Source organism: Schistocerca americana, chromosome 4 (genome assembly GCF_021461395.2).
Source record: "Schistocerca americana isolate TAMUIC-IGC-003095 chromosome 4, iqSchAmer2.1, whole genome shotgun sequence".
NCBI classification, from domain to species: domain Eukaryota; kingdom Metazoa; phylum Arthropoda; class Insecta; order Orthoptera; family Acrididae; genus Schistocerca; species Schistocerca americana.
Genome location: NC_060122.1, coordinates 853,882,551 through 853,954,639, shown reverse-complemented (window position 1 = coordinate 853,954,639; position 72,089 = coordinate 853,882,551).

Below are 72,089 nucleotides of genomic sequence, written 5' to 3'. Positions count from 1 at the left end.
AAAAATTGCGTCGCTATGAAATACTATGTCATCTATGACTTCTCCTTCTACATCGAGTAACGTTTCTATGGAAACAACTGGATTTTCTTTTGGGATACGAGTATCTCCTTTCCGATGCACTATTCCTTCTGTAATGCATCCCCTGATCCCTCACACTGGCGATTTAACACAGAAATTGCGTCGCTATGAAATACTATGTCTTCTATGACATCTCCTTCTACATCGAGTAACGTTTCTATGGAAACGACAGGATTTTCTTTTGGGATACGAGTATCTCCTTTCCGATGCACTATTCCTTCTGTAATGCATCCCCTGGTCCCTCACACTGGCGTATTAACACAGAAATTGCGACGTTTTGAAATACTATGTCTTCTATGACATCTCCTTCTACATCGAGTAACGTTTCTATGGAAACAACTGGATTTTCTTTTGGGATACGAGTATCTCCTTTCCGATGCACTATTCCTTCTGTAATGCATCCCCTGATCCCTCACACTGGCGATTTAACACAGAAATTGCGTCGCTATGAAATACTATGTCTTCTATGACATCTCCTTCTACATCGAGTAACGTTTCTATGGAAACGACAGGATTTTCTTTTGGGATACGAGTATCTCCTTTCCGCTGCACTATTCCTTCTGTAATGCATCCCCTGGTCCCTCACACTGGCGTATTAACACAGAAATTGCGACGTTTTGAAATACTATGTCTTCTATGACATCTCCTTCTACATCGAGTAACGTTTCTATGGAAACAACTGGATTTTCTTTTGGGATACGAGTATCTCCTTTCCGATGCACTATTCCTTCTGTAATGCATCCCCTGATCCCTCACACTGGCGAATTAACACAGAAATTGCGTCGCTATGAAATACTATGTCTTCTATGACATTTCCTTTTAAGTCGAGTAACGTTTCTATGCAAACGACAGAATTTTCTTTTGGGATACGAGTATCTCCTTTCCGATGCACTATTCCCTCTGTAATGCATCCCCTGATCCCTCCCACTGGCGAATTAACACAAAAATTGCGTCGCTATGAAATACTATGTCATCTATGACATCTCCTTCTACATCGAGTAACGTTTCTATGGAAACAACTGGATTTTCTTTTGGGATACGAGTATCTCCTTTCCGATGCACTATTCCTTCTGTAATGCATCCCCTGATCCCTCACACTGGCGATTTAACACAGAAATTGCGTCGCTATGAAATACTATGTCTTCTATGACATCTCCTTCTACATCGAGTAACGTTTCTATGGATACAACTGGATTTTCGTTTGGGATACGAGTATCTCCTTTCCGATGCACTATTCCTTCTGTAATGCATCCCCTGAACGCTCACACTGGCGAATTGACACAGAAATTGCGTCGCTATCAAATACTATGTCTTCTATGACATCTCCATTTAAATCGAGTAACGTTTCTATGGAAACGACAGGATTTTCTTTTGGGATACGAGTATCTCCTTTCCGATGCACTATTCCTTCTTTAATGCATCCCCTGATCCCCCACACTGGCGAATTAACACAGAAATTGCGTCGCCATGAAATACTATGTCTTCTATGACATTTCCTTCTACATCGAGTAACGTTTCTATGGAAACAACTGGATTTTCTTTTGGGATACGAGTATCTCCTTTCCGATGCACTAGTCCTTCTGTAATGCATCCCCTGATCCCTCACACTGGCGAATTAACACAGAAATTGCGTCGCTATGAAATACTATGTCTTCTATGACATCTCCTTTTAAGTCGAGTAACGTTTCTATGGAAACGACAGAATTTTCTTTTGGGATACGAGTATCTCCTTTCCGATGCACTATTCCCTCTGTAATGCATCCCCTGATCCCTCACACTGGCGAATTAACACAGAAATTGCGTCGCTATGAAATACTATGTCTTCTATGACATCTCTTTCTACATCGAGTTACGTTTCTATGGAAACAACTGGATTTTCTTTTGGGATACGAGTATCTCCTTTCCGATGCACTATTCCTTCTGTAATGCATCCCCTGATCCCTCACACTGGCGAATTAACACAGAAATTGCGTCGCTATGAAATACTATGTCTTCTATGAGATCTCCTTCTACATCGAGTAACGTTTCTATGAAAACGACAGGATCTTCTTCTGGGATACGAGTATCTCCTTTCCGATGCACTATTCCATCTATTCTGCATCCCTCGCTCCCTGACACTGGCGAATTAACACAGAAATTGCGTCGCCATGAATTACTATGTCTTCTATGACATCTCCTTTTAAATCGAGTAACTTTTCTATGGAAACGACAGGATTTTCTTTTGGGATACGAGTATCTCCTTTCCGATGCACTATTCCTTCTGTAATGCATCCCCTGATCCCTCACACTGGCGAATTAACACAGAAATTGCGTCGCTATGAAATACTATGTCTTCTATGACATCTCCTTTTAAATCGAGTAACGTTTCTATGGAAACGACAGGATTTTCTTTGGGGATACGAGTATCTCCTTTCCGATGCACTATTCCTTCTTTAATGCATCCCCTGATCCCTCACACTGGCGAATTAACACAGAAATTGCGTCGCCATGAAATACTATGTCTTCTATGACATCTCCTTTTAAATCGAGTAACGTTACTATGGAAACGGCAGGATTTTCTTTTGGGATACGAGTATCTCCTTTCCGATGCTCTATTCCTTCTGTAATGCATCCCCTGATCCCTCACACTGGCGAATTAACACAGAAATTGCGTCGCTATGAAATACTATGTCTTCTATGACATCTCCTTTTAAATCGAGTAACGTTTCTATGGAAACGACAGGATTTTCTTTTGGGATACGAGTATCTCCTTTCCGATGCACTATTCCTTCTGTAATGCATCCCCTGATCCCTCACACTGGCGAATTAACACAGAAATTGCGACGTTTTGAAATACTATGTCTTCTACGACATCTCCTTCTACATCGAGTAACGTTTCTATGGAAACAACTGGATTTTCTTTTGGGATACGAGTATCTCCTTTCCGATGCACTATTCCTTCTGTAATGCATCCCCTGATCCCTCATACTGGCGAATTAACACAGAAATTGCGTCGCTATGAAATACTATGTCTTCTATGACATCTCCTTTTAAGTCGAGTAACGTTTCTATGGAAACGACAGAATTTTCTTTCGGGATACGAGTATCTCCTTTCCGATGCACTATTCCCTCTGTAATGCATCCCCTGATCCCTCACACTGGCGAATTAACACAGAAATTGCGTCGCTATGAAATACTATGTCTTCTATGACATCTCCTTTGAAGTCGAGTAACGTTTCTATGGAAACGACAGAATTTTCTTTTGGGATACGAGTATCTCCTTTCCGATGCACTATTTCCTCTGTAATGCATCCCCTGATCCCTCACACTGGCGAATTAACACAGAAATTGCGTCGCTATGAAATACTACGTCTTCTATGACATCTCTTTGTACGTCGAGTAACGTTTCTATGGAAACAACTGGATTTTCTTTTGGGATACGAGTATCTCCTTTCCGATGCACTATTCCTTCTGTAATGCATCCCCTGATCCCTCACACTGGCGAATTAACACAGAAATTGCGTCGCTATGAAATACTATGTCTTCTATGACATCTCCTTCTACATCGAGTAACGTTTCTATGGAAACAACTGGATTTTCTTTTGGGATACGAGTATCTCCTTTCCGATGCACTATTCCTTCTGTAATGCATCCCCTGATCCCTCGCACTGGCGAATTATAACTGAAATTGCGTCGCTGTGAATTACTATGTCTTCTATGACATCTCCTATTAAATCGAGTAACGTTTCTATGGAAACGACAGGATTTTCTTTTGGGATACGAGTATCTCTTTTCCGATGCACTATTCCTTCTTTAATGCATCCCCTGATCCCTCACACTGGCGAATTAACACAGAAATTGCGTCGCCATGAAATACTATGTCTTCTATGACATCTCCTTTTAAATCGAGTAACGTTTCTATGAAAACGACAGGATCTTCTTTTGGGATACGAGTATCTCCTTTCCGATGCACTATTCCTTATTTAATGCATCCCCTGATCCCTCACACTGCCGAATTAACACAGAAATTGCGTCGCCATGAAATACTATGTCTTATATGACATCTCCTTTTATATCGAGTAATGTTTCTATGGAAACGACAGGATTTTCTTCTGGGATACGAGTATCTCCTTTGCGTTGCACTATTCCTTCTGTAATGCATCCCCTGATCCCTCACACTGGCGAATTAACACAGAAATTGCGTCGCTATTAAATACTATGTGTTCTATGACATCTCCTTCTACATCGAGTAGCGTTTCTATGGAAACAACTGGATTTTCTTTTGGGATACGAGTATCTCCTTTCCGATGCACTATTCCTTCTGTAATGCATCCCCTGATCCCTCACACTGGCGAATTAACACAGAAATTGCGTCGCTATGAAATACTATGTCTTCTATGACATCTCCTTTTAAATCGAGTAACGTTTCTATGGAAACGACAGCATTTTCTTTGGGGATACGAGTATCTCCTTTCCGATGCACTATTCCTTCTTTAATGCATCCCCTGATCCCTCACACTGGCGAATTAACACAGAAATTGCGTCGCCATGAAATACTATGTCTTCTATGACATCTCCTTTTAAATCGAGTAACGTTACTATGGAAACGGCAGGATTTTCTTTTGGGATACGAGTATCTCCTTTCCGATGCACTATTCCTTCTGTAATGCATCCCCTGATCCCTCACACTGGCGAATTAACACAGAAATTGCGTCGCTATGAAATACTATATCTTCTATGACATCTCCTTTTAAATCGAGTAACGTTTCTATGGAAACGACAGGATTTTCTTTTGGGATACGAATAGCTCCTTTCCGATGCACTATTCCTTCTGTAATGCATCCCCTGATCCTTCACACTGGCGAATTAACACAGAAATTGCGATGTTTCGAAATACTATGTCTTCTATGGCATCTCCTTCTACATCGAGTAACGTTTCTATGGAAACAACTGGATTTTCTTTTGGGATACGAGTATCTCCTTTCCGATGCACTATTCCTTCTGTAATGCATCCCCTGATCCCTCACACTGGCGAATTAACACAGAAATTGCGTCGCTATGAAATACTATGTCTTCTATGACATCTCCTTTTAAGTCGAGTAACGTTTCTATGGAAACGACAGAATTTTCTTTCGGGATACGAGTATCTCCTTTCCGATGCACTATTCCCTCTGTAATGCATCCCCTGATCCCTCACACTGGCGAATTAACACAAAAATTGCGTCGCTATGAAATACTATGTCTTCTATGACATCTCCTTCTACATCGAGTAACGTTTCTATGGAAACAACTGGATTTTCTTTTGGGATACGAGTATCTCCTTTCCGATGCACTATTCCTTCTGTAATGCATCAACTGATCCCTCACACTGGCGAATTAACACAGAAATTGCGTCGCTATGAAATACTATGTCTTCTATGACATCTCCTTCCACATCGAGTAACGTTTCTATGGAAACAACTGGATTTTCGTTTGGGATACGAGTCTCTCCTTTCCGATGCACTATTCCTTCTGTAATGCATCCCCTGATCCCTCACACTGGCGAATTAACACAGAAATTGCGTCGCTATGAAATACTATGTCTTCTATGACATCTCCTTTTAAATCGAGTAACGTTCCTATGGAAACGACAGAATTTTCTTTTGGGATACGAGTATCTCCTTTCCGATGCACTATTCCTTCTTTAATGCTTCCCCTGATCCCTCACACTGGTGAATTAACACAGAAATTGCGTCGCCATGAAATACTATGTCTTCTATGACATCTCCTTCTACATCGAGTAACATTTCTATGGAAACAACTGGATTTTCTTTTGGGATACGAGTATCTCCTTTCCGATGCACTATTCCTTCTGTAATGCATCCCCTGATCCCTCACACTGGCGAATTAACACAGAAATTGCGTCGCTATGAAATACTATGTCTTCTATGACAACTCCTTTTAAGTCGAGTAACGTTTCTATACAAACGACAGAATTTTCTTTTGGGATACGAGTATCTCCTTTCCGATGCGCTATTCCCTCTGTAATGCATCCCCTGATCCCTCACACTGGCGAATTAACACAGAAATTGCGTCGCCATGAAATACTATGTCTTCTATGACATCTCTTTCTACATCGAGTAACGTTTCTATGGAAACAACTGGATTTTCTTTTGGGATACGAGTATCTCCTTTCCGATGCACTATTCCTTCTGTAATGCATCCCCTGATCCCTCACACTGGCGAATTAACACAGAAATTGCGTCGCTATGAAATACTATGTCTTCTATGACATCTCCTTCTACATCGAGTAACGTTTCTATGGAAACAACTGGATTTTCTTTTGGGATACGAGTATCTCCTTTCCGATGCACTATTCCTTCTGTAATGCATCCCCTGATCCCTCGCACTGGCGAATTAACACAGAAATTGCGTCGCTATGAATTACTATGTCTTCTATGACATCTCCTTTTAAATCGAGTAACGTTTCTATGAAAACGACAGGATCTTCTTTTGGGATACGAGTATCTCCTTTCCGATGCACTATTCCTTATTTAATGCATCCCCTGATCCCTCACACTGGCGAATTAACACAGAAATTGCGTCGCCATGAAATACTATGTCTTATATGACATATCCTTTTATATCGAGTAACGTTTCTATGAAAACGACAGGATTTTCTTCTGGGATACGAGTATCTCCTTTCCGGTGCACTATTCCTTCTGTAATGCATCCCCTGATCCCTCACACTGGCGAATTAACACAGAAATTGCGTCGCTATTAAATACTATGTGTTCTATGACATCTCCTTCTACATCGAGTAGCGTTTCTATGGAAACAACTGGATTTTCTTTTGGGATACGAGTATCTCCTTTCCGATGCACTATTCCTTCTGTAATGCATCCCCTGATCCCTTACACTGGCGAATTAACGCAGAAATTGCGTCGCTATGAAATACTATGTCTTTATGACATCTCCTTTTAAATCGAGTAACGTTTCTATGGAAACGACAGGATTTTCTTTTGGGATACGAGTATCTCCTTTCCGATGCACTATTCCTTCTTTAATGCATCCCCTGATCCCTCACACTGGCGAATTAACACAGAAATTGCGTCGCCATGAAATACTATGTCTTCTATGACATCTCCTTTTAAATCGAGTAACGTTACTATGGAAACGGCAGGATTTTCTTTTGGGATACGAGTATCTCCTTTCCGATGCTCTATTCCTTCTGTAATGCATCCCCTGATCCCTCACACTGGCGAATTAACACAGAAATTGCGTCGCTATGAAATACTATGTCTTCTATGACATCTCCTTTTAAATCGAGTAACGTTTCTATGGAAACGACAGGATTTTCTTTTGGGATACGAGTATCTCCTTTCCGGTGCACTATTCCTTCTGTAATGCATCCCCTGATCCCTCACACTGGCGAATTAACACAGAAATTGTGACGTTTAAAAATACTATGTCTTCTATGACAACTCCTTCTACATCGAGTAACGTTTCTATGGAAACAACTGGATTTTCTTTTGGGATACGAGTATCTCCTTTCCGATGCACTATTCCTTCTGTAATGCATCCCCTGATCCCTGACACTGGCGAATTAACACAGAAATTGCGTCGCTATGAAATACTATGTCTTCTATGACATCTCCTTTTAAGTCGAGTAACGTTTCTGTGGAAACGACAGAATTTTCTTTCGGGATACGAGTATCTCCTTTCCGATGCACTATTCCCTCTGTAATGCATCCCCTGATCCCTCACACTGGCGAATTAACACAGAAATTGCGTCGCTATGAAATACTATGTCTTCTATGACGTCTCCTTCTACATCGAGTAACGTTTCTATGGAAACAAATGGATTTTCGTTTGGGATACGAGTATCTCCTTTCCGATGCACTATTCCTTCTGTAATGCATCCCCTGATCCCTCACACTGGCGAATTAACACAGAAATTGCGTCGCTATGAAATACTATGTCTTCTATGACATCTCCTTTTAAATCAAGTAACGTTTCTATGGAAACGACAGGATTTTCTTTTGGGATATGAGTATCTCCTTTCCGATGCACTATTCCTTCTTTAATGCATCCCCTGATCCCTCACACTGGCGAATTAACACAGAAATTGCGTCGCCATGAAATACTATGTCTTCTATGACATCTCCTTCTACATCGAGTAACGTTTCTATGGAAACAACTGGATTTTCTTTTGGGATACGAGTATCTCCTTTCCGATGCACTATTCCTTCTGTAATGCATCCCCTGATCCCTCACACTGGCGAATTAACACAGAAATTGCGTCGCTATGAAATACTATGTCTTCTATGACATCTCCTTTTACGTCGAGTAACGTTTCTATGGAAACGACAGAATTTTCTTTTGGGATACGAGTGTCTCCTTTCCGATGCACTATTCCCTCTGTAATGCATCCCCTGATCCCTCACACTGGCGAATTAACACAGAAATTGCGTCGCTATGAAATACTATGTCTTCTATGACATCTCCTTCTACATCGAGTAATGTTTCTGCGGAAACAACTGGATTTTTTTTTGGGATACGAGTATCTCCTTTCCGATGCACTATTCCTTCTGTAATGCATCCCCTGATCCCTCACACTGGCGAATTAACACAGAAATTGCGTCGCTATGAAATACTATGTCTTCTATGACATCTCCATCTACATCGAGTAACGTTTCTATGGAACCAACTGGATTTCCTTTTGGGATACGAGTATCTCCTTTCCGATGCACTATTCCTTCTGTAATGCATCCCCTGATCCCTCACACTGGCGAATTAACACAGAAATTGCGTCCCCATGAAATACTATGTCTTCTATGACATCTCCTTTTAAATCGAGTAACGTTTCTATGGAAACGACAGGATTTTCTTTTGGGATACGAGTATCTCTTTTCCGATGCACTATTCCTTCTTTAATGCATCCCCTGATCCCTCACACTGGCGAATTAACACAGAAATTGCGTCGCCATGAAATACTATGTCTTATATGACATCTCCTTTTATATCGAGTAACGTTTCTATGGAAACGACAGGATTTTCTTCTGGGATACGAGTATCTCCTTTCCGGTGCACTATTCCTTCTGTAATGCATCCCCTGATCCCTCACACTGGCGAATTAACACAGAGATGGCGTCGCCATTAAATACTATGTGTTCTATGACATCTCCTTCTACATCGAGTTACGTTTCTATGGAAACAACTGGATTTTCTTTTGGGATACGAGTATCTCCTTTCCGATGCACTATTCCTTCTGTAATGCATCCCCTGATCCCTCACACTGGCGAATTGACACAGAAATTGCGTCGCTATGAAATACTATGTCTTCTATGACATCTCCTTTTAAATCGAGTAACGTTTCTATGGAAACGACAGGATTTTCTTTTGGGATACGAGTATCTCCTTTCCGATGCACTATTGCTTCTTTAATGCATCCCCTGATCCCTCACACTGGCGAATTAACACAGAAATTGCGTCGCTATGAAATACTATGTATTCTATGACATCTCCTTTTAAATCGAATAACGTTTCTATGGAAACGACAGGATTTTCTTTTGGGATACGAGTATCTCTTTTCCGATGCACTATTCCTTCTTTAATGGATCCCCTGATCCCTCACACTGGCGAATTAACACAGAAATTGCGTCGCCGTGAAATACTATGTCTTCTATGGCATCTCCTTTTAAATCGAGTAACGTTTCTATGGAAACGACAGGATTTTCTTTTGGGATACGAGTATCTCCTTTCCGATGCACTATTCCTTCTTTTCTGCGTCCCTTGTTCCCTCACACTGGCGAATTAACACAGAAATTGCGTCGCCATGAAATACTATGTCTTCTATGACATCTCCTTTTAAATCGAGTAACGTTTTTACGGAAACGACAGGATTTTCTTTTGAGATACGAGTATCTCCTTTCCGATGCACTATTCCTTCTTTTCTGCGTCCCTTGTTCCCTCACACTCGCGAATTAACACAGAAATTGCGTCGCCATGAAATACTATGTCTTCTATGACATCTCCTTTTAAATCGAGTAACGTTTCTATGGAAACGACAGGATTTTCTTTTGGGATACGAGTATCTCCTTTCCGATGCACTATTCCTTCTTTTCTGCGTCCCTTGTTCCCTCACACTCACGAATTAACACAGAAATTGCGTCGCCATGAAATACTATGTCTTCTATGACATCTCTTTTTAAATCGAGTATCGTTTCTATGGAAACGACAGGATCTTCTTTTGGGATACGAGTATCTCCTTTCCGATGCAGTATTCCTTCTTTAATGCATCCCCTGATCCCTCACACTGGCGAATTAACACAGAAATTGCGTCGTTATGAAATACTATGTCTTCTATGACATCTCTTTTTAAATCGAGTAACGTTTCTATGGAAACGACAGGATTTTCTTTTGGGATACGAGTATCTCCTTTCCGATGCACTATTCCTTCTTTAATGCATCCCCTGATCCGTCACACTGGCGAATTAACACAGAAATTGCGTCGCCATGAAATACTATGTTTTCTATGACATCTCCTTTTAAATCGAATAACGTTTCTATGGAAACGACAGGATTTTCTTTTGGGATACGAGTATCTCCTTTCCGATGCACTATTCCTTCTTTAATGCATCCCCTGATCCCTCACACTGGCGAATTAACACAGAAATTGCGGCGCCATGAATTACTATGTCTTCTATGACATCTCCTTTTAAATCGAGTAACGTTTCTATGGAAACGACAGGATTTTCTTTTGGGATACGAGTAACTCCTTTCCGATGCACTATTCCTTCCATTCTGCATCCCTCGCTCCCTGACACTGGCGAATTAACACAGAAATTGCGTCGCCATGAATTACTATGTCTTCTATGACATCTCCTTTTAAATCGAGTAACTTTTCTATGGAAACGACAGGATTTTCTTTTGGGATACGAGTATCTCCTTTCCGATGCACTATTCCTCCTTTTCTGTATCCCTTGTTCCCTCACACTCGCGAATTAACACAGAAATTGCGTCGCCATGAAATACTATGTCTTCTATGACATCTCCTTTTAAATTGAGTAACGTTTCTATGGAAACGACAGGATTTTCTTTTGGGATACGTGTATCTCCTTTCCAATGCACTATTCCTTCTTTAATGCATCCCCTGATCCCTCACACTGGCGAATTAACACAGAAATTGCGACGCCATGAAATACTATGTCTTCTATGACATCTCCTTTTAAATCGAGTAACGTTTCTATGGAAACGACAGGATTTTCTTTTGGGATACGAGTATCTCCTTTCCGATGCACTATTCCTTCTGTAATGCATCCCCTGATCCCTCACACTGGCGAATTAACACAGAAATTGCGTCGCCATGAAATACTATGTGTTCTATGACATCTAGTTTTACATCGAGTAACGTTTCTATGGAAACAACTGGATTTTCTTTTGGGATACGAGTATCTCCTTTCCGATGCACTATTCCTTCTTTTCTGCGTCCCTTGTTCCCTCACACTCGCGAATTAACACAGAAATTGCGTCGCTATGAAATACTATGTCTTCTATGACATCTCCTTTTAAATCGAGTAACGTTTCTATGGAAACGACAGGATTTTCTTTTGGGATACGAGTATCTCCTTTCCGATGCACTATTCCTTCTTTTCTCCGTCCCTTGTTCCCTCACACTCGCGAATTAACACAGTAATTGCGTCGCCATGAAATACTATGTCTTCTATGACATCCCCTTTTAAATCGAGAAACGTTTCTATGGAAACGACAGGATTTTCTTTTGGGATACGAGTATCTCCTTTCCGATGCACTATTCCTTCTGTAATGCATCCCCTGATCCCTCACACTGGCGAATTAACACAGAAATTGCGACGCCATGATATACTATGTCTTCTATGACATCTCCTTTTAAATCGAGTAACGTTTCTATGGAAACGACAGGATTTTCTTTTGGGATACGAGTATCTCCTTTCCGATGCACTATTCCTTCTGTAATGCATCCCCTGATCCCTCACACTGGCGAATTAACACAGAAATTGCGTCGCCATGAAATACTATGTCTTCTATGACATCTCCTTTTAAATCGAGTAACGTTTCTACGGAAACGACAGGATTTTCTTTTGAGATACGAGTATCTCCTTTCCGATGCACTATTCCTTCTTTTCTGCGCCCCTTGTTCCCTCACACTCGCGAATTAACACAGAAATTGCGTCGCCATGAAATACTATGTCTTCTATGACATCTCCTTTTAAATCGAGTAACGTTTCTATGGAAACGACAGGATTATCTTTTGGGATACGAGTATCTCCTTTCCGATGCACTATTCCTTCTTTTCTGCGTCAGTTGTTCCCTCACACTCACGAATTAACACAGAAATTGCGTCGCCATGAAATACTATGTCTTCTATGACATCTCCTTTTAAATCGAGTAACGTTTCTATGGAAACGACAGGATTTTCTTTTGGGATACGAGTATCTCCTTTCCGATGCACTATTCCTTCTGTAATGCATCCCCTGATCCCTCACACTGGCGAATTAACACAGAAATTGCGACGCCATGAAATACTATGTCTTCTATGACATCTCCTTCTACATCGAGTAACGTTTCTATGGAAACAACTGGATTTTCTTTTGGGATACGAGTATCTCCTTTCCGATGCACTATTCCTTTTGTATTGCATCCCCTGATCCCTCCCACTGGCGAATTAACACAGAAATTGCGTCGCTATGAAATACTATGTCTTCGACGACATCTCCTTTTAAGTCGAGTAACGTTTCTATGGAAACGACAGAATTTTCTTTTGGGATACGAGTATCTCCTTTCCGATGCACTATTCCTTCTGTAATGCATCCCCTGATCCCTCACACTGGCGAATCAACACAGAAATTGAGTCGCTATGAAATACTTTGTCTTCTATGACATCTCCTTCTACATCGAGTAACGTTTCTATGGAAACAACTGGATTTTCTTTTGGGATACGAGTATCTCCTTTCCGATGCACTATTCCTTCTGTAATGCATCCCCTGATCCCTCACACTGGCGAATTAACACAGAAATTGCGTCGCTATGAAATACTATGTCTTCTATGACATCTCCTTTTAAATCGAGTAACGTTTCTATGGAAACGACAGGATTTTCTTTTGGGATACGAGTATCTCCTTTCCGATGCACTATTCCTTCTTTTCTCCGTCCCTTGTTCCCTCACACTCGCGAATTAACACAGTAATTGCGTCGCCATGAAATACTATGTCTTCTATGACATCCCCTTTTAAATCGAGAAACGTTTCTATGGAAACGACAGGATTTTCTTTTGGGATACGAGTATCTCCTTTCCGATGCACTATTCCTTCTGTAATGCATCCCCTGATCCCTCACACTGGCGAATTAACACAGAAATTGCGACGCCATGATATACTATGTCTTCTATGACATCTCCTTTTAAATCGAGTAACGTTTCTATGGAAACGACAGGATTTTCTTTTGGGATACGAGTATCTCCTTTCCGATGCACTATTCCTTCTGTAATGCATCCCCTGATCCCTCACACTGGCGAATTAACACAGAAATTGCGTCGCCATGAAATACTATGTCTTCTATGACATCTCCTTTTAAATCGAGTAACGTTTCTACGGAAACGACAGGATTTTCTTTTGAGATACGAGTATCTCCTTTCCGATGCACTATTCCTTCTTTTCTGCGCCCCTTGTTCCCTCACACTCGCGAATTAACACAGAAATTGCGTCGCCATGAAATACTATGTCTTCTATGACATCTCCTTTTAAATCGAGTAACGTTTCTATGGAAACGACAGGATTATCTTTTGGGATACGAGTATCTCCTTTCCGATGCACTATTCCTTCTTTTCTGCGTCAGTTGTTCCCTCACACTCACGAATTAACACAGAAATTGCGTCGCCATGAAATACTATGTCTTCTATGACATCTCCTTTTAAATCGAGTAACGTTTCTATGGAAACGACAGGATTTTCTTTTGGGATACGAGTATCTCCTTTCCGATGCACTATTCCTTCTGTAATGCATCCCCTGATCCCTCACACTGGCGAATTAACACAGAAATTGCGACGCCATGAAATACTATGTCTTCTATGACATCTCCTTCTACATCGAGTAACGTTTCTATGGAAACAACTGGATTTTCTTTTGGGATACGAGTATCTCCTTTCCGATGCACTATTCCTTTTGTATTGCATCCCCTGATCCCTCCCACTGGCGAATTAACACAGAAATTGCGTCGCTATGAAATACTATGTCTTCGACGACATCTCCTTTTAAGTCGAGTAACGTTTCTATGGAAACGACAGAATTTTCTTTTGGGATACGAGTATCTCCTTTCCGATGCACTATTCCTTCTGTAATGCATCCCCTGATCCCTCACACTGGCGAATCAACACAGAAATTGAGTCGCTATGAAATACTATGTCTTCTATGACATCTCCTTCTACATCGAGTAACGTTTCTATGGAAACAACTGGATTTTCTTTTGGGATACGAGTATCTCCTTTCCGATGCACTATTCCTTCTGTAATGCATCCCCTGATCCCTCACACTGGCGAATTAACACAGAAATTGCGTCGCTATGAAATACTATGTCTTCTATGACATCTCCTTCTACATTGAGGAACGTTTCTATGGAAACAACTGGATTTTCTTTTGGGATACGAGTATCTCCTTTCCGATGCACTATTCCATCTGTAATGCATCCCCTGATCCCTCACACTGGCGAATTAACACAGAAATTGCGTCGCTATGAAATACTATGTCTTCTATGACATCTCCTTTTAAATCGAGTATCGTTTCTATGGTAACGACAGGATCTTCTTTTGGGATACGAGTATCTCCTTTCCGATGCACTATTCCTTCTTTAATGCATCCCCTCATCCCTCACACTGGCGAATTAACACAGAAATTGCGTCGCTATGAAATACTATGTCTTCTATGACATCTCTTTTAAATCGAGTAACGTTTCTATGGAAACGACAGGATTTTCTTTTGGGATACGAGTATCTCCTTTCCGATGCACTATTCCTTCTTTAATGCATCCCCTGATCCCTCACACTGGCGAATTAACACTGAAATTGCGTCGCCATGAAATACTATGTCTTCTATGAGATCTCCTTTTAAATCGAATAACGTTTCTATGGAAACGACAGGATTTTCTTTTGGGATACGAGTATCTCCTTTCCGATGCACTATTCCTTCTTTAATGCATCCCCTGATCCCTCACACTGGCGATTTAACACAGAAATTGCGGCGCCATGAATTACTATGTCTTCTATGACATCTCCTTTTAAATCGAGTAACGTTTCTATGGAAACGACAGGGTTTTCTTTTGGGATACGAGTATCTCCTTTCCGATGCACTATTCCTTCTATTCTGCATCCCTCGCTCCCTGACACTGGCGAATTAACACAGAAATTACGTCGCCATGAATTACTATGTCTTCTATGACATCTCCTTTTAAATCGAGTAACTTTTCTATGGAAACGACAGGATTTTCTTTTGGGATACGAGTATCTCCTTTCCAATGCACTATTCCTTCCTTTCTGCGTCCCTTGTTCCCTCACACTGGCTAATTAACACAGAAATTGCGTCGCCATGAAATACTATGTCTTCTATGACATCTCCTTTTAAATCGAGTAACGTTTCTATGGAAACGACAGGATTTTCTTTTGGGATACGACTATCCCCTTTCCGATGCACTATTCCTTCTTTTCTGCATCCCTTGTTCCCTCACACTCGCGAATTAACACAGAAATTGCGTCGAAATGAAATACTATGTCTTCTATGACATCTCCTTTTAAATTGAGTAACGTTTCTATGGAAACGACAGGATTTTCTTTTGGGATACGAGTATCTCCTTTCCGATGCACTATTCCTTCTTTAATGCATCCCCTGATCCCTCACACTTGCGAATTAACACAGAAATTGCGACGCCATGAAATACTATGTCTTTTATGACATCTCCTTTTAAATCGTGTAACGTTTCTATGGAAACGACAGGATTTTCTTTTGGGATACGAGTATCTCCTTTCCGATGCACTATTCCTTCTGTAATGCATCCCCTGATCCCTCACACTGGCGAATTAACACAGAAATTGCGTCGCCATGAAATACTATGTGTTCTATGACATCTAGTTTTACATCGAGTAACGTTTCTATGGAAACAACTGGATTTTCTTTTGGGATACGAGTATCTCCTTTCCGATGCACTATTCCTTCTTTTCTGCGTCCCTTGTTCCCTCACACTCGCGAATTAACACAGAAATTGCGTCGCTATGAAATACTATGTCTTCTATGACATCTCCTTTTAAATCGAGTAACGTTTCTATGGAAACGACAGGATTTTCTTTTGGGATACGAGTATCTCCTTTCCGATGCACTATTCCTTCTTTTCTGCGTCCCTTCTTCCCTCACACTCGCGAATTAACACAGAAATTGCGTCGCCATGAAATACTATGTCTTCTATGACATCTCCTTTTAAATCGAGTAACGTTTCTATGGAAACGACAGGATTTTCTTTTGGGATACGAGTATCTCCTTTCCGATGCACTATTCCTTCTTTAATGCATCCCCTGATCCCTCACACTGGCGAATTAACACAGAAATTGCGTCGCTATGAAATACCATGCCTTCTATGACATCTCTTTTTAAATCGAGTAACGTTTCTATGGAAACGACAGGATTTTCTTTTGGGATACGAGTATCTCCTTTCCGATGCACTATTCCTTCTTTAATGCATCCCCTGATCCCTCACACTGGCGAATTAACACAGAAATTGCGTCGCCATGAAATACTATGTCTTCTATGACATCTCCTTTTAAATCGAATAACGTTTGTATGGAAACGACAGGATTTTCTTTTGGGATACGAGTATCTCCTTTCCGATGCACTATTCCTTCTTTAATGCATCCCCTGATCCCTCACACTGGCGAATTAACACAGAAATTGCGTCGCCACGAATTACTATGTCTTCTATGACATCTCCTTTTAAATCGAGTAACGTTTCTATGGAAACGACAGGATTTTCCTTTGGGATACGAGTATCTCCTTTCCGATGCACTATTCCTTCTATTCTGCATCCCTCGCTCCCTGACACTGCCGAATTAACACAGCAATTGCGTCGCCATGAATTACTATGTCTTCTATGACATCTCCTTTTAAATCGAGTAACTTTTCTATGGAAACGACAGGATTTTCTTTTGGGATACGAGTATCTCCTTTCCGATGCACTATTCCTTCCTTTCTGCGTCCCTTGTTCCCTAACACTCGCTAATTAACACAGAAATTGCGTCGCCATGAAATACTATGTCTTCTATGACATCTCCTTTTAAATCGAGTAACGTTTCTATGGAAACGACAGGATTTTCTTTTGGGATACGAGTATCTCCTTTCCGATGCACTATTCCTTCTTTTCTGCATCCCTTGTTCCCTCACACTCGCGAATTAACACAGAAATTGCGTCGCCATGAAATACTATGTCCTCTATGACATCTCCTTTTAAATTGAGTAACGTTTCTATGGGAACGACAGGATTTTCTTTTGGGATACGAGTATCTCCTTTCCGATGCACTATTCCTTCTTTAATGCATCAACTGATCCCTCACACTGGCGAATTAACACAGAAGTTGCGACGCCATGAAATACTATGTCTTCTATGACATCTCCTTTTAAATCGAGTAACGTTTCTATGGAAACGACAGGATTTTCTTTTGGGATACGAGTATCTCCTTTCCGATGCACTATTTCTTCTGTAATGCATCCCCTGATCCCTCACACTGGCGAATTAACACAGAAATTGCGTCTCCATGAAATACTATGTGTTCTATGACATCTAGTTCTACATCGAGTAACGTTTCTATGGAAACAACTGGATTTTCTTTTGGGATACGAGTATCTCCTTTCCGATGCACTATTCCTTCTTTTCTGCGTCCCTTGTTCCCTCACACTCGCGAATTAACACAGAAATTGCGTCGCTATGAAATACTATGTCTTCTATGACATCTCCTTTTAAATCGAGTAACGTTTCTATGGAAACGACAGGATTTTCTTTTGGGATACGAGTATCTCCTTTCCGATGCACTATTCCTTCTTTTTTGCGTCCCTTGTTCCCTCACACTCGCGAATTAACACAGAAATTTCGTCGCCATGAAATACTATGTCTTCTATGACATCTCCTTTTAAATCGAGTAACATTTCTATGGAAACGACAGGATCTTCTTTTGGGATACGAGTATCTCCTTTCCGATGCATTATTCCTTCTTAAATGCATCCCCTGATCCCTCACACTGGCGAATTAACACAGAAATTGCGACGCCATGAAATACTATGTCTTGTATGAGATCTCCTTTTAAATCGAGTAACGTTTCTATGGAAATGACAGGATCTTGTTTTCGGATACGAGTATCTCCTTTCCGATGCACAATTCCTTCTTTAATACATCCCATAATCCCTCACACTAGCGAATTAACACAGAAATTGCGTCGCCATGAAATACTATGTCTTCCATGACATCTCCTTTTAAATCGAGTAACGTTTCTATGGAAACGACAAGATTTTCTTTTGGGATACAAGTATCTCCTTTCCGATACACTATTCCTTCTTTCTGCGTCCCTTGTTCCCTCACACTCGCGAATTAACACAGAAATTGCGTCGCCATGAAATACTGTGTCTTCTATGACATCTCCTTTTGAATCGGGTAACGTTTCTATGGAAACGACAGGATTTTCTTTTGGGATACGAGTATCTCCTTTCCGATGCACTATTCCTTCTATTCTGCATCCCTCGCTCCCTGACACTGGCGAATTAACACAGCAATTGCGTCGCCATGAATTACTATGTCTTCTATGACATTTCCTTTTAAATCGAGTAACTTTTCTATGGAAACGACAGGATTTTCTTTTGGGATACGAGTATCTCCTTTCCGATGCACTATTCCTTCCTTTCTGCGTCCCTTGTTCCCTCACACTCGCTAATTAACACAGAAAATGCGTCGCCATGAAATACTATGTCTTCTATGACATCTCCTTTTAAATCGAGTAACGTTTCTATGGAAACGACAGGATTTTCTTTTGGGATACGAGTATCTCCTTTCCGATGCACTATTCCTTCTTTTCTGCGTCCCTTGTTCCCTCACACTCGCGAATTAACACAGAAATTGCGTCGCCATGAAATACTATGTCTTCTATGACATCTCCTTTTAAATCGAGTAACGTTTCTATGGAAACGACAGGCTCTTCTTTTGGGATACAAGTATCTCCTTTCTGATGCACTATTCCTTCTTTAATGCATCCCCTGATCCCTCACACTGGCGAATTAACACAGAAATTGCGTCGCCATGAAATACTATGTCTTCTATGACATCTCCTTTTAAATCGAGTAACGTTTCTATGGAAACGACAGGATTTTCTTTTGGGATACGAGTATCTCCTTTCCGATGCACTATTCCTTCTTTTCTGCGTCCCTTGTTCCCTCACACTCGCGAATTAACACAGAAATTGCGTCGCCATGAAATACTATGTCTTCTATGACATCTCCTTTTAAATCGAGTAACGTTTCTATGGAAACGACAGGATTTTCTTTTGGGATACGAGTATCTCCTTTCCGATGCACTATTCCTTCTTTAATGCATCCCCTGATCCCTCACACTGGCGAATTAACACAGAAATTGCGTCGCTATGAAATACCATGCCTTCTATGACATCTCTTTTTAAATCGAGTAACGTTTCTATGGAAACGACAGGATTTTCTTTTGGGATACGAGTATCTCCTTTCCGATGCACTATTCCTTTTGTATTGCATCCCCTGATCCCTCCCACTGGCGAATTAACACAGAAATTGCGTCGCTATGAAATACTATGTCTTCGACGACATCTCCTTTTAAGTCGAGTAACGTTTCTATGGAAACGACAGAATTTTCTTTTGGGATACGAGTATCTCCTTTCCGATGCACTATTCCTTCTGTAATGCATCCCCTGATCCCTCACACTGGCGAATCAACACAGAAATTGAGTCGCTATGAAATACTATGTCTTCTATGACATCTCCTTCTACATCGAGTAACGTTTCTATGGAAACAACTGGATTTTCTTTTGGGATACGAGTATCTCCTTTCCGATGCACTATTCCTTCTGTAATGCATCCCCTGATCCCTCACACTGGCGAATTAACACAGAAATTGCGTCGCTATGAAATACTATGTCTTCTATGACATCTCCTTCTACATTGAGGAACGTTTCTATGGAAACAACTGGATTTTCTTTTGGGATACGAGTATCTCCTTTCCGATGCACTATTCCATCTGTAATGCATCCCCTGATCCCTCACACTGGCGAATTAACACAGAAATTGCGTCGCTATGAAATACTATGTCTTCTATGACATCTCCTTTTAAATCGAGTATCGTTTCTATGGTAACGACAGGATCTTCTTTTGGGATACGAGTATCTCCTTTCCGATGCACTATTCCTTCTTTAATGCATCCCCTCATCCCTCACACTGGCGAATTAACACAGAAATTGCGTCGCTATGAAATACTATGTCTTCTATGACATCTCTTTTAAATCGAGTAACGTTTCTATGGAAACGACAGGATTTTCTTTTGGGATACGAGTATCTCCTTTCCGATGCACTATTCCTTCTTTAATGCATCCCCTGATCCCTCACACTGGCGAATTAACACTGAAATTGCGTCGCCATGAAATACTATGTCTTCTATGACATCTCCTTTTAAATCGAATAACGTTTCTATGGAAACGAAAGGATTTTCTTTTGGGATACGAGTATCTCCTTTCCGATGCACTATTCCTTCTTTAATGCATCCCCTGATCCCTCACACTGGCGATTTAACACAGAAATTGCGGCGCCATGAATTACTATGTGTTCTATGACATCTCCTTTTAAATCGAGTAACGTTTCTATGGAAACGACAGGGTTTTCTTTTGGGATACGAGTATCTCCTTTCCGATGCACTATTCCTTCTATTCTGCATCCCTCGCTCCCTGACACTGGCGAATTAACACAGAAATTACGTCGCCATGAATTACTGTGTTTTCTATGACATCTCCTTTTAAATCGAGTAACTTTTCTATGGAAACGACAGGATTTTCTTTTGGGATACGAGTATCTCCTTTCCAATGCACTATTCCTTCCTTTCTGCGTCCCTTGTTCCCTCACACTGGCTAATTAACACAGAAATTGCGTCGCCATGAAATACTATGTCTTCTATGACATCTCCTTTTAAATCGAGTAACGTTTCTATGGAAACGACAGGATTTTCTTTTGGGATACGACTATCCCCTTTCCGATGCACTATTCCTTCTTTTCTGCATCCCTTGTTCCCTCACACTCGCGAATTAACACAGAAATTGCGTCGAAATGAAATACTATGTCTTCTATGACATCTCCTTTTAAATTGAGTAACGTTTCTATGGAAACGACAGGATTTTCTTTTGGGATACGAGTATCTCCTTTCCGATGCACTATTCCTTCTTTAATGCATCCCCTGATCCCTCACACTTGCGAATTAACACAGAAATTGCGACGCCATGAAATACTATGTCTTTTATGACATCTCCTTTTAAATCGTGTAACGTTTCTATGGAAACGACAGGATTTTCTTTTGGGATACGAGTATCTCCTTTCCGATGCACTATTCCTTCTGTAATGCATCCCCTGATCCCTCACACTGGCGAATTAACACAGAAATTGCGTCGCCATGAAATACTATGTGTTCTATGACATCTAGTTTTACATCGAGTAACGTTTCTATGGAAACAACTGGATTTTCTTTTGGGATACGAGTATCTCCTTTCCGATGCACTATTCCTTCTTTTCTGCGTCCCTTGTTCCCTCACACTCGCGAATTAACACAGAAATTGCGTCGCTATGAAATACTATGTCTTCTATGACATCTCCTTTTAAATCGAGTAACGTTTCTATGGAAACGACAGGATTTTCTTTTGGGATACGAGTATCTCCTTTCCGATGCACTATTCCTTCTTTTCTGCGTCCCTTCTTCCCTCACACTCGCGAATTAACACAGAAATTGCGTCGCCATGAAATACTATGTCTTCTATGACATCTCCTTTTAAATCGAGTAACGTTTCTATGGAAACGACAGGATTTTCTTTTGGGATACGAGTATCTCCTTTCCGATGCACTATTCCTTCTGTAATGCATCCCCTGATCCCTCACACTGGCGAATTAACACAGAAATTGCGACGCCATGAAATACTATGTCTTCTATGACATATCCTTTTAAATCGAGTATCGTTTCTATGGAAACGACAAGATCTTCTTTTGGGATACGAGTATCTCCTTTCCGATGCACTATTCCTTCTTTAATGCATCCCCTGATCCCTCACACTGGCGAATTAACACAGAAATTGCGTCGCTATGAAATACCATGCCTTCTATGACATCTCTTTTTAAATCGAGTAACGTTTCTATGGAAACGACAGGATTTTCTTTTGGGATACGAGTATCTCCTTTCCGATGCACTATTCCTTCTTTAATGCATCCCCTGATCCCTCACACTGGCGAATTAACACAGAAATTGCGTCGCCATGAAATACTATGTCTTCTATGACATCTCCTTTTAAATCGAATAACGTTTGTATGGAAACGACAGGATTTTCTTTTGGGATACGAGTATCTCCTTTCCGATGCACTATTCCTTCTTTAATGCATCCCCTGATCCCTCACACTGGCGAATTAACACAGAAATTGCGTCGCCATGAATTACTATGTCTTCTATGACATCTCCTTTTAAATCGAGTAACGTTTCTATGGAAACGACAGGATTTTCCTTTGGGATACGAGTATCTCCTTTCCGATGCACTATTCCTTCTATTCTGCATCCCTCGCTCCCTGACACTGGCGAATTAACACAGCAATTGCGTCGCCATGAATTACTATGTCTTCTATGACATCTCCTTTTAAATCGAGTAACTTTTCTATGGAAACGACAGGATTTTCTTTTGGGATACGAGTATCTCCTTTCCGATGCACTATTCCTTCCTTTCTGCGTCCCTTGTTCCCTCACACTCGCTAATTAACACAGAAATTGCGTCGCCATGAAATACTATGTCTTCTATGACATCTCCTTTTAAATCGAGTAACGTTTCTATGGAAACGACAGGATTTTCTTTTGGGATACGAGTATCTCCTTTCCGATGCACTATTCCTTCTTTTCTGCATCCCTTGTTCCCTCACACTCGCGAATTAACACAGAAATTGCGTCGCCATGAAATACTATGTCCTCTATGACATCTCCTTTTAAATTGAGTAACGTTTCTATGGGAACGACAGGATTTTCTTTTGGGATGCGAGTATCTCCTTTCCGATGCACTATTCCTTCTTTAATGCATCAACTGATCCCTCACACTGGCGAATTAACACAGAAATTGCGACGCCATGAAATACTATGTCTTCTATGACATCTCCTTTTAAATCGAGTAACGTTTCTATGGAAACGACAGGATTTTCTTTTGGGATACGAGTATCTCCTTTCCGATGCATTATTTCTTCTGTAATGCATCCCCTGATCCCTCACACTGGCGAATTAACACAGAAATTGCGTCGCCATGAAATACTATGTGTTCTATGACATCTAGTTCTACATCGAGTAACGTTTCTATGGAAACAACTGGATTTTCTTTTGGGATACGAGTATCTCCTTTCCGATGCACTATTCCTTCTTTTCTGCGTCCCTTGTTCCCTCACACTCGCGAATTAACACAGAAATTGCGTCGCTATGAAATACTATGTCTTCTATGACATCTCCTTTTAAATCGAGTAACGTTTCTATGGAAACGACAGGATTTTCTTTTGGGATACGAGTATCTCCTTTCCGATGCACTATTCCTTCTTTTTTGCGTCCCTTGTTCCCCCACACTCGCGAATTAACACAGAAATTGCGTCGCCATGAAATACTATGTCTTCTATGACATCTCCTTTTAAATCGAGTAACATTTCTATGGAAACGACAGGATCTTCTTTTGGGATACGAGTATCTCCTTTCCGATGCATTATTCCTTCTTAAATGCATCCCCTGATCCCTCACACTGGCGAATTAACACAGAAATTGCGACGCCATGAAATACTATGTCTTGTATGAGATCTCCTTTTAAATCGAGTAACGTTTCTATGGAAATGACAGGATCTTGTTTTCGGATACGAGTATCTCCTTTCCGATGCACAATTCCTTCTTTAATACATCCCATAATCCCTCACACTAGCGAATTAACACAGAAATTGCGTCGCCATGAAATACTATGTCTTCCATGACATCTCCTTTTAAATCGAGTAACGTTTCTATGGAAACGACAAGATTTTCTTTTGGGATACAAGTATCTCCTTTCCGATACACTATTCCTTCTTTCTGCGTCCCTTGTTCCCTCACACTCGCGAATTAACACAGAAATTGCGTCGCCATGAAATACTGTGTCTTCTATGACATCTCCTTTTGAATCGAGTAACGTTTCTATGGAAACGACAGGATTTTCTTTTGGGATACGAGTATCTCCTTTCCGATGCACTATTCCTTCTATTCTGCATCCCTCGCTCCCTGACACTGGCGAATTAACACAGCAATTGCGTCGCCATGAATTACTATGTCTTCTATGACATCTCCTTTTAAATCGAGTAACTTTTCTATGGAAACGACAGGATTTTCTTTTGGGATACGAGTATCTCCTTTCCGATGCACTATTCCTTCCTTTCTGCGTCCCTTGTTCCCTCACACTCGCTAATTAACACAGAAATTGCGTCGCCATGAAATACTATGTCTTCTATGACATCTCCTTTTAAATCGAGTAACGTTTCTATGGAAACGACAGGATTTTCTTTTGGGATACGAGTATCTCCTTTCCGATGCACTATTCCTTCTTTTCTGCGTCCCTTGTTCCCTCACACTCGCGAATTAACACAGAAATTGCGTCGCCATGAAATACTATGTCTTCTATGACATCTCCTTTTAAATCGAGTAACGTTTCTATGGAAACGACAGGCTCTTCTTTTGGGATACAAGTATCTCCTTTCCGATGCACTATTCCTTCTTTAATGCATCCCCTGATCCCTCACACTGGCGAATTAACACAGAAATTGCGTCGCCATGAAATACTATGTCTTCTATGACATCTCCTTTTAAATCGAGTAACGTTTCTATGGAAACGACAGGATTTTCTTTTGGGATACGAGTATCTCCTTTCCGATGCACTATTCCTTCTTTTCTGCGTCCCTTGTTCCCTCACACTCGCGAATTAACACAGAAATTGCGTCGCCATGAAATACTATGTCTTCTATGACATCTCCTTTTAAATCGAGTAACGTTTCTATGGAAACGACAGGATTTTCTTTTGGGATACGAGTATCTCCTTTCCGATGCACTATTCCTTCTTTTCTGCGTCAGTTGTTCCCTCACACTCACGAATTAACACAGAAATTGCGTCGCCATGAAATACTATGTCTTCTATGACATCTCCTTTTAAATCGAGTAACGTTTCTATGGAAACGACAGGATTTTCTTTTGGGATACGAGTATCTCCTTTCCGATGCACTATTCCTTCTGTAATGCATCCCCTGATCCCTCACACTGGCGAATTAACACAGAAATTGCGACGCCATGAAATACTATGTCTTCTATGACATCTCCTTCTACATCGAGTAACGTTTCTATGGAAACAACTGGATTTTCTTTTGGGATACGAGTATCTCCTTTCCGATGCACTATTCCTTCTGTATTGCATCCCCTGATCCCTCCCACTGGCGAATTAACACAGAAATTGCGTCGCTATGAAATACTATGTCTTCGACGACATCTCCTTTTCAGTCGAGTAACGTTTCTATGGAAACGACAGAATTTTCTTTTGGGATACGAGTATCTCCATTCCGATGCACTATTCCTTCTGTAATGCATCCCCTGATCCCTCACACTGGCGAATCAACACAGAAATTGAGTCGCTATGAAATACTATGTCTTCTATGACATCTCCTTCTACATCGAGTAACGTTTCTATGGAAACAACTGGATTTTCTTTTGGGATATGAGTATCTGGTTTCCGATGCACTATTCCTTCTGTAATGCATCCCCTGATCCCTCACACTGGCGAATTAACACAGAAATTGCGTCGCTATGAAATACTATGTCTTCTATGACATCTCCTTCTACATTGAGGAACGTTTCTATGGAAACAACTGGATTTTCTTTTGGGATACGAGTATCTCCTTTCCGATGCACTATTCCATCTGTAATGCATCCCCTGATCCCTCACACTGGCGAATTAACACAGAAATTGCGTCGCTATGAAATACTATGTCTTCTATGACATCTCCTTTTAAATCGAGTATCGTTTCTATGGTAACGACAGGATCTTCTTTTGGGATACGAGTATCTCCTTTCCGATGCACTATTCCTTCTTTAATGCATCCCCTCATCCCTCACACTGGCGAATTAACACAGAAATTGCGTCGCTATGAAATACTATGTCTTCTATGACATCTCTTTTAAATCGAGTATCGTTTCTATGGAAACGACAGGATTTTCTTTTGGGATACGAGTATCTCCTTTCCGATGCACTATTCCTTCTTTAATGCATCCCCTGATCCCTCACACTGGCGAATTAACACTGAAATTGCGTCGCCATGAAATACTATGTCTTCTATGACATCTCCTTTTAAATCGAATAACGTTTCTATGGAAACGAATGGATTTTCTTTTGGGATACGAGTATCTTCTTTCCGATGCACTATTCCTTCTTTAATGCATCCCCTGATCCCTCACACTGGCGAATTAACACAGAAATTGCGGCGCCATGAATTACTATGTCTTCTATGACATTTCCTTTTAAATCGAGTAACGTTTCTATGGAAACGACCGGGTTTTCTTTTGGGATACGAGTATTGCCTTTCCGATGCACTATTCCTTCTATTCTGCATCCCTCGCTCCCTGACACTGGCGAATTAACACAGAAATTACGTCGCCATGAATTACTATGTCTTCTATGACATCTCCTTTTAAATCGAGTAACTTTTCTATGGAAACGACAGGATTTTCTTTTGAGATACGAGTATCTCCTTTCCAATGCACTATTCCTTCCTTTCTGCGTCCCTTGTTCCCTCACACTCGCTAATTAACACAGAAATTGCGTCGCCATGAAATACTATGTCTTCTATGACATCTCCTTTTAAATCGAGTAACGTTTCTATGGAAACGACAGGATTTTCTTTTGGGATACGAGTATCTCCTTTCCGATGCACTATTCCTTCTTTTCTGCATCCCTTGTTCCCTCACACTCGCGAATTAACACAGAAATTGCGTCGCCATGAAATACTATGTCTTCTATGACATCTCCTTTTAAATTGAGTAACGTTTCTATGGAAACGACAGGATTTTCTTTTGGGATACGAGTATCTCCTTTCCGATGCACTATTCCTTCTTTAATGCATCCCCTGATCCCTCACACTGGCGAATTAACACAGAAATTGCGACGCCATGAAATCCTATGTCTTCTATGACATCTCCTTTTAAATCGAGTAACGTTTCTATGGAAACGACAGGATTTTCTTTTGGGATACGAGTATCTCCTTTCCGATGCACTATTCCTTCTGTAATGCATCCCCTGATCCCTCACACTGGCGAATTAACACAGAAATTGCGTCGCCATGAAATACTATGTGTTCTATGACATCTAGTTTTACATCGAGTAACGTTTCTATGGAAACAACTGGATTTTCTTTTGGGATACGAGTATCTCCTTTCCGATGCACTATTCCTTCTTTTCTGCGTCCCTTGTTCCCTCACACTCGCGAATTAACACAGAAATTGCGTCGCTATGAAATACTATGTCTTCTATGACATCTCCTTTTAAATCGAGTAACGTTTCTATGGAAACGACAGGATTTTCTTTTGGGATACGAGTATCTCCTTTCCGATGCACTATTCCTTCTTTTCTGCGTCCCTTCTTCCCTCACACTCGCGAATTAACACAGAAATTGCGTCGCCATGAAATACTATGTCTTCTATGACATCTCCTTTTAAATCGAGTAACGTTTCTATGGAAACGACAGGATTTTCTTTTGGGATACGAGTATCTCCTTTCCGATGCACTATTCCTTCTGTAATGCATCCCCTGATCCCTCACACTGGCGAATTAACACAGAAATTGCGACGCCATGAAATACTATGTCTTCTATGACATCTCCTTTTAAATCGAGTAAGGTTTCTATGGAAACGACAGGGTTTTCCTTTGGGATACGAGTATCTCCTTTCCGATGCACTATTCCTTCTATTCTGCATCCCTCGCTCCCTGACACTGGCGAATTAACACAGCAATTGCGTCGCCATGATTTACTATGTCTTCTATGACATCTTCTTTTAAATCGAGTAACTTTTCTATGGAAACGACAGGATTTTCTTTTGGGATACGAGTATCTCCTTTCCGATGCACTATTCCTTCCTTTCTGCGTCCCTTGTTCCCTCACACTCGCTAATTAACACAGAAATTGCGTCGCCATGAAATACTATGTCTTCTATGACATCTCCTTTTAAATCGAGTAACGTTTCTATGGAAACGACAGGATTTTCTTTTGGGATACGAGTATCTCCTTTCCGATGCACTATTCCTTCTTTTCTGCATCCCTTGTTCCCTCACACTCGCGAATTAACACAGAAATTGCGTCGCCATGAAATACTATGTCCTCTATGACATCTCCTTTTAAATTGAGTAACGTTTCTATGGAAACGACAGGATTTTCTTTTGGGATACGAGTATCTCCTTTCCGTTGCACTATTCCTTCTTTAATGCATCAACTGATCCCTCACATTGGCGAATTAACACAGAAATTGCGACGCCATGAAATACTATGTCTTCTATGACATCTCCTTTTAAATCGAGTAACGTTTCTATGGAAACGACAGGATTTTCTTTTGGGATACGAGTATCTCCTTTCCGATGCACTATTCCTTCTTTAATGCATCCCCTGATCCCTCACACTGGCGAATTAACACAGAAATTGCGTCGCCATGAAATACTATGTCTTCTATGACATCTCCTTTTAAATCGAATAACGTTTGTATGGAAACGACAGGATTTTCTTTTGGGATACGAGTATCTCCTTTCCGATGCACTATTCCTTCTTTAATGCATCCCCTGATCCCTCACACTGGCGAATTAACACAGAAATTGCGTCGCCATGAACTACTATGTCTTCTATGACATCTCCTTTTAAATCGAGTAACGTTTCTATGGAAACGACAGGATTTTCCTTTGGGATACGAGTATCTCCTTTCCGATGCACTATTCCTTCTATTCTGCATCCCTCGCTCCCTGACACTGCCGAATTAACACAGCAATTGCGTCGCCATGAATTACTATGTCTTCTATGACATCTCCTTTTAAATCGAGTAACTTTTCTATGGAAACGACAGGATTTTCTTTTGGGATACGAGTATCTCCTTTCCGATGCACTATTCCTTCCTTTCTGCGTCCCTTGTTCCCTCACACTCGCTAATTAACACAGAAATTGCGTCGCCATGAAATACTATGTCTTCTATGACATCTCCTTTTAAATCGAGTAACGTTTCTATGGAAACGACAGGATTTTCTTTTGGGATACGAGTATCTCCTTTCCGATGCACTATTCCTTCTTTTCTGCATCCCTTGTTCCCTCACACTCGCGAATTAACACAGAAATTGCGTCGCCATGAAATACTATGTCCTCTATGACATCTCCTTTTAAATTGAGTAACGTTTCTATGGAAACGACAGGATTTTCTTTTGGGATACGAGTATCTCCTTTCCGATGCACTATTCCTTCTTTTTTGCGTCCCTTGATCCCTCACACTCGCGAATTAACACAGAAATTGCGTCGCCATGAAATACTATGTCTTCTATGACATCTCCTTTTAAATCGAGTAACATTTCTATGGAAACGACAGGATCTTCTTTTGGGATACGAGTATCTCCTTTCCGATGCACTATTTCTTCTGTAATGCATCCCCTGATCCCTCACACTGGCGAATTAACACAGAAATTGCGTCGCCATGAAATACTATGTGTTCTATGACATCTAGTTCTACATCGAGTAACGTTTCTATGGAAACAACTGGATTTTCTTTTGGGATACGAGTATCTCCTTTCCGATGCACTATTCCTTCTTTTCTGCGTCCCTTGTTCCCTCACACTCGCGAATTAACACAGAAATTGCGTCGCTATGAAATACTATGTCTTCTATGACATCTCCTTTTAAATCGAGTAACGTTTCTATGGAAACGACAGGATTTTCTTTTGGGATACGAGTATCTCCTTTCCGATGCACTATTCCTTCTTTTTTGCGTATCTTGTTCCCTCACACTCGCGAATTAACACAGAAATTGCGTCGCCATGAAATACTATGTCTTCTATGACATCTCCTTTTAAATCGAGTAACATTTCTATGGAAACGACAGGATCTTCTTTTGGGATACGAGTATCTCCTTTCCGATGCATTATTCCTTCTTAAATGCATCCCCTGATCCCTCACACTGGCGAATTAACACAGAAATTGCGACGCCATGAAATACTACGTCTTGTATGAGATCTCCATTTAAATCGAGTAACGTTTCTATGGAAACGACAGGATCTTGTTTTCGGATACGAGTATCTCCTTTCCGATGCACAATTCCTTCTTTAATACATCCCATGATCCCTCACACTAGCGAATTAACACAGAAATTGCGTCGCCATGAAATACTATGTCTTCCATGACATCTCCTTTTAAATCGAGTAACGTTTCTATGGAAACGACAGGATTTTCTTTTGGGATACAAGTATCTCCTTTCCGATACACTATTCCTTCTTTCTGCGTCCCTTGTTCCCTCACACTCGCGAATTAACACAGAAATTGCGTCGCCATGAAATACTGTGTCTTCTATGACATCTCCTTTTGAATCGAGTAACGTTTCTATGGAAACGACAGGATTTTCTTTTAGGATACGAGTATCTCCTTTCCGATGCACTATTCCTTCTATTCTGCATCCCTCGCTCCCTGACACTGGCGAATTAACACAGCAATTGCGTCGCCATGAATTACTATGTCTTCTATGACATCTCCTTTTAAATCGAGTAACTTTTCTATGGAAACGACAGGATTTTCTTTTGGGATACGAGTATCTCCTTTCCGATGCACTATTCCTTCCTTTCTGCGTCCCTTGTTCCCTCACACTCGCTAATTAACACAGAAATTGCGTCGCCATGAAATACTATGTCTTCTATGACATCTCCTTTTAAATCGAGTAACGTTTCTATGGAAACGACAGGATTTTCTTTTGGGATACGAGTATCTCCTTTCCGATGCACTATTCCTTCTTTTCTGCATCCCTTGTTCCCTCACACTCGCGAATTAACACAGAAATTGCGTCGCCATGAAATACTATGTCCTCTATGACATCTCCTTTTAAATTGAGTAACGTTTCTATGGAAACGACAGGATTTTCTTTTGGGATACGAGTATCTCCTTTCCGATGCACAATTCCTTCTTTAATGCATCCCCTGATACCTCACACTGGCGAATTAACACAGAAATTGCGACGCCATGAAATACTATGTCTTCTATGACATCTCCTTTTAAATCGAGTAACGTTTCTATGGAAACGACAGGATTTTCTTTTGGGATACGAGTATCTCCTTTCCGATGCACTATTCCTTCTGTAATGCATCCCCTGATCCCTCACACTGGCGAATTAACACAGAAATTGCGTCGCCATGAAATACTATGTGTTCTATGACATCTAGTTCTACATCGAGTAACGTTTCTATGGAAACAACTGGATTTTCTTTTGGGATACGAGTATCTCCTTTCCGGTGCACTATTCCTTCTTTTCTGCGTCCCTTGTTCCCTCACACTCGCGAATAACACAGAAATTGCGTCGCTATGAAATACTATGTCTTCTATGACATCTCCTTTTAAATCGAGTAACGTTTCTATGGAAACGACAGGATTTTCTTTTGGGATACGAGTATCTCCTTTCCGATGCACTATTCCTTCTTTTTTGCGTCCCTTGATCCCTCACACTCGCGAATTAACACAGAAATTGCGTCGCCATGAAATACTATGTCTTCTATGACATCTCCTTTTAAATCGAGTAACATTTCTATGGAAACGACAGGATCTTCTTTTGGGATACGAGTATCTCCTTTCCGATGCATTATTCCTTCTTAAATGCATCCCCTGATCCCTCACACTGGCGAATTAACACAGAAATTGCGACGCCATGAAATACTATGTCTTGTATGAGATCTCCTTTTAAATCGAGTAACGTTTCTATGGAAATGACAGGATCTTGTTTTCGGATACGAGTATCTCCTTTCCGATGCACAATTCCTTCTTTAATACATCCCATGATCCCTCACACTAGCGAATTAACACAGAAATTGCGTCGCCATGAAATACTATGTCTTCCATGACATCTCCTTTTAAATCGAGTAACGTTTCTATGGAAACGACAGGCTTTTCTTTTGGGATACAAGTATCTCCTTTCCGATACACTATTCCTTTTTTCTGCGTCCCTTGTTCCCTCACACTCGCGAATTAACACAGAAATTGCGTCGCCATGAAATACTGTGTCTTCTATGACATCTCCTTTTGAATCGAGTAACGTTTCTATGGAAACGACAGGATTTTCTGTTGGGATACGAGTATCTCCTTTCCTAAGCAATATTCCTTCTGTAATGCAACCCCTGATCCCTCACACTGGCGAATTAACACAGAAATTGCGTCACCATGAAATACTATGTGTTCTATGACATCTCCTTCTACATCGAGTAACGTTTCTATGGAAACAACTGGATTTTCTTTTGGGATACGAGTATCTCCTTTCCGATGCACAATTCCTTCTGTAATGCATCCCCTGATCCCTTACACTGGCGAATTAAAACTGAAATGGCGTCGCTATGAAATACTATGTCTTCTATGACATCTCCTTTAAAATCGAGTAACGTTTCTATGGAAACGACAGGATTTTCTTTTGGGATACGAGTATCTCCTTTCCGATGCACTATTCCTTCCTTTCTGCGTCCGTTGTTCCCTCACACTCGCGAATTAACACAGAAATTCCGTCGCCATGAAATACTATGTCTTCTATGACATCTCCTTTTAAATCGAGTAACGTTTCTATGGAAACGACAGGATTTTCTTTTGGGATACGAGTATCTCCTTTCCGATGCACTATTCCTTCTGTAATGCATCCCCTGATCCCTCACACTGGCGAATTGACACAGAAATTGCGACGCCATGAAATACTATGTCTTCTATGACATATCCTTTTAAATCGAGTATCGTTTCTATGGAAACGACAAGATCTTCTTTTGGGATACGAGTATCTCCTTTCCGATGCACTATTCCTTCTTTAATGCATCCCCTGATCCCTCACACTGGCGAATTAACACAGAAATTGCGTCGCTATGAAATACCATGCCTTCTATGACATCTCTTTTTAAATCGAGTAACGTTTCTATGGAAACGACAGGATTTTCTTTTGGGATACGAGTATCTCCTTTCCGATGCACTATTCCTTCTTTAATGCATCCCCTGATCCCTCACACTGGCGAATTAACACAGAAATTGCGTCGCCATGAAATACTATGTCTTCTATGACATCTCCTTTCAAATCGAATAACGTTTGTATGGAAACGACAGGATTTTCTTTTGGGATACGAGTATCTCCTTTCCGATGCACTATTCCTTCTTTAATGCATCCCCTGATCCCTCACACTGGCGAATTAACACAGAAATTGCGTCGCCATGAATTACTATGTCTTCTATGACATCTCCTTTTAAATCGAGTAACGTTTCTATGGAAACGACAGGATTTTCCTTTGGGATACGGGTATCTCCTTTCCGATGCACTATTCCTTCTATTCTGCATCCCTCGCTCCCTGACACTGGCGAATTAACACAGCAATTGCGTCGCCATGATTTACTATGTCTTCTATGACATCTCCTTTTAAATCGAGTAACTTTTCTATGGAAACGACAGGATTTTCTTTTGGGATACGAGTATCTCCTTTCCGATGCACTATTCCTTCCTTTCTGCGTCCCTTGTTCCCTCACACTCGCTAATTAACACAGAAATTGCGTCGCCATGAAATACTATGTCTTCTATGACATCTCCTTTTAAATCGAGTAACGTTTCTATGGAAACGACAGGATTTTCTTTTGGAATACGAGTATCTCCTTTCCGATGCACTATTCCTTCTTTTCTGCATCCCTTGTTCCCTCACACTCGCGAATTAACACAGAAATTGCGTCGCCATGAAATACTATGTCCTCTATGACATCTCCTTTTAAATTGAGTAACGTTTCTATGGAAACGACAGGATTTTCTTTTGGGATACGAGTATCTCCTTTCCGATGCACTATTCCTTCTTTAATGCATCAACTGATCCCTCACACTGGCGAATTAACACAGAAATTGCGACGCCATGAAATACTATGTCTTCTATGACATCTCCTTTTAAATCGAGTAACGTTTCTATGGAAACGACAGGATTTTCCTTTGGGATACGAGTATCTCCTTTCCGATGCACTATTCCTTCTATTCTGCATCCCTCGCTCCCTGACACTGGCGAATTAACACAGCAATTGCGTCGCCATGAATTACTATGTCTTCTATGACATCTCCTTTTAAATCGAGTAACTTTTCTATGGAAACGACAGGATTTTCTTTTGGGATACGAGTATCTCCTTTCCGATGCACTATTCCTTCCTTTCTGCGTCCCTTGTTCCCTCACACTCGCTAATTAACACAGAAATTGCGTCGCCATGAAATACTATGTCTTCTATGACATCTCCTTTTAAATCGAGTAACGTTTCTATGGAAACGACAAGATTTTCTTTTGGGATACGAGTATCTCCTTTCCGATGCACTATTCCTTCTTTTCTGCATCCCTTGTTCCCTCACACTCGCGAATTAACACAGAAATTGCGTCGCCATGAAATACTATGTCCTCTATGACATCTCCTTTTAAATTGAGTAACGTTTCTATGGAAACGACAGGATTTTCTTTTGGGATACGAGTATCTCCTTTCCGATGCACTATTCCTTCTTTAATGCATCAACTGATCCCTCACACTGGCGAATTAACACAGAAATTGTGACGCCATGAAATACTATGTCTTCTATGACATCTCCGTTTAAATCGAGTAACGTTTGTATGGAAACGACAGGATTTTCTTTTGGGATACGAGTATCTCCTTTCCGATGCACTATTTCTTCTGTAATGCATCCCCTGATCCCTCACACTGGCGAATTAACACAGAAATTGCGTCGCCATGAAATACTATGTGTTCTATGACATCTAGTTCTACATCGAGTAACGTTTCTATGGAAACAACTGGATTTTCTTTTGGGATACGAGTATCTCCTTTCCGATGCGCTATTCCTTCTTTTCTGCGTCCCTTGTTCCCTCACACTCGCGAATTAACACAGAAATTGCGTCGCTATGAAATACTATGTCTTCTATGACATCTCCTTTTAAATCGAGTAACGTTTCTATGGAAACGACAGGATTTTCTTTTGGGATACGAGTATCTCCTTTCCGATGCACTATTCCTTCTTTTTTGCGTCCCTTGTTCCCTCACACTCGCGAATTAACACAGAAATTGCGTCGCCATGAAATACTATGTCTTCTATGACATCTCCTTTTAAATCGAGTAACATTTCTATGGAAACGACAGGATCTTCTTTTGGGATACGAGTATCTCCTTTCCGATGCATTATTCCTTCTTAAATGCATCCCCTGATCCCTCACACTGGCGAATTAACACAGAAATTGCGACGCCATGAAATACTACGTCTTGTATGAGATCTCCTTTTAAATCGAGTAACGTTTCTATGGAAACGACAGGATCTTGTTTTCGGATACGAGTATCTCCTTTCCGATGCACAATTCCTTCTTTAATACATCCCATGATCCCTCACACTAGCGAATTAACACAGAAATTGCGTCGCCATGAAATACTATGTCTTCCATGACATCTCCTTTTAAATCGAGTAACGTTTCTATGGAAACGACAGGATTTTCTTTTGGGATACAAGTATCTCCTTTCCGATACACTATTCCTTCTTTCTGCGTCCCTTGTTCCCTCACACTCGCGAATTAACACAGAAATTGCGTCGCCATGAAATACTGTGTCTTCTATGACATCTCCTTTTGAATCGAGTAACGTTTCTATGGAAACGACAGGATTTTCTTTTGGGATACGAGTATCTCCTTTCCGATGCACTATTCCTTCTATTCTGCATCCCTTGTTCCCTCACACTCGCGAATTAACACAGCAATTGCGTCGCCATGAATTACTATGTCTTCTATGACATCTCCTTTTAAATCGAGTAACTTTTCTATGGAAACGACAGGATTTTCTTTTGGGATACGAGTATCTCCTTTCCGATGCACTATTCCTTCCTTTCTGCGTCCCTTGTTCCCTCACACTCGCTAATTAACACAGAAATTGCGTCGCCATGAAATACTATGTCTTCTATGACATCTCCTTTTAAATCGAGTAACGTTTCTATGGAAACGACAGGATTTTCTTTTGGGATACGAGTATCTCCTTTCCGATGCACTATTCCTTCTTGTCTGCATCCCTTGTTCCCTCACACTCGCGAATTAACACAGAAATTGCGTCGCCATGAAATACTATGTCCTCTATGACATCTCCTTTTAAATTGAGTAACGTTTCTATGGAAACGACAGGATTTTCTTTTGGGATACGAGTATCTCCTTTCCGATGCACTATTCATTCTTTAATGCATCCCCTGATACCTCACACTGGCGAATTAACACAGAAATTGCGACGCCATGAAATACTATGTCTTCTATGACATCTCCTTTTAAATCGAGTAACGTTTCTATGGAAACGACAGGATTTTCTTTTGGGATACGAGTATCTCCTTTCCGATGCACTATTCCTTCTGTAATGCATCCCCTGATCCCTCACACTGGCGAATTAACACAGAAATTGCGTCGCCATGAAATACTATGTGTTCTATGACATCTAGTTCTACATCGAGTAACGTTTCTATGGAAACAACTGGATTTTCTTTTGGGATACGAGTATCTCCTTTCCGGTGCACTATTCCTTCTTTTCTGCGTCCCTTGTTCCCTCACACTCGCGAATTAACACAGAAATTGCGTCGCTATGAAATACTATGTCTTCTATGACATCTCCTTTTAAATCGAGTAACGTTTCTATGGAAACGACAGGATTTTCTTTTGGGATACGAGTATCTCCTTTCCGATGCACTATTCCTTCTTTTTTGCGTCCCTTGATCCCTCACACTCGCGAATTAACACAGAAATTGCGTCGCCATGATATACTATGTCTTCTATGACATCTCCTTTTAAATCGAGTAACATTTCTATGGAAACGACAGGATCTTCTTTTGGGATACGAGTATCTCCTTTCCGATGCATTATTCCTTCTTAAATGCATCCCCTGATCCCTCACACTGGCGAATTAACACAGAAATTGCGACGCCATGAAATACTATGTCTTGTATGAGATCTCCTTTTAAATCGAGTAACGTTTCTATGGAAATGACAGGATCTTGTTTTCGGATACGAGTATCTCCTTTCCGATGCACAATTCCTTCTTTAATACATCCCATGATCCCTCACACTAGCGAATTAACACAGAAATTGCGTCGCCATGAAATACTATGTCTTCCATGACATCTCCTTTTAAATCGAGTAACGTTTCTATGGAAACGACAGGCTTTTCTTTTGGGATACAAGTATCTCCTTTCCGATACACTATTCCTTTTTTCTGCGTCCCTTGTTCCCTCACACTCGCGAATTAACACAGAAATTGCGTCGCCATGAAATACTGTGTCTTCTATGACATCTCCTTTTGAATCGAGTAACGTTTCTATGGAAACGACAGGATTTTCTGTTGGGATACGAGTATCTCCTTTCCTAAGCAATATTCCTTCTGTAATGCAACCCCTGATCCCTCACACTGGCGAATTAACACAGAAATTGCGTCACCATGAAATACTATGTGTTCTATGACATCTCCTTCTACATCGAGTAACGTTTCTATGGAAACAACTGGATTTTCTTTTGGGATACGAGTATCTCCTTTCCGATGCACAATTCCTTCTGTAATGCATCCCCTGATCCCTTACACTGGCGAATTAAAACTGAAATGGCGTCGCTATGAAATACTATGTCTTCTATGACATCTCCTTTAAAATCGAGTAACGTTTCTATGGAAACGACAGGATTTTCTTTTGGGATACGAGTATCTCCGTTCCGATGCACTATTCCTTCTTTTCTGCGTCCCTTGTTCCCTCACACTCGCGAATTAACACAGAAATTCCGTCGCCATGAAATACTATGTCTTCTATGACATCTCCTTTTAAATCGAGTAACGTTTCTATGGAAACGACAGGATCTTCTTTTGGGATATGAGTATCTCCTTTCCGATGCACTATTCCTTCTTTAATGCATCCCCTGATCCCTCACACTGGCGAATTAACACAGAAATTGCGTCGCTATGAAATACTATGTCTTCTATGACATCTCCTTTTAAATCGAGTAACGTTTCTATGGAAACGACAGGATTTTCTTTGGGATACGAGCATCTCCTTTCCGATGCACTATTCCTTCTTTAATGCATCCCCTGATCCCTCTCACTGGCGAATTAACACAGAAATTGCGACGCCATGAAATACTATGTCTTCTATGAGATCTCCTTTTAAATCGAGTAACGTTTCTATGGAAACGACAGGATTTTCTTTTAAGATACGAGTATCTCCTTTCCGATGCACTATTCCTTCTGTAATGCATCCCCTGATCCCTCTCACTGGCGATTTAACACAGAAATTGCGTCGCTATGAAATACTATGTCTTCTATGACATCTCCTTTTAAATCGAGTAACGTTTCTATGGAAACGACAGGATTTTCTTTGGGATACGAGCATCTCCTTTCCGATGCACTATTCCTTCTTTAATGCATCCCCTGATCCCTCACACTGGCGAATTAACACAGAAATTGTGGCGCCATGAAATACTATGTCTTCTATGACATCTCCTTTTAAATCGAGTAACGTTTCTATGGAAACGACAGGATTTTCTTTTGGGATATGAGTATCTCCTTTCCGATGCACTATTCCTTACGTAATGCATTCCCTGATCCCTCACACTGGCGAATTAACACAGAAATTGCGTCGCATGAAATACTATGTGTCCTATGACATCTCCTTCTACATCGAGTAACGTTTCTATGGAAACAACTGGATTTTCTTTTGGGATACGAGTATCTCCTTTCCAATGAACTATTCCTTCTTTTCTGCGTCCCTTGTTCCCTCACACTCGCGAATTAACACAGAAATTGCGTCGCTATGAAATACTATGTCTTGTATGACATCTCCTTTTAAATCGAGTAACGTTTCTATGAAAAACGACAGGATTTTCTTTTGGGATACGAGTATCTCCTTTCCGATGCACTATTCCTTCTTTTCAGCGTCCCTTGTTCCCTCACACTCGCGAATTAACACAGAAATTGCGTCGCCATGAAATACTATGTCTTCTATGACATCTCCTTTTAAATCGAGTAACGTTTCTATGGAAACGACAGGATTTTCTTTTGGGATACGAGTATCCCCTTTCCGATGCACTATTCCTTCTTTAATGCATCCCCTGATCCCTCACACTGGCGAATTAACACAGAAATATGCGTCGCCATGAAATACTATGTCTTCTATGACATCTCCATTTAAATCGAGTAACGTTTCTACGGATACGACAGGATTTTCTTTTGGGATACGAGTATCTCCTTTCCGATGCACTATTCGTTCTTTTCTTCGTCCCTTGTTCCCTCACACTCGCAAATTGACACAGAAATTGCGTCGCCATGAAATACTATGTCTTCTATGACATCTCCTTTTAAATCGAGTAACGTTTCTATGGAAACGACAGGATTTTCTTTTGGGATACGAGTATCTCCTTTCCGATGCACTATTCCTTCTTTTCTGCGTCCCTTGTTCCCTCACAATCGCGAAGTAACACAGAAATTGCGTCGCCATGAATTTCTATGTCATCTATGACATCTCCTTTTAAATCGAGTAACGTTTCTATGGAAACGACAGGATTTTCTTTTGGGATACGAGTATCTCCTTTCCGATGCACTATTCCTTCTTTTCTGCGTCCCTTGTTCCCTCACACTCGCGAATTAACACAGAAATTGCGTCGCTATGAATTACTATGTCTTCTATGACATCTCCTTTTAAATCGAGTAACGTTTCTATGGAAACGACAGGATTTTCTTTTGGGATTCGAGTATCTCCTTTCCGATGAACTATTCCTTCTTTTCTGCGTCCCTTGTTCCCTCACACTCGCGAATTAACACAGAAATTGCTTCGCCATGAAATACTATGTCTTCTATGACATCTCCTTTTAAATCGAGTAACGTTTCTATGGAAACGACAAGATCTTCTTTTGGGATACGAGTATCTCCTTTCCGATGCACTATTCCTTCTTTTCTGCGTCCCTTGTTCCCTCACAATCGCGAAGTAACACAGAAATTGCGTCGCCATGAATTTCTATGCCATCTATGACATCTCCTTTTAAATCGAGTAACATTTCTATGGAAACGACAGGATCTTCTTTTGGGATACGAGTATCCCCTTTCCGATGCACTATTCCTTCTTTAATGCATCCCCTGATCATTCACACTGGCGAATTAACACAGAAATTGCGTCGCCATGAAATACTATGTCTTCTGTGACATCTCCTTTTAAATCGAGTAACGTTTCTATGGAAACGACATGATTCTCTTTTGGGATACGAGTATCTCCTTTCCGATGCACTATTCCTTCTGTAACGCATCCCCTGATCCCTCACACTGGCGAATTAACACAGAAATTGCGTCGCCATGAAATACTATGTGTTCTATGACATCTCCTTCTACATCGAGTAACGTTTCTATGGAAACAACTGGATTTTCTTTTGGGATACGAATATCTCCTTTCAGATACACTATTCCTTCTTTTCTGCGTCCCTTGTTCTTTCACACTCGCGAATTAACACAGAAATTGCGTCGCTATGAGATAGTATGTCTTCTATGACATCTCCTTTTAAATCGAGTAACGTTTCTATGGAAACGACAGGATTTTCTTTTGGGATACGAGTATCTCATTTCCGATGCACTATTCCTTCTTTTCTGCGTCCCTTGTTCCCTCACACTCGCGAACTAACACAGAAATTGCGTCGCCATGAAATACTATGTCTTCTATGACATCTTCTTTTAAATCGAGTAACGTTTCTATGGAAACGACAAGATCTTCTTTTGGGATTCGAGTATCTCCTTTCCGATGCACTATTCCTTCTGTAATGCATCCCCTGATCCCTCACACTGGCGAATTAACACAGAAATTGCGACGCCATGAAATACTATGTCTTCTATGACATCTCCTTTTAAATCGAGTAACGTTTCTATGGAAACGACAGGAATTTCTTTTGGGATACGAGTATCTCCTTTCCGATGCACTATTCCTTCTTAAATGCATCCCTTGTTCCCTCACACTCGCGAATTAACACAGAAATTGCGTCGCCATGAAATACTATGTCTTCTATGACATCTCCTTTTAAATCGAGTAACGTTTCTATGGAAACGACAGGATTTTCTTTTGGGATACGAGTATCCCCTTTCCGATGCACTATTCCTTCTCTTCTGCGTCCCTTGTTCCCTCACACTCGCGAATTAACACAGAAATTGCGTCGCCATGAAATACTACGTCTTCTATGACATCTCCTTTTAAATCGAGTAACGTTTCTATATCAACGACGAGATCCTCTTTTGGGATACGAGTATCTCCTTTCCGATGCACTATTCCTTCTTTAATGCATTCCCTAATCCCTCACACTGGCGAATTAACACAGAAATTGCGACGCCATGAAATACTATGTCTTCTATGAGATCTCCTTTTAAATCGAGTAACGTTTCTATGGAAACGACAGGATTTTCTTTTGGGATACGAGTATCTCCTTTCCGATGCACTATTCCTTCTGTAATGCATCCCCTGATCCCTCACTCTGGCGAATTAACACAGAAATTGCGTCGCCATGAAATACTACGTGTTCTATGACACCTCCTTCTACATCGAGTAACGTTTCTATGGAAACAACTGGATTTTCTTTTGGGATACGAGTATCTCCTTTCCGATGCACTGTTCCTTCTTTAATGCATCCCCTGATCCCTCACACTGGCGAATTAACACAGAAATTGCGTCGCTATGAAATACTATGTCTTCTATGACATCTCCTTTTAAATCGAGTAACGTTTCTATGGAAACGACAGGATTTTCTTTTGGGATACGAGTATCTCCTTTCCGATGCACTATTCCTTCTCTTCTGCGTCCCTTGTTCCCTCACACTCGCGAATTAACACAGAAATTACGTCGCCATGAAATACTATGTCTTCTATGACATCTCCTTTTAAATCGAGTAACGTTTCTATGGAAACGATAGGATCTTCTTTTGGGATACGTGTATCTCCTTTCCGATGCACTATTCCTTCTTTAATGCATCCCCTGATCCCTCACACTGGCGAATTAACACAGAAATTGCGTCGCCATTAAATACTATGTCTTCTATGACATCTCCTTCTACATCGAGTAACGTTTCTATGGAAACGACAGGATTTTCTTTTGGGATACGAGTATCTCCTTTCCGATGCACTATTCCTTCTTTTCTGCGTCCCTTGTTCCCTCACACTCGCGAATTAACACAGAAATTGCGTCGCCATGAAATACTATGTCTTATATGACATCTCCTTTTAAATCGAGTAACGTTTCTATGGAAACGACAGGATCTTCTTTTGGGATACGAGTATCTCCTTTCCGATGCACTATTCCTTCTTTAATGCATCCCCTGATCCCTCACACTGGCGAATTAACACAGAAATTGCCTCGCCATGAAATACTATGTCTTCTATGACATCTCCTTTTAAATCGAGTAACGTTTCTATGGAAACGACAGGATTTTCTTTCGGGATACGAGTATCTCCTTTCCGATGCACTATTCCTTCTTTAATGCATCCCCTGATACCTCACACTGGCGAATTAACACAGAAATTGCGTCGCCATGAAATACTATGTGTTCTATGACATCTCCTTCTACATCAAGTAACGTTTCTATGGAAACAACAGGATTTTCTTTTGGGATACAAGCATCTCCTTTCCGATGCACTATTCCTTCTTTTCTGCGTCCCTTGTTCCCTCACACTCGCGAATTAACACAGAAATTGCGTCGCCATGAAATACTATGTCTTCTATGACATCTCCTTTTAAAACGAGTAACGTTTCTATGGAAACGACAGGATTTTCTTTTGGGATACGAGTATCTCCTTTCCGATGCACTATTCCTTCTTTTCTGTGTCCCTTGTTCCCTCACACTCGCGAATTAACACAGAAATTGCGTCGCCATGAAATGCTATGTCTTCTATGACGTCTCCTTTTAAATCGAGTAACGTTTCTATGGAAACGACAGGATTTTCTTTTGGGATACGAGTATCTCCTTTCCGATGCACTATTCCTTGTTTTCTGCGTCCCTTGTTCCCTCACACTAGCGAATTAACACAGAAACTGCGTCGCCATGAAATACTATGTCTTCTATGACATCTCCTTTTAAATCAAGTAACGTTTCTATGGAAACGACAGGATCTTCTTTTGGGATACGAGTATCTCCTTTCCGATGCACTATTACTTCTTTAATGCATCCCCTGAACCCTCACACTGGCGAATTAACACAGAAATTGCGGCGCCATGAAATACAATGTCTTCTATGACATCTCCTTTTAAATCGAGTAACGTTTCTATGGAAACGACAGGATTTTCTTTTGGGATACGAGTATCTCCTTTCCGATGCACTATTCCTTATGTAATGCATTCCCTGGTCCCTCACACTGGCGAATTAACACAGAAATTGCGTCGCCATGAAATACTATGTGTTCTATGACATCTCCTTCTACATCGAGTAACGTTTCTATGGAAACAACTGGATTTTCTTTTGGGATACGAGTATCTCCTTTCCGATGCACTATTCCTTCTTTTCTGCGTCCCTTGTTCCCTCACAGTCGCGAATTAACACAGAAATTGCGTCGCTATGAAATACTATGTCTTCTATGACATCTCCTTTTAAATCGCGTAACGTTTCTATGGAAACGACAGGATTTTCTTTTGGGATACGAGTATCTCCTTTCCGATGCACTATTCCTTCTTTTCAGCGTCCCTTGTTCCCTCACACTCGCGAATTAACACAGAAATTGCGTCGCCATGAAATACTATGTCTTCTATGACATCTCCTTTTAAATCGAGTAACGTTTCTATGGAAACAACTGGATTTTCTTTTGGGATACGAGTATCTCCTTTCCGATGCACTATTCCTTCTGTAATGCATCCCCTGATCCCTCACACTGGCGAATTAACACTGAAATTGCGTCGCTATGAAATACTATGTCTTCTATGACATCTCCTTTTAAATCGAGTAACGTTTCTATGGAAACGACAGGATTTTCTTTTGGGATACGAGTATCTCCTTTCCGATGCACTATTCCTTCTGTAATGCATCCCCTGATCCCTCACACTGGCGAATTAACACAGAAATTGCGTCGCTTTGAAATACTATGTCTTCTATGACATCTCCTTCTACATCGAGTAACGTTTCTATGGAAACGACAGAATTTTCTTTTGGGATACGAGTATCTCCTTTCCGATACACTATTCCTTCTGTAATGCATCCCCTGATCCCTCACACTGGCGAATTAACACAGAAATTGCGTCGCTATGAAATACTATGTCTTCTATGACATCTCCTTCTACATCGAGTAACGTTTCCATGGAAACTACTGGATTTTCTTTTGGGATACGAGTATCTCCTTTCCGATGCACTATTCCTTCTGTAATGCATCCCCTGATCCCTCACACTGGCGAATTAACACAGAAATTGCGTCGCTATGAAATACTATGTCTTCTATGACATCTCCTTCTACATCAAGTAACGTTTCTATGGAAACAACTGGATATTCTTTTGGAATACGAGTATCTCCTTTCCGATGCACTATTCCTTCTGTAATGCATCCCCTGATCCCTCACACTGGCGAATTAACACAGAAATTGCGTCGCTATGAAATACTATGTCTTATATGACATCTCCTTTTAAATCGAGTAACGTTTCTATGGAAACGACAGGATTTTCTTTTGGGATAAGAGTATCTCCTTTCCGATGCACTATTCCTTCTTTTCTGCGTCCCTTGTTCCCTCACACTCGCGAATTAACACAGAAATTGCGTCGCCATGAAATACTATGTCTTCTATGACGTCTCCTTTTAAATCGAGTAACGTTTCTATGGAAATGACAGGATTTTCTTTTGGGATACGAGTATCTGCTTTCCGATGCACTATTCCTTCTCTTCTGCGTCCCTTGTTCCCTCACACTCGCGAATTAACACAGAAATTGCGTCGCCATGAAATACTATGTCTTCTATGACATCTCCTTTTAAATCGAGTAACGTTTCTATGGAAACGATAGGATCTTCTTTTGGGATACGAGTATCTCCTTTCCGATGCACTATTCCTTCTTTAATGCATCCTCTGATCCCTCACACTGGCGAATTAACACAGAAATTGCGTCGCTATGAAATACTATGTCTTCTATGACATCTCCTTCTACATCGAGTAACGTTTCTATGGAAACGACAGGATTTTCTTTTGGGATACGAGTATCTCCTTTCCGATGCTCTACTCCTTCTTTTCTGCGTCCCTTGTTCCCTCACACTCGCGAATTAACACATAAATTGCGTCGCCATGAAATACTATGTCTTCTATCACATCTCCTTCTACATCGAGTAACGTTTCTATGGTAACGTCAGGATCTTCTTTTGGGATACGAGTATCTCCTTTCCGATGCACTATTCCTTCTTTAATGCATCCCCTGATCCCTCACACTGGCGAATTAACACAGAAATTGCGTCGCCATGAAATACTATGTCTTCTATGACATCTCCTTTTAAATCGAGTAACGTTTCTATGGAAACGACAGGATTTTCTTTCGGGATACGAGTATCTCCTTTCCGATGCACTATTCCTTCTGTAATGCATCCCCTGATCCCTCACACTGGCGAATTAACACAGAAATTGCGTCGCCATGAAATACTATGTCTTCTATGACATCTCCTTTTAAATCGAGTAACGTTTCTATGGAAACGATAGGATCTTCTTTTGGGATACGAGTATCTCCTTTCCGATGCACTATTCCTTCTTTAATGCATCCTCTGATCCCTCACACTGGCGAATTAACACAGAAATTGCGTCGCTATGAAATACTATGTCTTCTATGACATCTCCTTCTACATCGAGTAACGTTTCTATGGAAACGACAGGATTTTCTTTTGGGATACGAGTATCTCCTTTCCGATGCTCTATTCCTTCTTTTCTGCGTCCCTTGTTCCCTCACACTCGCGAATTAACACATAAATTGCGTCGCCATGAAATACTATGTCTTCTATCACATCTCCTTCTACATCGAGTAACGTTTCTATGGTAACGTCAGGATCTTCTTTTGGGATACGAGTATCTCCTTTCCGATGCACTATTCCTTCTTTAATGCATCCCCTGATCCCTCACACTGGCGAATTAACACAGAAATTGCGTCGCCATGAAATACTATCTCTTCTATGACATCTCCTTTTAAATCGAGTAACGTTTCTATGGAAACGACAGGATTTTCTTTCGGGATACGAGTATCTCCTTTCCGATGCACTATTCCTTCTGTAATGCATCCCCTGATACCTCACACTGGCGAATTAACACAGAAATTACGTCGCCATGAAATACTATGTGTTCTATGACATCTCCTTCTACATCGAATAACGTTTCTATGGAAACAACTGGATTTTATTTTGGGATACGAGTATCTCCTTTCCGATGCACTATTCCTTCTTTTCAGCGTCCCTTGTTCCCTCACACTCGCGAATTAACACAGAAATTGCGTCGCCATGAAATACTATGTCTTCTATGACGTCTCCTTTTAAATCGAGTAACGTTTCTATGGAAATGACAGGATTTTCTTTTGGGATACGAGTATCTGCTTTCCGATGCACTATTCCTTCTCTTCTGCGTCCCTTGTTCCCTCACACTCGCGAATTAACACAGAAATTGCGTCGCCATGAAATACTATGTCTTCTATGACATCTCCTTTTAAATCGAGTAACGTTTCTATGGAAACGACAGGATTTTCTTTCGGGATACGAGTATCTCCTTTCCGATGCACTATTCGTTCTGTAATGCATCCCCTGATCCGTCACACTGGCAATTTAACACAGAAATTCCGTCGCTATGAAATACTATGTATTCTATGACATCTCCTTTGAAATCGAGTAACGTTTCTATGGAAACGACAGGATTTTCTTTTGGGATACAAGTATCTCCTTTCCGATGCACTATTCCTTCTTTTCTGCGTCCCTTGTTCCCTCACACTCGCGAATTAACACAGAAATTGCGTCGCCATGAAATACTATGTCTTCTATGACATCTCCTTTTAAAACGAGTAACGTTTCTTTGGAAACGACAGGATTTTCTTTTGGGATACGAGTATCTCCTTTCCGATGCACTATTCCTTCTTTTCTGCGTCCCTTGTTCCCTCACACTCGCGAATTAACACATAAATTGCGTCGCCATGAAATACTATGTCTTCTATGACGTCTCCTTTTAAATCGAGTAACGTTTCTATGAAAACGACAGGATTTTCTTTTGGGATACGAGTACCTCCTTTCCGATGCACTATTCCTTCTTTCCTGCGTCCCTTGTTCCCTCACAGTCGCGAATTAACACAGAAATTGCGTCGCTATGAAATACTATGTCTTCTATGACATCTCCTTTTAAATCGAGTAACGTTTCTATGGAAACGACAAGATTTTCTTTTGGGATACGAGTATCTCCTTTCCGATGCACTATTCCTTCTTTTCAGCGTCCCTTGTTCCCTCACACTCGCGAATTAACACAGAAATTGCGTCGCCATGAAATACTATGTCTTCTATGACATCTCCTTTTAAATCGAGTAACGTTTCTATGGAAACAACTGGATTTTCTTTTGGGATACGAGTATCTCCTTTCCGATGCACTATTCCTTCTGTAATGCATCCCCTGATCCCTCACACTGGCGAATTAACACTGAAATTGCGTCGCTATGAAATACTATGTCTTCTATGACATCTCCTTTTAAATCGAGTAACGTTTCTATGGAAACGACAGGATTTTCTTTTGGGATACGAGTATCTCCTTTCCGATGCACTATTCCTTCTGTAATGCATCCCCTGATCCCTCACACTGGCGAATTAACACAGAAATTGCGTCGCTTTGAAATACTATGTCTTCTATGACATCGCCTTCTACATCGAGTAACGTTTCTATGGAAACGACAGGATTTTCTTTTGGGATACGAGTATCTCCTTTCCGATGCTCTATTCCTTCTTTTCTGCGTCCCTTGTTCCCTCACACTCGCGAATTAACACATAAATTGCGTCGCCATGAAATACTATGTCTTCTATCACATCTCCTTCTACATCGAGTAACGTTTCTATGGTAACGTCAGGATCTTCTTTTGGGATACGAGTATCTCCTTTCCGATGCACTATTCCTTCTTTAATGCATCCCCTGATCCCTCACACTGGCGAATTAACACAGAAATTGCGTCGCCATGAAATACTATGTCTTCTATGACATCTCCTTTTAAATCGAGTAACGTTTCTATGGAAACGACAGGATTTTCTTTCGGGATACGAGTATCTCCTTTCCGATGCACTATTCCTTCTGTAATGCATCCCCTGATACCTCACACTGGCGAATTAACACAGAAATTGCGTCGCCATGAAATACTATGTGTTCTATGACATCTCCTTCTACATCGAATAACGTTTCTATGGAAACAACTGGATTTTATTTTGGGATACGAGTATCTCCTTTCCGATGCACTATTCCTTCTTTTCAGCGTCCCTTGTTCCCTCACACTCGCGAATTAACACAGAAATTGCGTCGCCATGAAATACTATGTCTTCTATGACGTCTCCTTTTAAATCGAGTAACGTTTCTATGGAAATGACAGGATTTTCTTTTGGGATACGAGTATCTGCTTTCCGATGCACTATTCCTTCTCTTCTGCGTCCCTTGTTCCCTCACACTCGCGAATTAACACAGAAATTGCGTCGCCATGAAATACTATGTCTTCTATGACATCTCCTTTTAAATCGAGTAACGTTTCTATGGAAACGACAGGATTTTCTTTCGGGATACGAGTATCTCCTTTCCGATGCACTATTCGTTCTGTAATGCATCCCCTGATCCGTCACACTGGCAATTTAACACAGAAATTCCGTCGCTATGAAATACTATGTATTCTATGACATCTCCTTTGAAATCGAGTAACGTTTCTATGGAAACGACAGGATTTTCTTTTGGGATACAAGTATCTCCTTTCCGATGCACTATTCCTTCTTTTCTGCGTCCCTTGTTCCCTCACACTCGCGAATTAACACAGAAATTGCGTCGCCATGAAATACTATGTCTTCTATGACATCTCCTTTTAAAACGAGTAACGTTTCTTTGGAAACGACAGGATTTTCTTTTGGGATACGAGTATCTCCTTTCCGATGCACTATTCCTTCTTTTCTGCGTCCCTTGTTCCCTCACACTCGCGAATTAACACATAAATTGCGTCGCCATGAAATACTATGTCTTCTATGACGTCTCCTTTTAAATCGAGTAACGTTTCTATGAAAACGACAGGATTTTCTTTTGGGATACGAGTACCTCCTTTCCGATGCACTATTCCTTCTTTCCTGCGTCCCTTGTTCCCTCACAGTCGCGAATTAACACAGAAATTGCGTCGCTATGAAATACTATGTCTTCTATGACATCTCCTTTTAAATCGAGTAACGTTTCTATGGAAACGACAGGATTTTCTTTTGGGATACGAGTATCTCCTTTCCGATGCACTATTCCTTCTTTTCAGCGTCCCTTGTTCCCTCACACTCGCGAATTAACACAGAAATTGCGTCGCCATGAAATACTATGTCTTCTATGACATCTCCTTTTAAATCGAGTAACGTTTCTATGGAAACAACTGGATTTTCTTTTGGGATACGAGTATCTCCTTTCCGATGCACTATTCCTTCTGTAATGCATCCCCTGATCCCTCACACTGGCGAATTAACACTGAAATTGCGTCGCTATGAAATACTATGTCTTCTATGACATCTCCTTTTAAATCGAGTAACGTTTCTATGGAAACGACAGGATTTTCTTTTGGGATACGAGTATCTCCTTTCCGATGCACTATTCCTTCTGTAATGCATCCCCTGATCCCTCACACTGGCGAATTAACACAGAAATTCCGTCGCTTTGAAATACTATGTCTTCTATGACATCGCCTTCTACATCGAGTAACGTTTCTATGGAAACGACAGAATTTTCTTTTGGGATACGAGTATCTCCTTTCCGATGCACTATTCCTTCTGTAATGCATCCCGTGATCCCTCACACTGGCGAATTAACACAGAAATTGCGTCGCTATGAAATACTATGTCTTCTATGACATCTCCTTCTACATCGAGTAACGTTTCTATGGAAACGACAGGATTTTCTTTTGGGATACGAGTATCTCCTTTCCGATGCACTATTCCTTCTGTAATGCATCCCCTGATCCCTCACACTGGCGAATTAACACAGAAATTGCGTCGCTATGAAATACTATGTCTTCTATGACATCTCCTTCTACATCAAGTAACGTTTCTATGGAAACAACTGGATATTCTTTTGGAATACGAGTATCTCCTTTCCGATGCACTATTCCTTCTGTAATGCATCCCCTGATCCCTCACACTGGCGAATTAACACAGAAATTGCGTCGCTATGAAATACTATGTCTTATATGACATCTCCTTTTAAATCGAGTAACGTTTCTATGGAAACGACAGAATTTTCTTTTGGGATACGAGTATCTCCTTTCCGATGCACTATTCCTTCTTTAATGCATCCCCTGATCCCTCACACTGGCGAATTAACACAGAAATTGCGTCGCCATGAAATACTATGTCTTCTATGACATCTCCTTTTAAATCGAGTAACGTTTCTATGGAAACGACAGGATTTTCTTTTGGGATACGAGTATCTCCTTTCCGATGCACTATTCCTTCTTTAATGCATCCCCTGATCCCTCACACTGGCGAATTAACACAGAAATTGCGTCGCCATGAAATACTATGTCATCTATGACATCTCCTTTTAAATCGAGTAACGTTTCTATGGAAACGACAGGATTTTCTTTTGGGATACGAGTATCTCATTTCCGATGCACTATTCCCTCTTTTCTGCGTCCCTTGTTCCCTCACACTCGCGAATTAAAACAGAAATTGCGTCGCCATGAATCACTATGTCTTCTATGACGTCTCCTTTTAAATCGAGTAACGTTTCTATGGAAACGACAGGATTTTCTTTTGGGATACGAGTATCTCCTTTCCGATGCACTATTCCTTCTGTAATGCATCCCCTGATCCCTCTCACTGGCGAATTAACACAGAAATTGCGACGCCATGAAATACTATGTCTTCTATGAGATCTCCTTTTAAATCGAGTAACGTTTCTATGGAAACGACAGGATTTTCTTTTGGGATACGAGTATCTCCTTTCCGATGCACTATTCCTTCTGTAATGCATCCCCTGATCCCTCTCACTGGCGAATTAACACAGAAATTGCGTCGCTATGATATACTATGTCTTCTATGACATCTCCTTTTAAATCGAGTAACGTTTCTATGGAAACGACAGGATTTTCATTGGGATACGAGCATCTCCTTTCCGATGCACTATTCCTTCTTTAATGCATCCCCTGATCCCTCACACTGGCGAATTAACACAGAAATTGTGGCGCCATGAAATACTATGTCTTCTATGACATCTCCTTTTAAATCGAGTAACGTTTCTATGGAAACGACAGGATTTTCTTTTGGGATACGAGTATCTCCTTTCCGATGCACTATTCCTTACGTAATGCATTCCCTGATCCCTCACACTGGCGAATTAACACAGAAATTGCGTCGCATGAAATACTATGTGTCCTATGACATCTCCTTCTACATCGAGTAACGTTTCTATGGAAACAACTGGATTTTCTTTTGGGATACGAGAATCTCCTTTCCGATGCACTATTCCTTCTGTAATGCATCCCCTGATCCCTCACACTGGCGAATTAACACAGAAATTGCGTCGCTATGAAATACTATGTCTTATATGACATCTCCTTTTAAATCGAGTAACGTTTCTATGGAAACGACAGGATTTTCTTTTGGGATACGAGTATCTCCTTTCCGATGCACTATTCCTTCTTTAATGCATCCCCTGATCCCTCACACTGGCGAATTAACACAGAAATTGCGTCGCCATGAAATACTATGTCTTCTATGACATCTCCTTTTAAATCGAGTAACGTTTCTATGGAAACGACAGGATTTTCTTTTGGGATACGAGTATCTCCTTTCCGATGCACTATTCCTTCTTTAATGCATCCCCTGATCCCTCACACTGGCGAATTAACACAGAAATTGCGTCGCCATGAAATACTATGTCATCTATGACATCTCCTTTTAAATCGAGTAACGTTTCTATGGAAACGACAGGATTTTCTTTTGGGATACGAGTATCTCATTTCCGATGCACTATTCCCTCTTTTCTGCGTCCCTTGTTCCCTCACACTCGCGAATAAAAACAGAAATTGCGTCGCCATGAATTACTATGTCTTCTATGACGTCTCCTTTTAAATCGAGTAACGTTTCTACGGAAACGACAGGATTTTCTTTTGGGATACGAGTATCTCCTTTCCGATGCACTATTCCTTCTGTAATGCATCCCCTGATCCCTCTCACTGGCGAATTAACACAGAAATTGCGTCGCTATGAAATACTATGTCTTCTATGACATCTCCTTTTAAATCGAGTAACGTTTCTATGGAAACGACAGGATTTTCTTTGGGATACGAGCATCTCCTTTCCGATGCACTATTCCTTCTTTAATGCATCCCCTGATCCCTCACACTGGCGAATTAACACAGAAATTGCGACGCCATGAAATACTATGTCTTCTATGAGATCTCCTTTTAAATCGAGTAACGTTTCTAAGGAAACGACAGGATTTTCTTTTAAGATACGAGTATCTCCTTTCCGATGCACCATTCCTTCTGTAATGCATCCCCTGATCCCTCTCACTGGCGATTTAACACAGAAATTGCGTCGCTATGAAATACTATGTCTTCTATGACATCTCCTTTTAAATCGAGTAACGTTTCTATGGAAACGACAGGATTTTCTTTGGGATACGAGCATCTCCTTTCCGATGCACTATTCCTTCTTTAATGCATCCCCTGATCCCTCACACTGGCGAATTAACACAGAAATTGTGGCGCCATGAAATACTATGTCTTCTATGACATCTCCTTTTAAATCGAGTAACGTTTCTATGGAAACGACAGGATTTTCTTTTGGGATACGAGTATCTCCTTTCCGATGCACTATTCCTTACGTAATGCATTCCCTGATCCCTCACACTGGCGAATTAACACAGAAATTGCGTCGCATGAAATACTATGTGTCCTATGACATCTCCTTCTACATCGAGTAACGTTTCTATGGAAACAACTGGATTTTCTTTTGGGATACGAGTATCTCCTTTCCGATGCACTATTCCTTCTTTTCTGCGTCCCTTGTTCCCTCACACTCGCGAATTAACACAGAAATTGCGTCGCTATGAAATACTATGTCTTGTATGGCATCTCCTTTTAAATCGAGTAACGTTTCTATGGAAACGACAGGATTTTCTTTTGGGATACGAGTATCTCCTTTCCGATGCACTATTCCTTCTGTAATGCATCCCCTGATCCCTCACACTGGCGAATTAACACAAAAATTGCGTCGCTTTGAAATACTATGTCTTCTATGACATCTCCTTCTACATCGAGTAACGTTTCTATGGAAACGACAGAATTTTCTTTTGGGATACGAGTATCTCCTTTCCGATGCACTATTCCTTCTGTAATGCATCCCCTGATCACTCACACTGGCGAATTAACACAGAAATTGCGTCGCTATGAAATACTATGTCTTCTATGACATCTCCTTCTACATCGAGTAACGTTTCTATGGAAACTACTGGATTTTCTTCTGGGATACGAGTATCTCCTTTCCGATGCACTATTCCTTCTGTAATGCATCCCCTGATCCCTCACACTGGCGAATTAACACAGAAATTGCGTCGCTATGAAATACTATGTCTTCTATGACATCTCCTTTTACATCGAGTAACGTTTCTATGGAAACGACAGGATTTTCTTTTGGGATACGAGTATCTCCTTTCCGATGCACCATTCCTTCTGTAATGCATCCCCTGATCCCTCACACTGGCGAATTAACACTGAAATTGCGTCGCCATGAAATACTATGTCTTCTATGACATCTCCTTTTAAATCGAGTAACGTTTCTATGGAAACGACAGGATTCTCTTTTATGATACGAGTATCTCCTTTCCGATGCACTATTCCTTCTGTAATGCATCCCCTGATCCCTCACACTGGCGAATTAACACAGAAATTGCGTCGCTTTGAAATACTATGTCTTCTATGACATCTCCTTCTACATCGAGTAACGTTTCTTTGGAAACGACAGAATTTTCTTTTGGGATACGAGTATCTCCTTTCCGATGCACTATTCCTTCTGTAATGCATCCCGTGATCCCTCACACTGGCGAATTAACACAGAAATTGCGTCGCTATGAAATACTATGTCCTCTATGACATCTCCTTCTACATCGAGTAACGTTTCTATGGAAACGACAGGATTTTCTTTTGGGATACGAGTATCTCCTTTCCGATGCACTATTCCTTCTGTAATGCATCCCCTGATCCCTCACACTGGCGAATTAACACAGAAATTGCGTCGCTATGAAATACTATGTCTTCTATGACATCTCCTTCTACATCAAGTAACGTTTCTATGGAAACAACTGGATATTCTTTTGGAATACGAGTATCTCCTTTCCGATGCACTATTCCTTCTGTAATGCATCCCCTGATCCCTCACACTGGCGAATTAGCACAGAAATTGCGTCGCTACGAAATACTATGTCTTATATGACATCTCCTTTTAAATCGAGTAACGTTTCTATGGAAACGACAGGATTTTCTTTTGGGATACGAGTATCTCCTTTCCGATGCACTATTCCTTCTTTAATGCATCCCCTGATCCCTCACACTGGCGAATTAACACAGAAATTGCGTCGCCATGAAATACTATGTCATCTATGACATCTCCTGTTAAATCGAGTAACGTTTCTATGGAAACGACAGGATTTTCTTTTGGGATACGAGTATCTCATTTCCGATGCACTATTCCCTCTTTTCTGCGTCCCTTGTTCCCTCACACTAGCGAATTAAAACAGAAATTGCGTCGCCATGAATTACTATGTCTTCTATGACGTCTCCTTTTAAATCGAGTAACGTTTCTATGGAAACGACAGGATTTTCTTTTGGGATACGAGTATCTCCTTTCCGATGCACTATTCCTTCTGTAATGCATCCCCTGATCCCTCACACTGGCGAATTAACACAGAAATTGCGTCGCTATGAAATACTATGTCTTCTATGACATCTCCTTCTACATCAAGTAACGTTTCTATGGAAACAACTGGATATTCTTTTGGAATACGAGTATCTCCTTTCCGATGCACTATTCCTTCTGTAATGCATCCCCTGATCCCTCACACTGGCGAATTAGCACAGAAATTGCGTCGCTACGAAATACTATGTCTTATATGACATCTCCTTTTAAATCGAGTAACGTTTCTATGGAAACGACAGGATTTTCTTTTGGGATACGAGTATCTCCTTTCCGATGCACTATTCCTTCTTTAATGCATCCCCTGATCCCTCACACTGGCGAATTAACACAGAAATTGCGTCGCCATGAAATACTATGTCATCTATGACATCTCCTGTTAAATCGAGTAACGTTTCTATGGAAACGACAGGATTTTCTTTTGGGATACGAGTATCTCATTTCCGATGCACTATTCCCTCTTTTCTGCGTCCCTTGTTCCCTCACACTAGCGAATTAAAACAGAAATTGCGTCGCCATGAATTACTATGTCTTCTATGACGTCTCCTTTTAAATCGAGTAACGTTTCTATGGAAACGACAGGATTTTCTTTTGGGATACGAGTATCTCCTTTCCGATGCACTATTCCTTCTGTAATGCATCCCCTGATCCCTCTCACTGGCGAATTAACACAGAAATTGCGTCGCTATGAAATACTATGTCTTCTATGACATCTCCTTTTAAATCGAGTAACGTTTCTATGGAAACGATAGGATTTTCTTTGGGATACGAGCATATCCTTTCCGATGCACTATTCCTTCTTTAATGCATCCCCTGATCCCTCACACTGGCGAATTAACACAGAAATTGCGACGCCATGAAATACTATGTCTTCTATGAGATCTCCTTTTAAATCGAGTAACGTTTCTATGGGAACGACAGGATTTTCTTTTGGGATACGAGTATCTCCTTTCCGATGCACTATTCCTTCTGTAATGCATCCCCTGATCCCTCTCACTGGCGAATTAACACAGAAATTGCGTCGCTATGAAATACTATGTCTTCTATGACATCTCCTTTTAAATCGAGTAACGTTTCTATGGAAACGACAGGATTTTCTTTGGGATACGAGCATCTCCTTTCCGATGCACTATTCCTTCTTTAATGCATCCCCTGATCCCTCACACTGGCGAATTAACACAGAAATTGCGACGCCATGAAATACTATGTCTTCTATGAGATCTCCTTTTAAATCGAGTAACGTTTCTATGGAAACGACAGGATTTTCTTTTAAGATACGAGTATCTCCTTTCCGATGCACTATTCCTTCTGTAATGCATCCCCTGATCCCTCTCACTGGCGATTGAACACAGAAATTGCGTCGCTATGAAATACTATGTCTTCTATGACATCTCCTTTTAAATCGAGTAACGTTTCTATGGAAACGACAGGATTTTCTTTGGGATACGAGCATCTCCTTTCCGATGCACTATTCCTTCTTTAATGCATCCCCTGATCCCTCACACTGGCGAATTAACACAGAAATTGTGGCGCCATGAAATACTATGTCTTCTATGACATCTCCTTTTAAATCGAGTAACGTTTCTATGGAAACGACAGGATTTTCTTTTGGGATACGAGTATCTCCTTTCCGATGCACTATTCCTTACGTAATGCATTCCCTGATCCCTCACACTGGCGAATTAACACAGAAATTGCGTCGCATGAAATACTATGTGTCCTATGACATCTCCTTCTACATCGAGTAACGTTTCTATGGAAACAACTGGATTTTCTTTTGGGATACGAGTATCTCCTTTCCGATGCACTATTCCTTCTTTTCTGCGTCCCTTGTTCCCTCACACTCGCGAATTAACACAGAAATTGTGTCGCTATGAAATACTATGTCTTGTATGACTTCTCCTTTTAAATCGAGTAACGTTTCTATGGAAACGACAGGATTTTCTTTTGGGATACGAGTATCTCCTTTCCGATGCACTATTCCTTCTGTAATGCATCCCCTGATCCCTCACACTGGCGAATTAACACAAAAATTGCGTCGCTTTGAAATACTATGTCTTCTATGACATCTCCTTCTACATCGAGTAACGTTTCTATGGGAACGACAGAATTTTCTTATGGGATACGAGTATCTCCTTTCCGATGCACTATTCCTTCTGTAATGCTTCCCCTGATCCCTCACACTGGCGAAATAACACAGAAATTGCGTCGCTATGAAGTACTATGTCTTCTATGACATCTCCTTCTACATCGAGTAACGTTTCTATGGAAACTACTGGATTTTCTTTTGGGATACGAGTATCTCCTTTCCGATGCACTATTCCTTCTGTAATGCATCCCCTGATCCCTCACACTGGCGAATTAACACAGAAATTGCGTCGCTATGAAATACTATGTCTTCTATGACATCTCCTTTTACATCGAGTAACGTTTCTATGGAAACTACTGGATTTTCTTTTGGGATAAGAGTATCTCCCTTCCGATGCACTATTCCTTCTGTAATGCATCCCCTGATCCCTCACACTGGCGAATTAACACTGAAATTGCGTCGCCATGAAATACTATGTCTTCTATGACATCTCCTTTTAAATCGAGTAACGTTTCTATGGAAACGACAGGATTCTCTTTTGGGATACGAGTATCTCCTTTCCGATGCACTATTCCTTCATTAATGCATCCCCTGATCCCTCACACTGGCGAATTAACACAGAAATTGCGACGCCATGAAATACTATGTCTTCTATGAGATCTCCTTTTAAATCGAGTAACGTTTCTATGGAAACGACAGGATTTTCTTTTGGGATACGAGTATCTCCTTTCCGATGCACTATTCCTTCTGTAATGCATCCCCTGATCCCTCTCACTGGCGAATTAACACAGAAATTGCGTCGCTATGAAATACTATGTCTTCTATGACATCTCCTTTTAAATCGAGTAACGTTTCTATGGAAACGACAGGATTTTCTTTTGGGATACGAGTATCTCCTTTCCGATGCACTATTCCTTCTTTTCTGCGTCCCTTGTTCCCTCACACTCGCGAATTAACACAGAAATTGCATCGCCATGAAATACTATGTCTTCTATGACATCTGCTTTTAAATCGAGTAACGTTTCTATGGAAACGACAGGATCTTCTTTTGAGATACGAGTATCTCCTTTCCGATGCACTGTTCCTTCTTTAATGCATCCCCTGATCCCTCACACTGGCGAATTAACACAGAAATTGCGTCGCCATGAAATACTATGTGTTCTATGACATCTCCTTTTCATCGAGTAACGTTTCTATGGAAACGACAGAATTTTCTTTTGGGATACGTGTATCTCCTTTCCGATGCACTATTCCTTCTGTAATGCATCCCCTGATCCCTCACACTGGCGAATTAACACAGAAATAGCGTCGCTATGAAATACTATGTCTTCTATGACATCTCCTTTTCATCGAGTAACGTTTCTATGGAAACGACAGAATTTTCTTTTGGGATACGTGTATCTCCTTTCCGATGCACTATTCCGTCTGTAATGCATCCCCTGATCCCTCACACTGGCGAATTAACACAGAAATAGCGTCGCTATGAAATACTATGTCTTCTATTACATCTCCTTCTACATCGAGTAACGTTTCTATGGAAATAACTGGATTTTCTTTTGGGATACGAGTATCTCCTCTCCGATGCACTATTCCTTCTGTAATGCATCCCCTGATCCCTCACACTGGCGAATTAACACAGAAAATGCGTCGCTATGAAATACTATGTCTTCTATGACATCTCACTTTAAATCGAGTAACGTTTCTATGGAAACGACAGGATTTTCTTTTGGGATACGAGTACCTCCTTTCCGATGCACTATTCCTTCTTTTCTGCGTCCCTTGTTCCCTCACACTCGCGAATTAACACAGAAATTCCGTCGCCATGAATTACTATGTCTTCTATGACATCTCCTTTTAAATCGTGTAACGTTTCTATGTAAACGACAGGATCTTCTTTTGGGATACGAGTATCTCCTTTCCGATGCACTATTCCTTCTTTTCTGCGTCCCTTGTTCCCTCACACTCGCTAATTAACACAGAAATTGCGTCGCCATGAATTACTATGTCTTCTATGACATCTCCTTTTAAATCGAGTAACGTTTCTATGGAAACGACAGGACTTTTTTTGGGATACGAGTATCTCCTTTCCGATGCACTATTCCTTCTTTTCTGCGTCCCTTGTTCCCTCACACTCGCGAATTAACACAGAAATTGCGTCGCCATGAAATACTATGTCTTCTATGACATCTCCTTCTAATCGAGTAACGTTTCTATGGAAACCACAGGATCTTCTTCTGGGATACGAGTATCTCCTTTCCGATGCACTATTCCTTCTTTAATGCATCCCCTGATCCCTCACACTCGCGAATTAACACAGAAATTGCGTCGCCATGAAATACTATGTCTTCTATGACATCTCCTTTTAAATCGAGTAACGTTTCTATGGAAATGACAGGATCTTCTTTTGGGATACGAGTATCTCCTTTCCGATGCACTATTCCTTCTTTAATGCATCCCCTGATCCCTCACACTGCCGAATTAACACTGAAATTGCGTCGCCGTCAAATACTATGTTTTCAATGACATCTCCTTTTAAATCGAGTAACGTTTCTATGGAAACGACAGGATCTTCTTTTCGGATACGAGTATCTCCTTTCCGATGCACTATTCCTTCTTTAATGCATCCCCTGATCCCTCACACTGGTGAATTAACACAGAAGTTGCGTCGCCATGAAATACTATGTCTTCTATGACATCTCCTTTTAAATCGAGTAACGTTTCTATGGAAACGACAGGATTTTCTTCTGGGATACGAGTATCTCCTTTCCGATGCACTATTCCTTCTTTTCTGCGTCCCTTGTTCCCTCACACTCGTGAATTAACACAGAAATTGCGTCGCCATGAAATACTACGTCTTCTATGACATCGCCTTTTAAATCGAGTAACGTTTCTATGGATACGACAGGATTTTCTTTTGGGACACGAGTATCTCCTTTCCGATGCACTATTACTTCTTTTCTGCGTCCCTTGTTCCCTCACAATCGCGAATTAACACAGAAATTGCGTCGCCATGAATTACTATTTCTTCTATGACATCTCCTTTTAAATCGAGTAACGCTTCTATGGAAACGACAGGATTTTCTTTTGGGATACGAGTATCTCCTTTCCGATGCACTATTCCTTCTTTTCTGCGTCCCTTGTTGCCTCACACTCGCGAATTAACACGGAAATTGCGTCGCCATGAAAAACTATGTCTTCTATGACATCTCCTTTTAAATCGAGTAACGTTTCTATGGAAACGACAGTCCTTCTTTTGGGATACGAGTATCTCCTTTCCGATGCACTATTCCTTCTTTAATGCATCCCCTGATCCCTCACACTGGCGAATTAACACAGAAATTGCGTCGCCATGAAATACTATGTCTTCTATGACATCTCCTTTTAAATCGGGTAACGTTTCTATGGAAACGACAGGATCTTCTTTTGGGATACGAGTATCTCCTTTCCGATGCACTATTCCTTCTTTAATGCATCCCCTGATCCCTCCCACTGGCGAATTAAACAGAAATTGCGTCGCTATGAAATACTATGTGTTCTATGACATCTCCTTCTACATCGAGTAACGTTTCTATGGAAAAAACTGGATTTTCTTTTGGGATACGAGTATCTCCTTTCCGATGCACTATACCTTTTCTTCTGCGTCCTTTATTCCCTCACACTCGCGAATTAACACAGAAATTGCGGCGCCATGAAATACTATGTCTTCTATGACATCTCCTTTTAAATCGAGTAACGTTTCTATGCAAACGACAGGATTCTCTTTTGGGATACGAGTATCTCCTTTCCGATGCACTATTCCTTCTGTAATGCATCCCCTGATCCCTCACACTGGCGAATTAAACAGAAATTGCGTCGCTATGAAATACTATGACTTCTATGACATCTCCTTTTAAATCGAGTAAGGTTTCTATGGAAACGACAGGATTTTCTTTTGGGATACGAGTATCTCCTTTCCGATGCACTATTCCTTTTTTTCTGCGTCCCTTGTTCCCTCACACTCGCGAATTAACACAGAAATTCCGTCGCCATGAATTACTATGTCTTCTATGACATCTCCTTTTAAATCGTGTAACGTTTCTATGTAAACGACAGGATCTTCTTTTGGGATACGAGTATCTCCTTTCCGATGCACTATTCCTTCTTTTCTGCGTCCCTTGTTCCCTCACACTCGCTAATTAACACAGATATTGCGTCGCCATGAATTACTATGTCTTCTATGACATCTCCTTTTAAATCGAGTAACGTTTCTATGGAAACGACAGGACTTTCTTTTGGGATACGAGTATCTCCTTTCCGATGCACTATTCCTTCTTTTCTGCGTCCCTTGTTCCCCCACACTCGCGAATTAACACAGAAATTGCGCCGCCATGAAATACTATGTCTTCTATGACATCTCCTTTTAAATCGAGTAACGTTTCTATGGAAACGACAGGATCTTCTATTGGGATACGAGTATCTCCTTTCCGATGCACTATTCCTTCTTTAATGCATCCCCTGATCCCTCACACTGGCGAATTAACACAGAAATTACGTCGCCATCAAATACTATGTCTTAAATGACATCTCCTTTTAAATCGAGTAACGTTTCTATGGAAACGACAGGATCTTCTTTTCGGATACGAGTATCTCCTTTCCGATGCACTATTCCTTCTTTAATGCATCCCCTGATCCCTCACACTGGCGAATTAACACATAAATTGCGTCGCCATCAAATACTATGTCTTAAATGACATCTCCTTTTAAATCGAGTAACGTTTCTATGGAAACGACAGGATCTTCTTTTCGGATACGAGTATCTCCTTTCCGATGCACTATTCCTTCTTTAATGCATCCCCTGATCCCTCCCACTGGCGAATTAAACAGAAATTGCGTCGCTATGAAATACTATGTGTTCTATGACATCTCCTTCTACATCGAGTAACGTTTCTATGGAAAAAACTGGATTTTCTTTTGGGATACGAGTATCTCCTTTCCGATGCACTATACCTTTTTTTCTGCGTCCTTTATTCCCTCGCACTCGCGAATTAACACAGAAATTGCGGCGCCATGAAATACTATGTCTTCTATGACATCTCCTTTTAAATCGAGTAACGTTTCTATGGAAACGACAGGATTCTCTTTTGGGATACGAGTATCTCCTTTCCGATGCACTATTCCTTCTGTAATGCATCCCCTGATCCCTCACACTGGCGAATTAAACAGAAATTGCGTCGCTATGAAATACTATGACTTCTATGACATCTCCTTTTAAATCGAGTAACGTTTCTATGGAAACGACAGGATTTTCTTTTGGGATACGAGTATCTCCTTTCCGATGCACTATTCCTTTTTTTCTGCGTCCCTTATTCCCTCACACTCGCGAATTAACACAGAAATTGCGTCGCCATGAAATACTATGTCTTTTATGACATCTCCTTTTAAATCGAGTAACGTTTCTATGGAAACGACAGGATCTTCATTTGGGATACGAGTATCTCCTTTCCGATGCACTATTCCTTCTATAATGCATCCCCTGATCCCTCACACTGGCGAATTAACACAGATGTCACGACGCCATGAAATACTATATGTTCTATGAGATCTCCTTTTAAATCGAGTAACGTTTCTACGGGAACGATTGGATTTTCTTTTGGGATACGAGTATCTCCATTCCCATGCACTATTCCTTCTGTAATGCATCCCCTGATCCCTCACACTGGCGAATTAACACAGAAATTGCGTCGCCATGAAATACTATGTCTTCTATGACATCTCTTTTAAATCGGGTAACGTTTCTATGGAAACGACAGGATTTTCTTTTGGGATACGAGTATCTCCTTTCCGATGCACTATTCCTTCTTTTCTGCGTCCCTTGTTCCCTCACATTCGCGAATTAACACAGAGATTGCGTCGCCATGAAGTACTATGTCTTCTATGACATCTCCTTTTAAATCGAGTAACGTTTCTATGGAAACTACAGGGTCTTCTTTTGGGATACGAGTATCTCCTTTCCGATGCACTATTCCTTCTTTAATGCATCCCCTGATCCCTCACACTGGCGAATTAACACAGAAATTGCATCGCCATGAAATACTGTGTCTTCTATGACATCTCCTTTTAAATCGAGTAACGTTTCTATGGAAACGACAGGATCATCTTTCGGGATACGAGTATCTCCTTTCCGATGCACTATTCCTTCTCTAATGCATCCCCTGATCCCTCACACTATCGAATTAACACAGAATTTGCGTCGCCATGAATTACTATGTCTTCTATGACATCTCCTTTTAAATCGAGTAACGTTTCTATGGAAACGACAGGATTTTCTTTTGGGATACGAGTATCTCCTTTCCGATGCACTATTCCCTCTTTTCTGCGTCCCTTGTTCCCTCACACTCGCGAATTAAAACAGAAATTGCGTCGCCATGAATTACTATGTCTTCTATGACATCTCCTTTTAAATCGAGTAACGTTTCTATGGAAACGACAGGATTCTCTTTTGGGATACGAGTATCTCCTTTCCGATGCACTATTCCTTCATTAATGCATCCCCTGATCCCTCACACTGGCGAATTAACACAGAAATTGCGACGCCATGAAATACTATGTCTTCTATGAGATCTCCTTTTAAATCGAGTAACGTTTCTATGGAAACGACAGGATTTTCTTTTGGGATACGAGTATCTCCTTTCCGATGCACTATTCCTTCTGTAATGCATCCCCTGATCCCTCTCACTGGCGAATTAACACAGAAATTGCGTCGCTATGAAATACTATGTCTTCTATGACATCTCCTTTTAAATCGAGTAACGTTTCTATGGAAACGACAGGATTTTCTTTTGGGATACGAGTATCTCCTTTCCGATGCACTATTCCTTCTTTTCTGCGTCCCTTGTTCCCTCACACTCGCGAATTAACACAGAAATTGCATCGCCATGAAATACTATGTCTTCTATGACATCTGCTTTTAAATCGAGTAACGTTTCTATGGAAACGACAGGATCTTCTTTTGAGATACGAGTATCTCCTTTCCGATGCACTGTTCCTTCTTTAATGCATCCCCTGATCCCTCACACTGGCGAATTAACACAGAAATTGCGTCGCCATGAAATACTATGTGTTCTATGACATCTCCTTTTCATCGAGTAACGTTTCTATGGAAACGACAGAATTTTCTTTTGGGATACGTGTATCTCCTTTCCGATGCACTATTCCTTCTGTAATGCATCCCCTGATCCCTCACACTGGCGAATTAACACAGAAATAGCGTCGCTATGAAATACTATGTCTTCTATGACATCTCCTTTTCATCGAGTAACGTTTCTATGGAAACGACAGAATTTTCTTTTGGGATACGTGTATCTCCTTTCCGATGCACTATTCCGTCTGTAATGCATCCCCTGATCCCTCACACTGGCGAATTAACACAGAAATAGCGTCGCTATGAAATACTATGTCTTCTATTACATCTCCTTCTACATCGAGTAACGTTTCTATGGAAATAACTGGATTTTCTTTTGGGATACGAGTATCTCCTCTCCGATGCACTATTCCTTCTGTAATGCATCCCCTGATCCCTCACACTGGCGAATTAACACAGAAAATGCGTCGCTATGAAATACTATGTCTTCTATGACATCTCACTTTAAATCGAGTAACGTTTCTATGGAAACGACAGGATTTTCTTTTGGGATACGAGTACCTCCTTTCCGATGCACTATTCCTTCTTTTCTGCGTCCCTTGTTCCCTCACACTCGCGAATTAACACAGAAATTCCGTCGCCATGAATTACTATGTCTTCTATGACATCTCCTTTTAAATCGTGTAACGTTTCTATGTAAACGACAGGATCTTCTTTTGGGATACGAGTATCTCCTTTCCGATGCACTATTCCTTCTTTTCTGCGTCCCTTGTTCCCTCACACTCGCTAATTAACACAGAAATTGCGTCGCCATGAATTACTATGTCTTCTATGACATCTCCTTTTAAATCGAGTAACGTTTCTATGGAAACGACAGGACTTTTTTTGGGATACGAGTATCTCCTTTCCGATGCACTATTCCTTCTTTTCTGCGTCCCTTGTTCCCTCACACTCGCGAATTAACACAGAAATTGCGTCGCCATGAAATACTATGTCTTCTATGACATCTCCTTCTAATCGAGTAACGTTTCTATGGAAACCACAGGATCTTCTTCTGGGATACGAGTATCTCCTTTCCGATGCACTATTCCTTCTTTAATGCATCCCCTGATCCCTCACACTCGCGAATTAACACAGAAATTGCGTCGCCATGAAATACTATGTCTTCTATGACATCTCCTTTTAAATCGAGTAACGTTTCTATGGAAATGACAGGATCTTCTTTTGGGATACGAGTATCTCCTTTCCGATGCACTATTCCTTCTTTAATGCATCCCCTGATCCCTCACACTGCCGAATTATCACTGAAATTGCGTCGCCGTCAAATACTATGTTTTCAATGACATCTCCTTTTAAATCGAGTAACGTTTCTATGGAAACGACAGGATCTTCTTTTCGGATACGAGTATCTCCTTTCCGATGCACTATTCCTTCTTTAATGCATCCCCTGATCCCTCACACTGGTGAATTAACACAGAAGTTGCGTCGCCATGAAATACTATGTCTTCTATGACATCTCCTTTTAAATCGAGTAACGTTTCTATGGAAACGACAGGATTTTCTTCTGGGATACGAGTATCTCCTTTCCGATGCACTATTCCTTCTTTTCTGCGTCCCTTGTTCCCTCACACTCGTGAATTAACACAGAAATTGCGTCGCCATGAAATACTACGTCTTCTATGACATCGCCTTTTAAATCGAGTAACGTTTCTATGGATACGACAGGATTTTCTTTTGGGACACGAGTATCTCCTTTCCGATGCACTATTACTTCTTTTCTGCGTCCCTTGTTCCCTCACAATCGCGAATTAACACAGAAATTGCGTCGCCATGAATTACTATTTCTTCTATGACATCTCCTTTTAAATCGAGTAACGCTTCTATGGAAACGACAGGATTTTCTTTTGGGATACGAGTATCTCCTTTCCGATGCACTATTCCTTCTTTTCTGCGTCCCTTGTTGCCTCACACTCGCGAATTAACACGGAAATTGCGTCGCCATGAAAAACTATGTCTTCTATGACATCTCCTTTTAAATCGAGTAACGTTTCTATGGAAACGACAGTCCTTCTTTTGGGATACGAGTATCTCCTTTCCGATGCACTATTCCTTCTTTAATGCATCCCCTGATCCCTCACACTGGCGAATTAACACAGAAATTGCGTCGCCATGAAATACTATGTCTTCTATGACATCTCCTTTTAAATCGGGTAACGTTTCTATGGAAACGACAGGATCTTCTTTTGGGATACGAGTATCTCCTTTCCGATGCACTATTCCTTCTTTAATGCATCCCCTGATCCCTCCCACTGGCGAATTAAACAGAAATTGCGTCGCTATGAAATACTATGTGTTCTATGACATCTCCTTCTACATCGAGTAACGTTTCTATGGAAAAAACTGGATTTTCTTTTGGGATACGAGTATCTCCTTTCCGATGCACTATACCTTTTCTTCTGCGTCCTTTATTCCCTCACACTCGCGAATTAACACAGAAATTGCGGCGCCATGAAATACTATGTCTTCTATGACATCTCCTTTTAAATCGAGTAACGTTTCTATGCAAACGACAGGATTCTCTTTTGGGATACGAGTATCTCCTTTCCGATGCACTATTCCTTCTGTAATGCATCCCCTGATCCCTCACACTGGCGAATTAAACAGAAATTGCGTCGCTATGAAATACTATGACTTCTATGACATCTCCTTTTAAATCGAGTAAGGTTTCTATGGAAACGACAGGATTTTCTTTTGGGATACGAGTATCTCCTTTCCGATGCACTATTCCTTTTTTTCTGCGTCCCTTGTTCCCTCACACTCGCGAATTAACACAGAAATTCCGTCGCCATGAATTACTATGTCTTCTATGACATCTCCTTTTAAATCGTGTAACGTTTCTATGTAAACGACAGGATCTTCTTTTGGGATACGAGTATCTCCTTTCCGATGCACTATTCCTTCTTTTCTGCGTCCCTTGTTCCCTCACACTCGCTAATTAACACAGATATTGCGTCGCCATGAATTACTATGTCTTCTATGACATCTCCTTTTAAATCGAGTAACGTTTCTATGGAAACGACAGGACTTTCTTTTGGGATACGAGTATCTCCTTTCCGATGCACTATTCCTTCTTTTCTGCGTCCCTTGTTCCCCCACACTCGCGAATTAACACAGAAATTGCGCCGCCATGAAATACTATGTCTTCTATGACATCTCCTTTTAAATCGAGTAACGTTTCTATGGAAACGACAGGATCTTCTATTGGGATACGAGTATCTCCTTTCCGATGCACTATTCCTTCTTTAATGCATCCCCTGATCCCTCACACTGGCGAATTAACACAGAAATTACGTCGCCATCAAATACTATGTCTTAAATGACATCTCCTTTTAAATCGAGTAACGTTTCTATGGAAACGACAGGATCTTCTTTTCGGATACGAGTATCTCCTTTCCGATGCACTATTCCTTCTTTAATGCATCCCCTGATCCCTCACACTGGCGAATTAACACAGAAATTGCGTCGCCATCAAATACTATGTCTTAAATGACATCTCCTTTTAAATCGAGTAACGTTTCTATGGAAACGACAGGATCTTCTTTTCGGATACGAGTATCTCCTTTCCGATGCACTATTCCTTCTTTAATGCATCCCCTGATCCCTCCCACTGGCGAATTAAACAGAAATTGCGTCGCTATGAAATACTATGTGTTCTATGACATCTCCTTCTACATCGAGTAACGTTTCTATGGAAAAAACTGGATTTTCTTTTGGGATACGAGTATCTCCTTTCCGATGCACTATACCTTTTTTTCTGCGTCCTTTATTCCCTCGCACTCGCGAATTAACACAGAAATTGCGGCGCCATGAAATACTATGTCTTCTATGACATCTCCTTTTAAATCGAGTAACGTTTCTATGGAAACGACAGGATTCTCTTTTGGGATACGAGTATCTCCTTTCCGATGCACTATTCCTTCTGTAATGCATCCCCTGATCCCTCACACTGGCGAATTAAACAGAAATTGCGTCGCTATGAAATACTATGACTTCTATGACATCTCCTTTTAAATCGAGTAACGTTTCTATGGAAACGACAGGATTTTCTTTTGGGATACGAGTATCTCCTTTCCGATGCACTATTCCTTTTTTTCTGCGTCCCTTATTCCCTCACACTCGCGAATTAACACAGAAATTGCGTCGCCATGAAATACTATGTCTTTTATGACATCTCCTTTTAAATCGAGTAACGTTTCTATGGAAACGACAGGATCTTCATTTGGGATACGAGTATCTCCTTTCCGATGCACTATTCCTTCTATAATGCATCCCCTGATCCCTCACACTGGCGAATTAACACAGATGTCACGACGCCATGAAATACTATATGTTCTATGAGATCTCCTTTTAAATCGAGTAACGTTTCTACGGGAACGATAGGATTTTCTTTTGGGATACGAGTATCTCCATTCCCATGCACTATTCCTTCTGTAATGCATCCCCTGATCCCTCACACTGGCGAATTAACACAGAAATTGCGTCGCCATGAAATACTATGTCTTCTATGACATCTCTTTTAAATCGGGTAACGTTTCTATGGAAACGACAGGATTTTCTTTTGGGATACGAGTATCTCCTTTCCGATGCACTATTCCTTCTTTTCTGCGTCCCTTGTTCCCTCACATTCGCGAATTAACACAGAGATTGCGTCGCCATGAAGTACTATGTCTTCTATGACATCTCCTTTTAAATCGAGTAACGTTTCTATGGAAACTACAGGGTCTTCTTTTGGGATACGAGTATCTCCTTTCCGATGCACTATTCCTTCTTTAATGCATCCCCTGATCCCTCACACTGGCGAATTAACACAGAAATTGCATCGCCATGAAATACTGTGTCTTCTATGACATCTCCTTTTAAATCGAGTAACGTTTCTATGGAAACGACAGGATCATCTTTCGGGATACGAGTATCTCCTTTCCGATGCACTATTCCTTCTCTAATGCATCCCCTGATCCCTCACACTATCGAATTAACACAGAAATTGCGACGCCATGAAATACTATGTGTTCTATGACATCTCCTTTTAAATCGAGTAACGTTTCTATGGAAACGACAGGATTTTCTTTTGGGATACGAGTATCTCCTTTCCGATGCACTATTCCTTCTTTTCTGCGTCCCTTGTTCCCTCACACTCGCGAATTAACACAGAAATTGCGTCGCCATGAAATACTATGTCTTCTATGACATCTCCTTCTACACCGAGTAACGTTTCTATGGAAACAACTGGATTTTCTTTTGGGATACGAGTATCTCCATTCCGATGCACTACTCCTTCTGTAATGCATCCCCTGATCCCTCACACTGGCGAATTAACACAGAAATTGCGTCGCCATGAAATACTATGTGTTCTATGACATCTCCTTCTACATCGAGTAACGTTTCTATGGAAACAACTGGATTTTCTTTTGGGATACGAGTATCTCCTTTCCGATGCACTATTCCTTCTGTAATGCATCCCCTGATCCCTCACACTGGCGAATTAACACAGAAATTGCGTCGCCATGAAATACTATGTGTTCTATGACATCTCCTTCTACATCGAGTAACGTTTCTATGGAAACAACTGGATTTTCTTTTGGGATACGAGTATCTCCTTTCCGATGCACTATTCCTTCTGTAATGCATCCCCTGATCCCTCACACTGTCGAAATAACACAGAAATTGCGTCGCTATGAAATACTATGTCTTCTATGACATCTCCTTTTAATTCGAGTAACGTTTCTATGGAAACGACAGGATTTTCTTTTGGGATACGAGTATCTCCTTTCCGATGCACTATTCCTTCTTTTCTGCGTCCCTTGTTCCCTCACACTCGCGAATTAACACAGAAATTGCGTCGCCATGAAATACTATGTCTTCTATGACATCTCCTTCTACACCGAGTAACGTTTCTATGGAAACAACTGGATTTTCTTTTGGGATAGGAGTATCTCCTTTCCGATGCACTACTCCTTCTGTAATGCATCCCCTGATCCCTCACACTGGCGAATTAACACAGAAATTGCGTCGCTATGAAATACTATGTCTTCTATGACATCTCCTTTTCAATCGAGTAACGTTTCTATGGAAACGACAGAATTTTCTTTTGGGATACGTGTATCTCCTTTCCGATGCACTATTCCTTCTGTAATGCATCCCCTGATCCTTCACACTGGCGAATTAACACAGAAATAGCGTCGCTATGAAACACTATGTCTTCTATTACATCTCCTTCTACATCGAGTAACGTTTCTATGGAAATAACTGGATTTTCTTTTGGGATACGAGTATCTCCTTTCCGATGCACTATTCCTTGTTTAATGCATCCCCGGATCCCTCACACTATCGAATTAACACAGAAATTGCTTCGCCATGAAATACTATGTCTTCTATGACATCTCCTTTTAAATCGAGTAACGTTTCTATGGAAACGATAGGATTTTCCTTTGGGATACGAGTATCTCCTATCCGATGCACTATTCCTTCTATAATGCATCCCCTGATCCCTCTCACTGGCGAATTAACACAGAAATTGCGTCGCTATGAAATACTACGTCTTCTGTGACAACTCCTTTTAAATCGAGTAACGTTTCTATGGAAACGACAGGATTTTCTTTTGGGATACGAGTATCTCCTTTCCGATGCACTATTCCTTCTTTAATGCATCCCCTGATCCCTCACACTAGCGAATTAACGCAGAAATTGCGTCGCCATGAAATACTATGTCTTCTATAACATCTCCTTTTAAATCGTGTAACGTTTCTATGTAAACGACAGGATCTTCTTTTGGGATACGAGTATCTCCTTTCCGATGCACTATTCCTTCTTTTCTGCGTCCCTTGTTCCCTCACACTCGCTAATTAACACAGAAATTGCGTCGCCATGAATTACTATGTCTTCTATGACATCTCCTTTTAAATCGAGTAACGTTTCTATGGAAACGACAGGACTTTCTTTTGGGATACGAGTATCTCCTCTCCGATGCACTATTCCTTCTTTTCTGCGTCCCTTGTTCCCCCACACTCGCGAATTAACACTGAAATTGCGTCGCCATGAAATACTATGTCTTCTATGACATCTCCTTTTA